Source organism: Oncorhynchus tshawytscha, linkage group LG02 (genome assembly GCF_018296145.1).
Source record: "Oncorhynchus tshawytscha isolate Ot180627B linkage group LG02, Otsh_v2.0, whole genome shotgun sequence".
NCBI classification, from domain to species: Eukaryota; Metazoa; Chordata; class Actinopteri; order Salmoniformes; family Salmonidae; genus Oncorhynchus; species Oncorhynchus tshawytscha.
Window position 1 is genome coordinate 17719148 of NC_056430.1, and position 71305 is coordinate 17790452.

General features: G+C 42.3%; 4 protein-coding genes across 10 annotated transcripts; 1 reads left to right on the top strand and 3 right to left on the bottom strand.

Annotated features, from left to right (window-relative positions):
- Positions 1–9710: 9710 nt before the first annotated feature.
- On the top strand, positions 9711–21017 carry LOC112220573 (proton-associated sugar transporter A-like). 4 transcript variants are annotated; one of them, XM_042331449.1, is made up of 10 exons: positions 9711–10531; positions 14422–14893; positions 15065–15157; positions 15279–15503; positions 16159–16964; positions 17059–17212; positions 17386–17562; positions 17754–17959; positions 18133–18358; positions 19269–21017. In XM_042331449.1, the coding sequence occupies exons 2-10, from the start codon at positions 14458–14460 to the stop codon at positions 19361–19363; spliced, it is 2418 nt and encodes an 805-aa protein (XP_042187383.1). In that variant the 5' UTR covers positions 9711–10531; positions 14422–14457; the 3' UTR covers positions 19364–21017. The 4 variants fall into 4 exon arrangements, with proteins under 4 accessions (XP_042187383.1, XP_042187384.1, XP_042187382.1 ...); XM_042331450.1 differs by having other exon boundaries at positions 14471–14893; XM_042331448.1 differs by lacking the exon at positions 9711–10531 and adding an exon at positions 13391–13563.
- LOC112220598 (prothymosin alpha) lies at positions 19686–23606 on the bottom strand. 3 transcript variants are annotated; one of them, XM_024382452.2, is made up of 6 exons: positions 23409–23604; positions 22623–22709; positions 22147–22228; positions 21843–22030; positions 21635–21711; positions 19686–19918 (listed from the first exon to the last, which is right to left on the bottom strand). In XM_024382452.2, exons 1-5 carry the CDS (start codon positions 23457–23459, stop codon positions 21643–21645), a joined length of 477 nt encoding a protein of 158 aa, XP_024238220.1. In that variant the 5' UTR covers positions 23460–23604; the 3' UTR covers positions 19686–19918; positions 21635–21642. The 3 variants fall into 3 exon arrangements, with proteins under 3 accessions (XP_024238220.1, XP_024238214.1, XP_024238226.1); XM_024382446.2 differs by lacking the exon at positions 19686–19918 and having other exon boundaries at positions 20795–21711; positions 23409–23603; XM_024382458.2 differs by lacking the exons at positions 19686–19918; positions 22623–22709 and having other exon boundaries at positions 20795–21711; positions 23409–23606.
- A 19272-nt stretch (positions 23607–42878) lies between these two features.
- On the bottom strand, positions 42879–49311 carry odad1 (outer dynein arm docking complex subunit 1). Of its 2 annotated transcripts, none has more exons than XM_024438239.2 (15): positions 49174–49311; positions 48736–48817; positions 48530–48629; positions 48235–48424; positions 48015–48140; positions 47725–47838; positions 47573–47640; positions 47198–47385; positions 46830–46961; positions 46626–46708; positions 45421–45589; positions 44174–44337; positions 43896–43999; positions 43723–43813; positions 42879–43486 (listed from the first exon to the last, which is right to left on the bottom strand). In XM_024438239.2, exons 2-15 carry the CDS (start codon positions 48800–48802, stop codon positions 43394–43396), a joined length of 1689 nt encoding a protein of 562 aa, XP_024294007.1. In that variant the 5' UTR covers positions 48803–48817; positions 49174–49311; the 3' UTR covers positions 42879–43393. The 2 variants fall into 2 exon arrangements, with proteins under 2 accessions (XP_024294007.1, XP_024293997.1); XM_024438229.2 differs by having other exon boundaries at positions 46830–46964.
- A 508-nt stretch (positions 49312–49819) lies between these two features.
- LOC112220564 (protein FAM72A) lies at positions 49820–54653 on the bottom strand. The gene is made up of 4 exons (XM_024382417.2): positions 53937–54653; positions 53596–53673; positions 53007–53131; positions 49820–51901 (listed from the first exon to the last, which is right to left on the bottom strand). The coding sequence occupies exons 1-4, from the start codon at positions 54080–54082 to the stop codon at positions 51807–51809; spliced, it is 444 nt and encodes a 147-aa protein (XP_024238185.1). The 5' UTR covers positions 54083–54653; the 3' UTR covers positions 49820–51806.
- Between the last annotated feature and the right edge of the window lie 16652 nt (positions 54654–71305).

Consider the following 71305-nt stretch of genomic DNA (forward strand, 5'->3'; position numbering starts at 1 on the left):
TGTGGTTAGACCATTTCAACTTCTCTGAGATGTGTACGCTGAGGAATTTGACGTCATTGACCATCTCCACGGCTGCGTCGTTGATGAGGATGGGGGCGTGTTCAGCCTAATTCCTCCTGAAGTCCAAAATCAGTTCCTCTTACATGTGGTCTCTTCCCTGCCTGTACATTGGCTGATGTCGAGAGCTTTGGAAATGTCCTCCAATGGTACATAGTCTCCAGGTGAATCCTGAGAAAAGTACAAAAGGACTTTTTCTCCAGCTGTATAGTACACAAACACAGCATGGGTGGACAGGGCCTGAGATGCATGCCAACTACCTCAAATACCAGTCCAAGGGCAATTGACATGGTCCCACACTGCCTTCTGCTGGAGAGTCTTCAGCAGTACTAACCAGTATGCATCACCGATACCAACACACAGAAAGTGACCAAAGCGTTCTTCTTATTAAAAGGTCCCCTGAGGATCTTAAAGTTAGACTCAGTGAGATGACGTAGACGCACAAAGTAAACAGCAGTAGTGGGTCAATTTTCACAATGACTGAAGGGTCCTGCAGCTATCATGTTGTAGCAGCATGAAGCGCACCTGTGTAAATACCCAGATACTCTGTGTGACCGTGTGAGATTCTTGAATGCCAGGTCATCTCGCTGAGTCTATCTTTAACTCAGACTTACTACACATTACTATCTTCAATGTATTTAGTTAATATTAGAAAACCTTATCTTTCCAGCAATCAGAACTCTTATCAAATCTGCTCACAACAGCTGTGAGATGTCCACCCATACAGGCCAACCCCTGACACCCTTTTACAGCTGTACACTGTTTTACTGAGCTATATATGGTTCAGTCTGGTGTATATCTGGAATGTGCTTCAACCTTTTCTCCCCGTCGGTGTCTTTGTCTGGGCCTACCTTAGGCCACGATGAGCATGCCTCCAGTCTATAGGAGGTCCCCAGTGAAGTTCCCCTGAGTCCCTTGAGGTTGACCATTGGCCAATAAACAAATGGTCGCTGGTTTCGAATACCCGAGCCGACAAGGTGAAAAATCTGTCGATGTGCCCTTGAGCAAGGGACTTAACCCTAATTTGCCCCAGGGTCGCAGTACTTCTATTGCTGACCCTGTAAAACAACACATTTCACTGTACCTATCCGGTGTTTGACAGTAAAAAAAAAAAAAAACATATTTGGCCTGGAGGGTAGAGCAGAAGACAAACCATGTAAACGCACTCCACTTCGACTCAGCAGACAAAAGAGGTCATATACAGTGCATTCAGAAAGTATTCACACCCCCTGACTTTTTCCACATTTTGTTATGTTACAGCCATATTCTAAAATGGATTAAATACACATTTTTCTTCATACCCCATAATGGCAACGCAAAAACAAATGTATTACAAATAAAAAACAGAAATACCTTATTTACATAAGTATTCAGACCCTTTGCTATGAGACTCAAAATGTGTTTATTTTATTTAACTAGGCAAGTGAGTTAAGAACAAATTCTTATTTACAATGACAGCCTACCAAAAGGCAAAAGGCCTATTTCAGGGACGGGGATTGGGATTAAAAAAAAATATATATATATATATATATATATATATATAAATATTGGACAAAACACACATCACGACAAGAGAAACAACACAACATAAAGAGAGACCTAAGACAACAAGATAGCAAGGCAGCAGCACATGACAACACAGCATGGTAGCAACACAACATGACAACAATATGGTAGCAACACAACATGGTAGCAGCACAAAACATGGTACAAACATTATTGGGCACAGACAACAGCACAAAGGGCAAGAAGGTAGAGACAACAATACATTACGCAAAACAGCCACAATTATCAGTAAGAGTGTCCATGATTGTGTCTGACCTCAGGTGCATCCTGTGTACAGCCTGCACAAAAAAAACAAAGCAGAGCTCAAACTTTTTTCAAATCATCATTAGTGTCTCATCATGCAGCCTTACATGCATAATTCCATTGATCATCCTTCAGAATAAATTACATTTATTGGACATGATATGGCATACACCTGTCTATATAAGGTCCCACAGTCGACAGTGCATGTCAGAACAAAAACTATGGCATGAGGTCGGAGGAATTGTCTGTAGATTATCCGTAGAGCGCCGAGACAGGAAAGTGGCGAGGCACAGATCTGGGGAAATGTACCAAAACATTTCTGCAGCATTGAAGGTCCCCAAGAACACAGTGGCCTCCATCATTCTTAAATGGAAGAAGTTTGGAACCACCAAGACTCTTCCTAGAGCTGGCCGCCCGGCCAAACTGAGCAATTGGGGGAGAAGGGTCTTGGTCAGGGAGGTGATCAAGAACCCGATGGTCACTCTGACAGAGCTCCAGAGTTCCTCTGTGGAGATGGGGGAACCTTCCTGAAGGACAACCATCTCTGCAGCACTCCACCAATCAAGCCTTAATGGTAGAATGGCCAGACAGAAGCCCCCCCTCAGTAAAAGGCACATGACAGCTCGCTTGGAGTTTGTCAAAAGGCACCTAAAGGTAGGGCTGTTGCGGTGACTATATTAATAAAAAGACGAGGATCCCATCAGCTTTCTATAGACTAGGCTTACTATATTTATTTCTCAACTTTCCTAATATTAAGCACATTGCTTATATTTACAAAAGGAGTATGAATAGCCTATCTGTCTGGCATGAAAATAAACCACGAGGAAAAGCGTCCTCCATTTTCTATTTAAGTGCATAGATTACATGTATTTTTTCCCACTGCCCCTGTTTCAATACAGGTGCAATGATAATGGTCCATTCTAAATCAAAACAAATCTCACACACATATTATTTAGTATATGTAAAAACAAGATTAAATCAAGAATAGTCTGATGGGTGACAATATTAGCCTATCACTTATTATCACTTGTGAATGATGCCCTGCATAAGAAACAATGCCTTTTTTTGCGACTTTTTCTAATCATAGTCGCACACATGTAGCCTAGCCCATAGGACTATATGTTTTAATAAGGTTCGTATCACAACTAAAGTGGCCAAATAACTTCTTAAAATTAGGCACATTAATCAAATCAAATGTATTTATATAGCTCTTCTTACATCAGCTGATATCTCAAAGTGCTGTACAGAAACCCAGCCTAAAACCTCAAACAGTAAGCAATGTAGGTGTAGAAGCACGGTGGCTAGGAAAAACTCCCAAGAGAGGCCAAAACCTAGGATGAAACCTAGAGAGGAACCAGGCTATGAGGGGTGGCCAGTCCTCTTCTGGCTGTGCCAGGTGGAGATTATAACAGAACATGGCCAAGATGTTCAAATGTTCATAAATGACCAGCATGGTCAAATAATAATAATCACAGTAGTTGTCGAGGGTGCAGCAAGTCAGCACCTCAGGAGTAAATGTCAGTTGGCTTTTCATAGCCGATCATTAAGAGTTTCTCTACCGCTCCTGTTGTCTCTAGAGAGTTGAAAACAGCAGGTCTGGGACAGGTAGCCCGTCCGGTGAACAGGTCAGGGTTCCATAGCCACAGGCAGAACAGTTGAAACTGGAGGAGCAGCACGGCCAGGTGGACTGGGGACAGCAAGGAGTCATCATGCCAGGTAGTCCTGAGGCATGGTCCTAGGGCTCAGGTCCTCCGAGAGAGAGAAAGAAAGAGAGAAAGAGAGAATTAGGGAGAGCATACTTAAATTCACACAGGACACCGGTTAAGTCAGGAGAAGTACTCCAGATATAACAAACTGACCCTAGCCCCCCGACACATAAACTACTGCAGCATAAATACTGGAGGCTGAGACAGGAGGGGTCAGGAGACACTGTGGCCCCATCCAATGATACCCCCGGACAGGACCAAACAGGAAGGATTAATCCGCTTTACAAGGGGTTGTAAAAGCCTGACTGGCCTACATAAGCAGCAGGCGAGTTTCAAGTTTGGGGAAGATAATTTTCACCATAAAAATGCATCTTTATAACAAAAGCATTACATGCATAATCACATTTGTGGCCACTTTTGATAATGGTGTTTTCCCGCAAATGAAACATTTGAGCTTTTAGGCTACTACCATGTGCACATTGTTGTGCTTTTAATGTGAAGAAATAGCCTAATATTTTATCAATAATTTAAGCTAAACTTTCTGATCTGTTGTGTCAGCCACATAGCATAAAAATACTTTTTTGATGCTAGTGGTTGTATTAATTTGGGCTCTATCTCATCCCACAACTGTCCCAGACTATGTTTGGAATATTTATTTATTGCACAGAATAGAATAGTTCGACTTTTGTACTTCGGGGGATAGTAGATTGACATAGGCTAGTGCTTTTGCTGTTTGTTAGGCCTACTCATCTTGTTGGCTGACAAAAAAGTAAATGTGGACAGTTCTTCCAATATCTGCACCTCAGAATTGGCTAAGGACGAGCGCAATTGTCTCCCGGATGTGTCTGTCTTCACTTGTAGCCTGTGAGAAAATTGTGAATGAGAGACTATTGGAGTGTGTACAGCCTGCGCAAAAACAATTGCAGAGCTCATGCCTTTCAAGCAACTTTTTTCAAATCATCATTAGAGTCTCATCATGCAGCCTTACAATGTATTAAAAATCAAAACATATAGCCCAATGTTTGTAGAACAATTAAGGTTACATTAATAACTCTAAATTAAGCATGTAGGAGTACCTATGTCTTTGTTATCCTCTCAACACAGAATAACTGCATGTGCGCACCTCAAATCGTTTTGAGGAAATATCCTTTCTATTTTATTCAGCTTTGTCCAATTGTATTCTTCATACTATGAAATAATTGAACTAATGCCACAGAATTAAGCAAATCTTCTCTGCTAAATGAACTAGTGTAGCCCACAGCCATTTGGCATAGTCAGGTCAGGACCTAACATAAGGACAACTCAGTATGCTATTCTTTTCTTCTGAAATACACTACATTTTCTTCCTATCATGCTTCTTTAGACCTGTCTAAAATAATGGATTTATTGTGAAGGTGTAGGCTTTATTACATGGATTTATTAGACTTTTTAAAATGTAGATGTTCCAAAGGTCTGCATCAGTGGCTTGTAGGCTGTGTGTGTGTGGAAGCCAGGAGATGCTAAATGTGTTTATGTTAATTAACGGTCAACTACCTCGAGGTAATTATTTTTACAATTAACTTGAGGTAATATATTTACTTGACAATCACCGGCTGACGGAATGTCATGACTGCCACAGCCCTAGTATTGCTCTGTTCAAGTAGGCTGTCATTTTAATATTATTACATGGATTTAGTAGACTTTTTTAAATGGCTTGTAGGCATGTGTGGAAGCCAGGACACTAAATGTGTGATGATGCTCAGGTGTGTCCTATAACTCATTATGATTTCCCTGTTAAAAGAGGTGTGTTTTCTGGTTTCCTTTGCAGAAACTTTAATTGTTTACCGTTTGCGTTTGTTTCCTGAATGAGTTTGAGACTTAGTGTGTTGTTTTTTCCAGTGTACTGTGATCCTGCAGCTACTGTTTAGCAGTAAAGTATTTATGTTTATCCTTAACCACTGATTCCTCGTCTGGTCTCTTCTCTGCACCTGGGTCCAACCTCACCACATCACAAATTAAAGGTCAATTACCGTGAGACCAACAGTTATTTGATTAACAATCACCGGCCGACTAGAGGACTCTCAGATTCTCTGGTCTGATGAAACCAAGATTGAACTCTTTGGCCTGATTGCCAAGCATCAAGTGTGGAGAAAACCTGGCATGGTGGTGGCAGGGAGTGGGGATGTTTTTCAGCGGCAGTGACTGGGAGACTAGTCAGGATCGAGGGAAATATGAACGGAGCAAAGTACAGAGAGATCCTTGATGAAAACCTTCTCCAGAGCACTCAGGACCTCAGACTGGGGTGAATGTTCACCTTCCAAAAGGATAACGACAGTCAAGACAACGCAGAAGTGGCTTCGGGAAAGTCTCTGAATGTCCTTGAGTGGCTTTGAATGTCCTTGAGTGGCTTTGAATGTCCTTGAGTGGCTTTGAATGTCCTTGAGTGGCTTTGAATGTCCTTGAGTGGCTTTGAATGTCCTTGAGTGGCTTTGAGAGGATTTGTTTTTGTTAGACATTTGCAAAAATGTCTTTTTTTTATTTTGCTTTGTCATTATTGTGTGTAGATTGATGAGGGGGGGAAACAAATCAAGTTTTGAATAAGTCTGTAAAGTAACAAAATGTGGAAAAGGTTAAGAGGTCTAAATACTTTGAGAATGTACTGTACATGCAGTATCAACTGAACATAACCCCCGTCGAGCAATGTTATTGAACAGAGTGCAATAACAGACATTACGTTTGTCGTCTCCTCTCGTTTATCTTCTTCCTCAGTGTTACAGAAACCACATTCAGAGCTGTGTACTTTTTTACAAATGTAAGATTAGATTACAAGTGTTAGATCTAAACAAGATTTTAAAAATTCTTCTTGTCACTCCAAGTACACCTTTTGAAGCCCATGTCCTTGTAGCATTGCTTTTTCTAGTCAATGTAAATATCTGCCCCAGAAGACAGCAGGAGGATTATGATAGGATCCACATACCATGTCAATGCAGGGCATTTAAGGTCGGCTGTGGAACCACCAGGAGGAAAGTTTATTGCTTTCTAAAGAAATGGCCATGACTATGTAACTATGGCTCCTTGTGGGCCTCCCGAGTGGCGCAGCGTTCTAAGGCACTACAGATCCGGGTTCGATCCCGGGCTGTGTCTCAACCGTCCGTGACCGGGACACCCATGAGGCGACGTACAATTGGCCCAGCTTCGTCCGGGTTAGGGGAGGGTTTGGCAGGCTGAGGTTTGTCCCATTGTCTCTAGCGACTCCTGTGGCTGGCCGGGCACATGCTCGCTGACATGGTAGCTATTTGTACGGTGTTGTCACGATCGCTGTCGTCGTGGAAATGACCGGACCAAGGTGCAGCATGGTGAGCGTACATTTCTTTTATTTGATAAATGTCGCCACAAAACAAAGAACAAGGAAACGACCGTGAAGCTTACTTAGGCTATAAGGCCACTAACAAAGACAACTACCCACAAATACACAAGGAAAAAAGGCTGCCGAAGTATGATTCCCAATCAGAGACAACGATAGACAGCTGTCCCTGATTGAGAACCACACCCGGCCAAAACATAGAAACAAAGAAGTTTCCCACCCGAGTCACAACCTGACCAACCAAACATAGAGAATAAAAAGATCTCTACGGTCAGGGCGTCAGGGCGTGACAGGTGTTTCCTCTGACCCATTGGTGCAGCTGGCTTCTGGGTTAAGCGAGTAGTGTATCAAGAAGCAGTGCGGCTTGGCAGGGACGTTTTTTTGGAGGACGCACGGCTCTCGACCTTTGCCTCTCCAGAGTCCGTACGGGAGTTGCAGCGATGGGAAAAGACTGTAACTACCAATTGGGGAGAAAAATGTGTAAAAAGTTATCTTTTAATTAAATAAACTATGGCTCCTTGTGCCACACTCTCTCTCACTGGGTGTAACACTACATACATGTCAACCTTACAAAAGGAAGCTAACACTTCTATTGAATCTAAATCAAATAAAAAACTATTTGCAGAGTAATTATGAATATATATTTTATATGCTATATTTGCTCAAATAAAATATGTACCGTCCCATTGCCTTTCATTTCAAGTCAGTTGTGTGTCAATACATTTGTAGTTGCTTGAGAGGCCAAGAAGCGAGTGCGCTCCTTCAATGTTATTAGGACAGAGAAACCAGACACATGGAGCACTCCAAACAAAAGACAATTAAAAAATTGTCAAAATGTATGGTTATGAAATAAACTAAAACTAGTTTCTTACAAGTGTAGCAGTTTGTGAACTTTGCAAACAACGTTTCCACTCCTAGAATGAGAATGGTAAATTACTGAAAATAATACATGCATTAACAGAAACAGAAACAGGGATTAATGGTACATTTACTAGGCCTACTGGGGCTATATGAGAATTGATACAAATAAAGTTCAAACAATTCACACAATAATTTCGCAAGAGTGGGCGGGAGACAGCTGAGCACATTCTGGAGGGCTGAGTGCATACAGTTAAAGTCGGAGGTTTACATACACTTAGGTTGGAGTCGTTAAAAACTTGTTTTTCAACCACTCCACAAATGTCTTGTTAACAAACTATAGTTTTGGCAAGTCTAAATTTGTGCATGATACAATTCATTTTTCCAACAATTTTTTACAGACAGAATTTCACTGTATCACAATTCCAGTGGGTCAGAAATGTACATACACTAAGTTGACTGTGCCTTTAAACAGCTTGGAAAATTCCAGAAAATGGTGTCATGGCTTTAGAAGCTTCTGACAGGCGAATTGACATAATTTGAGTCAATTGGATGTGTACCTGTGGATGTACTTCAAAGCCAAACTCAGTGCCTCTTTGCTTGACTTCATGGGAAAATCAAAAGAAATCAGCCAAGACCTCAAAGAAACATTGTAGACCTCCACAAGTCTGGTTCATCCTTGGGAGCAATTTCCAAATGCCTGAAGGTACCACGTTCATCTGTACAAACAATAGTACACAAGTATAAACACCATGGGACCACGCAGCCGTCATACCGCTCAGGAAGGAGACGGATTCTGTCTCCTAGAGATTAACGTACTTTGGTGCTTAAAGTGCATATCAATCCCAGAACAGCAAAGGACCTTGTGAAGATGCTGGAGGAAACAGGTACAAAAGTATCGATATCCACAGTAAAACGAGTCTGAGACGCTCAGCAAGGAAGAAGCCACTGCTCCAAAACCACCATAAAAAAGCCAGACTACGGTTTGCAACTGCACATGGGGACAAATATTGTACTTTTTGTAGCAATATCGTCTGGTCTGATGAAACAAAAATAGAACTGTTTGGCCATAATGACCATCGTTATGGTTGGAGGAAAAAGGGGGATGCTTGCAAGCTGAAGAACACCATCATGTTGTGGGGGTGCTGTGTTGCAGGAGGGACTGGTGCCCTTCACAAAATAGATGGCATCATGAGGTAGGAAAATTATGTGGATATATTTAAGCAAGATCAAGACATCAGTCAGGAAGTTAAAGCTTGGTCACAAATGGGTCTTCCAAATGGACAACGACCCAAAGCATACTTCCAAAGTTGTGGAAAAATGGCTTAAGGACAAAGTCAAGGTATTGGAGTGGCCATCACAAAGCCCTGACCTCAATCCCATAGAGAATTTGTGGGCAGATCTGAAAAGGTGTGTGCGAGCAAGGAGGCCTACAAACCTGACTCAGTTACACCAGCTCTATCAGGAGAAATGGGCCAAAATTCACCCAACTTATTGTGGGAAGCTTATGGAAGGCTACCCGAAACGTTTGACCCAAGATAAACTATTTAAAGGCAATGCTACCAAATACTAATTGAGTGTATGTAAACTTCTGACCCACTGGGAATGTGATGAAAGAAATAAAAGCTGAAATAATTCACTCTACTACTTTTCTGACATCTCACATTCTTAAAATATATTGGTGATCCTAACTGACCTAAAGACAGGGAATTTTTACTAGGATTAAATGTCAGGAATTGTGTAAAAACTTAGTTTAAATACATTTGGCTAAGGTGTATGTAAACGTCCTTCTTCAACTGTACATTCTGGAGAGAGTTCTGCCATATCTTCACAACACACCCCTCACCTTCTTCTTCTCTCAACATTTTTAAATTATACTCAAGACACATTATCTTCACACATATTTTAGATGCTTTTCACTGACAGCTGCAACTTTCAAATCAGCTAGGCCTATTTCAACGCATGCTGCCCAAATTGAAGGCTACCCAAATAGGCATAGGTCTACACAATTGTGATTTGAAACAATCCTCAGCGAAAAAAAACATTAAGAAGCTAATGATCCTCTGTGGCTAAGTCATGCTCTCTGGTGAAGTATTTTAAATTACTTTATTTAGACAGGAGTCATATAATTTTAGCAAAACACCCATTTACTTTAGGGGAAGCCAGCAATGAACAGTGCACTCGCCAACTTAATGGCAGCCTTGTCAGAAAACTGAAGGAGAGAGATGCTGCTTATAAACATGGCAATGTGACCGGGGACAATTGTATGGTTAAACAGTACAAATACTACCTATGCAGATCGAGCAAGATGGCGAGGTACAAGTATAGGGACAAAGTGTGGTAGCAATTCAGCAGGTTGGACACAAAGTGAATGTGGTATGGGCTTCTAACGATCACAGATTACAAAACGAAAGCCAGTCGAGTGGTGGACACCAACGCTGCCCTACTGGACGAGCGAAACACCTTTTTCTCACACTTCAAGCATAAACACTCTGAGCTGCCGAGGCTACACCCTGAGATCTATGTGCTTACCTTCTCCATGGAGGAGTTATTTAATTAGCCCTTTCAAGGCTACTGGCCGAAATGGCATCCCTAGCCGCGCCCTAAGAGCATGTGCAGATCAGCTAGCTGTTGTGTTTTCAGATAATTGCAGCTAGCTAGTTCAGCCTAATGAAACACCCTGCTCCAACAGAGGGATGCTACTGTATGTTAGCTAGCTGGCTATGACTATACAACACTGGAACTCTTCCAAGTCAAGGTAAGCTTCTCATTTTCCAATTTATTGCCACAGGGGCCCGCCGGTGTAACTGCTTACTGACTGTACACTGAAACATTACTGCATGATTGTAACAGGATTACTAACGAGTTAATTATATTAGTGATGATGACTATGACGTTACCTTGGAAAATATGGTGACGGCTGTGTGTAGCAGTTTGGCTTGGAAAGGTTCTCTCACCTGGTCACATACAGCTGATGTGTTGTTCATTGAAGTCCACAAACGAAGAGGTGAGAGGAGGAGAGCGTATGGGAGAAGGTATACAATGTGGCTGCTATGAAAGTGAACTTTGTTTACGCGTGATCAAGGGTAGTCATTACGCTGATTCTGTTAAAAATTTCTTAAACGGAAGCAAACAGAACAAAATGGGGATAAACATACCTGAATTTTTCCAATAGAAACTTGTTTGCAACTGTTGGACTAATGATTACACCCTATAGCAGCTAGATGCAGGCAAGAGTGTGCAAGGCGGTATTGAATGTCACCTCAAAGTTGTCTCTCAACCTACTGTTATAAACTTTTCATAGGCTAGGTTGTAGCAACCTCATGATGGGTACAGGGAAAATGTTAGTGTCATGTTGTAGCCTAAACCTTTTGATGTAACATTGAACAGGGTGAATGAAATATGAATGACAGTCATCCAATATGCTGTAATAGAAATAAGGCCATGCTCATGAAAAAATAAATGTCCTTCCTGATCTTAATATAATAGCCTATGCATTTATAAATTCCAGGTCAGCAACATACCTCTCCAGAAACACTCAAGTTCATTCCAACTTGATTTAGTTCAATCTTTGCCATTTACACTGAATTGACTGGAGACTACATTAGTAAAACTATTTTCTCAGACATGGCAGTTGTAATGAATACTCAGAGAGAAAAAGGTGTAGATTCACATGCAGAGCGCGGCAGGTGTTTATTTCACCTTAGCAGAAGGCAAGAATCGTGGTCACAGGCAGGCAATGGTCATACACAGGTAGGCAAACAGGCAGGCAATGGTCATATACAGGTAGGCAAACAGGCAGGCAATGGTCATACACAGGTAGGCAAACAGGCAGGCAATGGTCATACACAGGTAGGCAAACAGGCAGGCAATGGTCATACACAGGTAGGCAAACAGGCAGGCAATGGTCATACACAGGTAGGCAAACAGGCAGGCAATGGTCATACACAGGTAGGCAAACAGGCAGGTGAATCAAAACTAGGACTGAAGGTTATAACTGGTTCTCACAAACGAGCTAGGAAAAGGCTTAGTGGAGTAAAAACGAAGAATACCTCACAAAGTCACAAACAGAAGGAACTGAACTAAATAAGGTGATGATGAGACCAGGTGAGTAACTAACACAGGTGAAATCAATGAACAAAAATGAAAGACAGGGCTACGTTCAAGAACACAAAGAAACAGAACACAAGGTTGACTAAGAAAATAAATACAGAACCTTACTATTAGAACACACCCCTCACTATTAGTAAACTATTAGATTGTACAACGACCACACCTATTGCAGTTGCTACATCCATTTTTTGACTTATAAATGAATTATATGAATCCATTGATTCTTGAAGAATATAACTTATAAATGCATCATGACTTTAGTTCAACTTTTGTACCCCATCAGAACCCCAAATATAAGATTGTTTTACTCCAATATTTGTAAACAAAGTAAATGTAAACAAATAAAATAAAATAAAAATGTATGTCACATGCGCCGCATACAACAGGTGTAGGTAGACCTTACAGTGAAATGCTTACTTTACAAGCCCTTAACCAACAACGCAGTGTTGCAACTAATAACGCAGTGAAGCTATATAGAGGGGGTACCAGTACAGAGTCAATGTGCGGGGGCACCGGTTAGTTGAGGTAATATGTACATGTAGGTAGAGTTAAAGTGACTATGCATAGATAGTAAACAGAGAATAGCAGCAATGTAAAAGAGAGGGTTGGAGCAATGCAATTAGTCTGGGTAGCCATTTGATTAGCTGTTCAGGAGTCTTATGGTTTGGGGGTAGAAGCTGTTGAGAAGCCTCTTGGACCTAGACTTGGCGCTCCGGTACTGCTTCCTGTGTGGTAGCAGAAAGAATAATCTATGACTAGGGTGGCTGGAGACTTTGACAATTTTTAGGGCCTTCCTCTGACAAACTGTATATAGCCTCAAAATATGGTTAAAACTATAGTTTTGATATCATGGATGGCCAGTCCTTGCATATCTAGCTCTGTCTAATAATCTGACAGTGGTTACATTTCTCGTGCCCCATCCCCTAGCTTTTTACCTAAATGGGCAGGGAGTAAACTTTGTTATTGTTTCAAGTGCTGATTGCCGCTTTAAGGTTAGGGCTAGGCATAAGATAGCAGTGTGGTTAAGGTTAGGGTTAGGTTTAACATCGGATTTTAAGAAGATACATTTTAGAAATAGGCAGGGTTTAGACATAATTTTGACTCTGTGGCTGTGGTAACTAGTGATGAATAGGTGTTGGTGAGATCAAAGGAGCTCATGGCATGGCATCTGCTTTCATGCTTCGTGTTGGTTTATGAAAATAAAACTACTATGCTACTGTACTTCTACCAGAAAGCTTTTTATAAAAAGTCATTGCCTATTATGCAAATATTTTGGTAAACATGTTTGGACAGCACAAAAAAACTAAGTAAATACGTTTGGGTCTTAGATAAGCCAAGGTCGACACATCCATATAATATTTTTAACTTTTGGTCAGGGTTGTTGACAATCATTTTAAATATGGTTCAAGATAATGGAAACGAAAAGTCTCTGGCGGTGCGATAGCTGCCATGTTGGTGTTGATGCTGCATGTCTACCTAGCGCAGGGAAACAGGAGTGATAATGTGACGTCACGTGTAAGGGACAGAGGAAGGGAGAGGAATAGTGACGAAGATTAAAGCAGGGAGATAAATGCATCTCAGGAAAAAAATATGAATTATCTAATTCAACGTAAATATTATAAGCATAAATATGATTGACTTGTTCACCAACAGAGAATGCTGAAATACATTGATAAGGTAATGCAGAATGCTGAAATACACTGATAAGGTAATTTTCTTTCGTGTTGTTTCAATATGCACGCCTTGTCCTGCAAGATCATGAGTTAATTCAATTGTATAATCACCACCTTGAGAACAAACATTTTGGAAGTAATTGAATGACAAAAATGAAAGGAAAGAACAGACCTATCAAGCCAGTCAGTCACGTTTGACATATTTTTCATGTTTAAAGACGTGTTTCACAACGATATAATGTGTAGCCTAGCATCTTAAAACGTGTGTTATTTGAGGAGACCGTGTCATAAATGTTTTTTTGTAGGTCCTACCAGAATATGTTTTTTACAATGAAAAATACATCCATGAAAAATTAAAGATGGAAACAGCCTCTGTGAGACGCGATTCCGCATCAGCACAGTATAAATAAGTGCATTATTTTCAGTGCATCATGCCGGTCTTGTGCCGAAAATCTCTGCAGAATTCGCGTGAACGCGCACACACTCAAATCTTCATTACTGCGACTTGCATGCTAGTTGAGATTTCTGCTCTTCACTCCGTTGTCAGTTTAGCCTGCATTTCACTGATTCCCCCCTTCTAATGTCCTTAATGTTGTCACCAGAGTCAAATACTTTCTGTGACACACACTACTGGTCAACATGAGCAACCAAAATTATTCAACATTGAATAATTAATCTTTTGATCTTGAGTGTCCTCTAAAATTAGCTTGCCAAGGCTATTATGATGATTCAATATTTTATAGATATAATGATGACTGCACATGTGTTATTGACATGCCTCCTAACTGTACTGTCTTCCTCCTCGTAAAAAACTATTTGTCTTCTAACTTTGATTGCATTTTATCTTATGACCATCTCCTAGTGTGTGCAGAGTAAACTGGGCTCACCTAACAGAGTGATGTCCTCTCCAGGAATGGGCACCCCCAGTGACCCTCTCTTGGCCAGCCCAGGAGGGAGGTCATCAGAGAGGCCATTGGGTACCACTAATGACGGACTCTGGAGGAGCTCCATGCCCAAGACGGCCAGCTTCCCATCGTCTACCACGCGCCTCTTGAGTCACCGTGCCAACAACTTCCAGAGACCCCCGAAGTGTTGGAAGCTGATCAGACCATCCCCGCCCCCACCGCCCAACACCCCCTGCCCTCTGGATCAGCTGGACCTCAGTGAGCTACCCCCCCGCCGCACCTTCCCAGAGCTGCTCTTCAATGGCTGCGTCCTGTTTGGCATAGAGTTCAGCTATGCCATGGAGACGGCCTATGTCACCCCTGTCCTGCTACAGATGGGTCTGCCAGACCAGTTCTACAGCCTGGTGTGGTTCACCAGTCCTATATTGGGTAATGAAGTGGCAGGGAGAGATGAAGTAGATACAGAAAGTCCTGTTTGATTGGAAGACATATGAGATACCTAACTATACTTTGAATAGTATAGTTAGACTATATAGATGTGCCCATCTGCATTTCCCATTGAGTGCCCCTAAATCCTTCTCCTTTCTTCGTGGTTTTAAGGATTCCTTTTCCAGCCTCTCCTGGGAGCTTGGAGTGACCGCTGTACATCCCGCTTTGGCCGGCGGAGACCGTTTATTTTGGCCTTGGCTATAGGTAAGGAATATTCACTATCCACTTCTTGCATGGCTCTCCCCCCTCTGGTGCGGCTGGGTTCCTGTTTTTAAACTAATATTGATACCCTGAAGTGATGGAGTTCTCTGTTTTACCTTTGTAGGAGCTCTGCTTGGTTTAACACTGGTGCTGAATGGGCGGGACATTGGAGATGCGGTGGCAGACATGGCAACCAATCACAAGTGGGGCATCATACTGACTATTTGTGGAGTGGTTCTGATGGACTTCAGTGCGGACTCGGCAGATAACCCCAGCCATGCCTACATGATGGATGTGTGCCTGCCAGAGGACCAGGATCGTGGCCTCAATATTCATGCACTACTGGCAGGTTTGAGAGCACTGTATACACTAACTGCTAGTCAGTCAGGGTAATACACAGCCCACTGGGCTCAGACGTAACTTCAATTTACAGTTTTGATTTACATTTGGTTGAGTGGTCAACTAATGTTAATTTAACGTGAAATCAATAAAACATGTCACTGTGTCATTAGATTTAGGTTAAAAGTTTTTCAAACCCAATCAGTTTTCCATGTAGATTCAACATCATCACATAGCTTTTCGGGGGTTAAAATAATATGGAAACAACGTTGATTCATCCAGTTTGTGCCCAGTGGGAGTATACATACTACTGGCAGGTTAGAGAGCTATTCACTTACAACTGGTCTGTCAGGTAAATGTTGTACACTACTGGCTGGTTCGAGAACGTCATACATACCAATAGGCTGTAACACTCACTACTGGTATGTGAGACAGTAAAATGTACATATAAACCACTTCTGACGATGTAGACATAGCATATACAGTATATCTACGATGTGATAGTGATAGCACATACAGTATATCTAAGATGTGATAGAATATACAGTATATCTAAGATGTGATAGTGATAGCATATACAGTATATCTAAGATGTGATAGTATAATCAGTGTCATTGATATGATGATCGGCTCTATGATGATTATGTCCCACTCTCTTTATGCAGGTCTGGGTGGTGGATTCGGGTACATCGTGGGTGGAATTAACTGGGACCACACTGATTTCGGGAGATCAATGGGAGGTCAACTTCGAGTCATATACATGTTCACCGGTGTCACTTTGGTCATTTCCACATGCATGACCCTCAACAGCATCCCCGAGCGGCCCCTGCCAAAGACGCAGCTTCAGAAGGGCTCTCTGAAGAGCCCCAGCCTCCCTCTCCTCCCCTCTCCCCCAGACCCTCAGGGGGCAGGGCTGGGATTGGAGGAGGAAGAGGAAGTGACTGGGCTCAATAGCTACCAGTTCTCTGAACCCCGCCCCTCGAACCCTGACGCCAACGCACGCCTCTGTGCCAGCCTCACCAGCCCCATCTCCCCCCTCAGCCCGCTCACTCCTAAATATGGCAGCTTTATCAGTCGGGACAACTCTCTCACTGGCATTAACGAGTTTGCCTCATCCCTGGGAACCTCCTTTATAGACAGTGTGCTCATCGACTGCTACACTGGACAGCCATCACCACAGCCCCTTGACCCAGACACTGCAGCCCGACCCCTGCCTCCAGGGGACACCCTACCTCTCCAGGGATCTCAGCCTGGAACAGGTTCACAGTCTGGAGCAGTGACAGTGACCCTGGCTGGGGCAGGATCCCGGGCCGAGGCAGGGGAGGCTCAGATGGGGGGAGGGCCCCATCGAGGTTCATCCGCTAGTATCTTGAAGCGCCCTCAGAGCCTTGCGCTAGTGGAGGAGTCCATGGTGACCCAGAGTGGAGGGATGAAAAATGGCCGCAGAAGAACAGTGACTTTCAGTCAGCAGGTCGGCCTGGAATTGATTCCCTCTGATTTGTTTGTTTACAGATCATCGTGTTGAGAGAATTTGTTTTTTGAATCCTGTTCTTCCTGTAATGAAGGTGGCAAATATTCTGCTGAATGGGGTGCGCTATGAGAGTGACCTGAGTGAAAATGTGGAGACAGCAGATTCACAGATGTCAATGAGGATGCTGTGTATCGCCATCTACAGGATGCCTCCATCACTGCGCAGCCTCTGCACTAACCATTTTTTGGGTGAGAGTCATGTCACTCTTGTGCTTGTGTTTCATTGTCTGTATGCCTACCAAGGTTAAAGCCACCAGTGATTTTGGCTTTGATATCACAACACCTGTCTGTGATCCAGAGGAAGCTGTGTGAGTTTGTCTACGTAAATATGAGCTATCTGCCATCCTGTCTTGATCCTAAAGGTTGGCTGTCCTTTGAGGGCATGCTGCTGTTCTACACTGACTTCATGGGGGAGGTAGTGTTCAAGGGAGACCCCAGAGCACCCCATGACTCTGAGGCCTACCAACGCTACAATGCTGGGGTCAGCATGGGCTGCTGGGGCATGTGCATCTATGCATTCAGTGCTGCCTTTTACTCAGGTGAGTCCTGCACACACACACACACACACACACACACACACACTAAAAAGAAAACACAAACGCATTCAGACACTCAGAACACAAAAACACAGAAACAGAACACACACCTCACACAACATCCATAATTTTGATTCTTTATCACATTTAGTTGTTTTACAGTTTTTTTTCCTTCCTCTCGTTTCTATTCATAGCCATGTTGGAGAAGCTGGAGGAACGTTTCTCCCTCCGCTCTCTCTATTTCTTTGCCTACCTGGTGTTTGGCCTTGGCACAGGCCTTGCTACGCTCTCCACCAACATTTATGTGGTGCTGTCTCTCTGTATCACCTACGGGGTACTCTTCTCCACTCTATGCACGCTACCTTACTCTCTGCTGTGTGAATACTACCAGAGCCCGCAGGTTAGTGAAGATGAATGGGATTACACTGAATATAATATTGTTCAGACTGTGGTTTCTGTGAGTGTTTTATATCCTGGTGTTGGTCAGTGTTGTCCAACTGTTGAATTTTGATATAGCAAGGTATTATGTGGAATTATACATGTGCTCTCTCTCTGTCTGTGCTGTGTGTGTAGTTCTGTGGATCGTCAAAAGAAGGCACCAGAAGAGGAATGGGGCTGGACATCTCTCTGCTCAGCTGCCAGTACTTCCTGGCTCAGATCATAGTGTCCGTGTCGATGGGACCTCTGACCTCACTGGTAGGCGGGGCCCAGGGAGTGATGTACTTTTCCAGCGTGATGTCATTTGTGGGCTGTCTGTACTCCTCCCTCTGCGTGGTGTACCATCTGCCCCCGACTGAGGGTGAGCCTTCAGGAAGCGAGACCCAGCCACTACTTGTGCACATTTAGCCCCCCTCACTGCTCTACACACTCTCGCACTGCAGTCACAACACACACTGCATATAGTCTACACACTGTCACTCTCTCACACTGCTCAGCATAGCTCCTCTCAAGAGCTTAGACCGACAGGCACATTGGCCAGTTATCAGTATGTTGGATAGTGTGTCCATGCATTTCTTTCTGCTCATTTCCACTAAAACATGTGATGTTGATGGCGTGTCTGTGTGTGCATGCCTGATTATTCTGCTGTCAGTAGTCTTTTTCGTCATCACTACTTCTTGATTTTGATGTTAGGTTTAGGCTGCTGCCCACCAAATATAAAATACTTATAGCCTCTACATCCCGTTATTAATGAAAACGATGTTTGAGGGGGTTCATTGTTTTGGTCTTGTCTAATATCTGCTTGCGCTGTAGCCTCAATGCCTTCTGTTTTCGTCTCATGGCCAAGAGAATGTTTACCTGCCTGTTTCTCTGAGTTAGCACATCCCCCTGTAAGCAGGTTTAGGGACTGTCTGAGTCACCAATGACATTTGCTTGAAGCCCTAAATTCCTGTAAGCACAGTAACACATCTACTGTACATCTACACACAGACACACAATACAACACACACACGCCATATTGTACTGCATTCACTCGGTTTGCACTATGTGAACATTAGAGCCAAGCATGTGCCCTCTGATCAGGCTTATATCTTTCTCACCAGTCAACCAGATTATTATGGTCATTATTTACCATTTTGACTTGACGGTCCCCAATGCGTTCACAAACATACACACAGACAAACCCTTTACTAAGCCATGGACTTCAATCTGACCTGTCACTCAGCTACTGGTGTGACCGTTGTAATGACAGTGATTCTTGTCATTACCAGGAAGAGAAGTTGAAACTGGGGTGTGTTTCGGCACTCCATCGGAAACTGAACAGAAAAGAAGAACAACAAATCTGTTGTTTGGTGGCAAGAAATAATTCAAGAAAATACATGTGAACTATGCTATCGATGATGGAGCTGGACAACTTTGAGAGGGAAGAATTTTGGGTTCATTTTTGCCAACAGCAAGTGCTTATTTTCACCACTAGGGCACATGCTTTAGTTAGTGTTTAGGCTTGTTTCACCACACTATACCCAAACTGGCTCACTGGAGTGGTCCTCTCACATTTGGGATAGTTATCCAGTCTCCTCACACACCACACTTATTCACTGTCATTAATTTAGATTCTATACAGCTGAAATAACATTTCGTCTTCCATGTTCACCAAGCAGCAAATGAAAACATTGGTGAAATCATAATTACTTTTCAATTTTTATTTAAATCTTGGACAGGCTAAAATAGCTTGCTTGGCATTGCTTGCCTTGGACATCACAATGTAATTGTCACAACTCATGCCTGCGTGAGTCACCTATATCTGGTGATGGCTCAGCGGAATGTTGATCAGGGTCTCCCACTAAAGCCTCCCTAACAGACTGGACACACGTCATGATGATGTCATGTGTCTGACTGGTTTCTTGCGAGGACACAGGACCTGTATGGAGGACCAGCATGCTGTTACAACTTGCTTCAATTCAACAAAATAACATTTCTAGCATTTTACAAAAAATGTGTCTTCTGATGGTTCTTCTTCATCCATAATTCCAATATTATGTTAATGTAAAAGCTACTTAACCTCAGGGTAGAGTTCAATTAAAATAACAATTTTCACTTTTTGGGGTGTTTTTTATTTTATTTATTAAACTCACTTTAGCATAGAATTTCAAGTGTCTTATAGGTTTTGTATCTATGCAGATAATTATGTATATTATAAGTTTCCTTTATGATCAGTTTACTTGTAAAATGTTGGTATTAGATTTACAGCTATTATGTATTTTGCATTCAGACATACAGTATTATGTAACCACTCTTTATAACTGGTCACTGACCTGAAAACCTACATTCACATAACCATGTGATAACAGTTCTATCGGAGTAGTGATTGTCACCAATCAGCCCTGGCTGGAGTCAACCCGCAATACCAGTTTGTACCACTAGGTGGAGCTGTAACCTGCATCACGTCAGGAGGACTTCAATGGATTGATGTGGCCAGACAGTTCAATGGAAAAAGCCAGATGCTAAGATTATGAGTCCCTCCCTCTCCCAGTAACAACGATCAGCTTGAGAATTACTCCTGTTCCTCAAACTAAACCATTCATAGTCAGTCTTATACTAAATGAGGTCAACTGACATCAATGCTTACATGGCTAGGACAATTTTAACAATTTAATAAGATATACTTTCAGTTCAAACACTAGTATCACAATTGTAATTTGGTTATAACACTAAAAAGCTATTCAGCATATTATTTAAGAATGGATGTGAAAAGCTACACTGAACTATCAGTCTATGCAAATTTTTTAAAAATTGGTAAAAAGACAAGACTGATTTATTTAATCATCAAGAACCAGAATATACAAAGCAGTGGTCGAAGCAACCAAATAGCAATCATGAAATATAACTGCACAAGAAGAGACTAAGAACACCAGGGTGGGAATGATATTGATAAAGACCGTTGTAGACACAATTTCTGAGTCACCCAGACATAACATAATAACCTAAAATGAAACCAAAAAAAGAAACAGTATCTTGGGTACAAATGGTACAAACTTGTGTGAAATGCATACAGAACATGACCAAAGCCTTAAGATTTAAGAGGGGGTAATTAACATTGCAGAAGCCAGCCCCCCAAACAGGGTCAAGCGTCTTTTATCATGGAGGCATTCTTCCATTTGTGCCATCTGTTGTGTTAACAGATCAGCCTGGCAAAGGATTAACTACTAGCAGCAGTAAACAAAAAGGATTAAAAAAGCCTGAATTAATAATGCTAACAATAGTCCATTAGCCCCTGCTTAAAACTTATCTTTGGTCTTCAGTGAGTCTGAGAAGTCACCCTGAACATGTGGAGAAGGTTACAGCTGTCTGTCTCTGAATCAGCTGGTCAGCAGTTAACTATGTAGAGAATGTGCTTAACTCATACGAATACAAAATAACAAAACTGATAAAATAGCACAGATTGTTTTGTTAAGATTGCTTAAGAAACCAATAAATAACAGTTTATAAAAAGAGAGGAGCGGCCTCTATGTTTTAGGACTCCAGTGCAATGTAATATCTTGGAGACAAACAAAATCTGTAAAGCATACATAAAGCACAAGCTCTACAAGGTGAAGTTGAACGTGCCATGTAGACAGCGTTTCAGAGGAGTACATACTCTGCGCACTATGCCTTCACTTCAGCTTCCTTTGATTCGCCGTTTTCTGTTTTCTGTTTTTTCGTTTCCAATTGGTCCTGAAGGGAAAAAATACAAGTTTTAAGTGGGAACTTAGTGACCAGATATACAACAGTCATAAAGATAGTCTCATGGTAAAAGGTAATCTATTATATTGACTGCGTTTTAAAATCATCTGACAAAAGCATACCTCCTCATCAGCTGGGCGCTTCACAGGGTGGTCAACCTCATCAGCTGGGAGCTTCACCGGGTGGTCAACCTCATCAGCTGGGCGCTTCACAGGGTGGTCAACACTCTCATCAGCTGGGCACTTCACAGGGTGGTCAACCTCCTCACCAGCAACTTCTTCTGCATCCTTGGCTGCATCCAGTCCCTCTCCTGCAATCAATTTCATACATGAAGCAAAAACAAGGGCTTCAGACACTTCACAAGTATCAAACAAACATGTTTTTTTTTTATCCAGCTGCAAGTCCAAAAAGAAACATGAACTTTACCATCCTCTTCTTCCTTCTCACACACAGGGGTTTCTTCAGAATCATCTGCACCATTTGTCTTTGTCTCTGCACCATTTGTGTGCTGGAGGGAAGGAAACAAAGAATTTGAGTAACTTTGTAATATGTCATATAAATGTGGGTACATTGCATGCAGAATGACATCTAAGTAATTTAATTTAGAATAGTCTTCAGAAAAAAGTTACAATAATAGCCCATGAGTCACAGCCAACAAGCTTCAGAGTTAAAACAGGGCACATGCTCCAGTTTATACTTAATTCCCCAGAGAGTAGGGGAAGGGAACGCAATGAGGGCCAATTGCGATCTCTTGAGAAAACATCTGTGCCATCTCACAAACTAAACAAAGAGCTGTGGGATAGCATGCATGGAACAGTAGGGCGGAGTCTGACAACACCTGCATGATGATGGCGCCGAGACAAAAGGCCATGAGGCTCGCGAGGGAATAGGCTTCAACTCACTGTTCCATTGCCGTTGGCTGGTGCGTCCCCGCTGCCATTCTCCTTCTCCTCCACCTCCTCGACAACCTCTTTCTTCTCTTTGAGCTCCTGAAAATATGTTTTCCTTGATTTGCTAGCTCACTGATAGGTACAATTGTTGCATGTCCAAAACGATTTGTCCATATACTCGTTGCCAATGAAACCAGCACTTCTCTAGTTCAGATTATGTTTTTAAAAATTATAGTCGGCGTTCTATTCATATCACCGATCTTTACAAGTGGAGTGTGTCCGACCACTGCCAAAGTGCCTACAATGGAAGGCATCGGGAATTTGCGTCGCGGTTCACCACAGGCATTAGGGCGCACACTCCACTCGCGCTCTGAAAGACTCCAGCCCTTCCCGCCATTGCTCAACCGTGAAGCTCGAGCGTATTCTATTTTCTGAGGGATTGTTTAGCTAACGTTATTTAGCTAGCAAAACTATACATAAACGATACATTTAGCAGTTTAGCTTGCAAATTAAACGGCAAAACCAGCCAGCTAGCTAACATAGCTAGCAAAGTAACAAGCGAATAATGAAGCTATCGAAAAGTTAATCAACTAAATAACTAGCTAAACGTTTGAGAACAACATACAACATTGCTACCTACTATTTTTCAGTCATTGACAATGACTAACATTAACCTAAGTGATTTGGTTATTACAGGGTTATAAAAGCTAAAGTTAGCTAGTTGGTGTTCACACAGGCTAAACTGAAGAGTACGTTAGCTAGTAACGTGGGCTAACGTAGTCAAATTAATTAACTCACCTTTGCTGAAATCTCGGTAGTTGTGGTAGTGTCTACTGCGGTATCAGCCATATTTAGTTGAATCTAAGGGTATGATATGTTTCCGAAATAAATACTGTGTTTGATGCCTCGATGTTTCTGGCAGTGATTTCTGTGAGAGGCTGAGAAGAAGAGAAGAGAATGATGAAAACCAGTTACATCTGTTTGTTAGGCTCGACTGTAATCCATTAGTTAGAATGGAGCTGGTCGATTGAAAACGTGATTGGTCAATCCAAATTTAAGCAACATGTTTTAGCGGTTTTAATTGGACAGATTGTTGTCACTCTTTGGAATGTGTCCCGCCTATCAAGCTCCTCCCAGTTTTCTTTCTCCTAATGGTCAAACATTTAAAGGGTGTACAACGCTGTGAAGTTACCAGCGTGAAGAAAGTTTTTACATGATGTCGATTTATATGTCATTTATCTTAGTGTTAGAAACATTGTTATTCTCTCTCATTAATTACATGTTGACATTTTAATGGCGTTTCGTGTAAGACATAGCCTATGCCAAGTGCTTCAAGTGGCTTTGATGAATACCGTCCCTTTGTGTGACTGCAAGCATTGCTTAAATTCAACAACATATTTTCCTCATGAAAAGCCTACTGTTGCCCCTTGATTTTTTTGTTTTGATTTTGACTAATGTATTTGTATTCGAAGCATGTTGTCCCTCATTTCGCCTATCTAGAAGCATGAAACCCCGTTAAAGCCCCATATCCCCTTTGTCTTCAGTGCGCTCTTTTTCTTCAGAAAGAGAAGTATCAGATTACAGCACAACGACGCTAATGTGAAACCAGTTACTAAGTAAACCACACCTCTTGGCTCGGTTAGACATTTCTATTTTAAACATAAAGGTCCAGAACAAAGTGCCGCATTTTGAATTTGAATAAAATAGCTACATGTGTAAGCCTATAACAAGCACACAGCCAGTAGGCTACCTACACTTATTCACTGTGACTGTGTAATATGTCATATCTGCGCTGTAAATAACTAATGTATATCTCATAGTGATCCATGTAAGCTTGGGAAACAAGCAGGCAACATTTCTATTAGATGGGGAATCAAAATAAAATAACATGTTTATTGATCAAGTGCACACATACAGGGAGATGCTTACCTGCTAACACTCCTCAACAATGCAGTACAATCACAATATTAATCATAACAAAACAAGTAGTCGAAAAAGATAGAAGAAAAAGAGAGTAATAAAAACGAATTTGAGTAATATGGACATACTAGAATATACAGAATGGTTGGTTTATACTATGGTATGGTTTATACTAGTTTAAAAAAAAAAATCATTTTTAATGATTCAGCTGTGGGACGATTTTTTGTTGAGCGGATGTTCAAGGGGACGGAACATAATTACAAATAATGCTTTGACTGCAAATTGACTCAAGAAGCCTAAACAGATTTAATGTTTGACAAAAACATAATAATTTCAAACATTGCTTACATTTGTATATGATCACGTCTCTCTATTATGCGTGGGAATACTTGGGAACAGATTTCTTAAATTTATGTCCAACAATGAACATTTAAAAAATAATTGATTCTTTTTTTTTTTTTTTTTGCTCAGAAAACTTGGGGGGGGCAAATAGGCCCTTGGGCTGCCAGTTGTAATACCCTGGTTTACATGTTAGTCATTTAGCAGACGCTCTTATCCAGAGAAAGTGGCGCCAGGTAAAGCTGTCTGTCAGCCTGACAGACATGTCCAATCACCATCCAGTTGTCCATGTTTCATAAGCTTCTCCACAGACGTTCTAAACTACTGCTACCATACTGTCTTTGGCTTCTCCTTCTTTGGAAGGACACAGACAATAGTGTCTAATCTCTCTATCTTTTAATTATGGATGACGTGACAGAAGTTGGTTGGCTAGAGCTAGCGTGACCAACAGCAATCCTGATAGAAAAAGCGCAATGCTCTACAAACTGAGCCACGTGGGACCCAAATGATCAAAATTAATATCAAAATGTATGTTTTATACAAGTAGTAAAGTGAGTAAAGTAAAGTGACTTGGTATAACAGCTTAAATAGTAAAAGCAGTGGAGTGTGTGGTGTGGTGGGTGTGGTGTGTGTGGTGGGGTGGGTGTGGTGTGTGTGGTGGGGTGTATGTGTGTGGTGTGTGTGTGTGTGTGGTGTGTGTGTGTGTGTGTGTGGTGTGGTGTGTGTGATGTGGTGTGTGTGTGTGTTTGGAGAGTCCGTGCAATTAGGCTCTAAGGTGCAGGTGGGTAGACAGCTAGGGTCTAGCTGTTTAATAGTCCGATGGCCTGTTGGTCCGAGACCCGATGCTCCAATTTCGTTTGCCAGATCGTAACAGAGTGAACAAACCTTGGTTGGAGTGACTAGAGTCCTTAACAATCCTCTGGGACCTCCTCAGACCCCTCAGATCCTGCCTATATATATATATATATATATATATATATATATATATATATATATATAGACTTGGAATCACTGGCTACTTTAATAATGTTTACATATTTTGCATTACTCATTGCATATGTACACTACCGTTCAAAAAAAGTTTGGGGTCACTTAGAAATGTTCTTGAAAGAAAATCTTTTTTTGTTGTCCATTAAAAGAACATCCAATTACTCAGAAATACAGTGTAGACATTGTTAATGTTGTAAAATTACTATTGTAGCTGGAAACGGCTGATTTTTAATGGATTATCTACATAGGTGTTCAGAGGCCCGTTATCAGCAACCATCTGTAACGGGTGTCGTCAGAAGGATGAGACCAAGGTGCAGCGTTCTTTGAGTTCCACATAATTTAATAATGAAGTGAAACTTTTAGAAAAAACAAAACAATAACGAATTCAACGACCGAACAGCTTCGTTGTGCCAACTACCTGCGCACAACCGAAAGAACAAGATCCCACACTGAAGGAGGGAAAAAAAGCCCACAAATACACAAGGAAAAAAGGCTGCCTAAGTATGATTCCCAATCAGAGACAACGATAGACAGCTGTCCCTGATGGAGAACCATACCTGGCCAAACACAAAGAAATAGAAAACATAGAAACATGAACATAGAATGCCCACCCTAGTCACACCCTGGCCTAACCAAAATAGAGAATAAAAACCCCTCTATGGCCAGGGCGTGACACCATCACTCCTGTGTACCAATGGCACGTTGTGTTAGCAAATCCAAGTTGATCAAGGCTAATTGATCATTAGAAAACCCTTTTGCAATTATGTTAGCACAGCTGAAAACTGGTTTTCTGATTAAAGAAGCAATAAAACAAGCCTTCTTTAGACTAGTTGAGTATCTGGAGCATCAGATATTTGTGGGTTCGATTACAGGCTCAAAGTGGCCAGAAACAAATAACTTTATTCTGAAACTCATCTGTCTATTCTTGTTCTGAGAAATGAAGGCTATTCCATGCGAGAAAATGACAAGAAACTGAAGATCCCGTTCAACGTTGTGTACTACTCCCTTCACAGAACAGCACAAACTGGCACTAACAAGAATAGAAAGAGGAGTGGGAGGCCCCGGTGCACAACTGAGCAAGAGGACAGGTACATTAGAGTGTCTAGTTTTAGAAACAGATGCCTTACAAGTCCTCAACTGGCAGCTTAATTAAATAGTATCCGCAAACACCAGTCTCAATGTCAACAGTGAAGAGGCAACTCCGGGATGCTGGCATTCTAGGCAGAGTTGTAAAGAAAAAGCCATATCCCAGACTGGCCAATAAAAATACAAGTTTAAGATGGGCAAAAGAACACAGACACTGGACAGAGGAACCCTGCCTAAAGGCCAGCATCCCGGAGTCGCCTCTTCACTGTTGATGTTAAGACGGGTGTTTTGTGGGTACTATTTAATGAAGCTGCCATAATGTCTTTCGTCCTGTTCAGGTTCATACCGATGGAGGTTGGTGGCACCTTAATTGGGGAGATCTGGCTAGTGGTAATGGCTGGAGCGGAATTAGTAGAATATCAAATACATCAAACACATGCTCTCAGCAGCTTCCTGTGGTTCATACATATGTTTAATGTTGATTCCTTGTAAAACCTGGATGCTTTTATGAATTACAATTAGACATATTTGAGGTTGCTGTTTGCCAACCTACAGACAGTGATAATTTGGTTAAAGGTCGGGATAGGGTCAGGGCAGTGTGTTTTAGTCATCTGCTGTCTGTATGTGTGTGTCTGTGTATGCGATGCCTCACTGCACCCACACACACAAAAATGCATGCGCACACACGTGCACAAACTGCGCCAAGCCACTTTGGACACTTTTGTTTATGGCCACTGTTTCATTTAGCATGTTGTGTGGTGGCTATTGTGTTGCAAATGGTGCTACAATGAGCCTCTGTTCCAGTATAATGCAGACTCACTCATAGTGCAAAGTAAGTTTGTCAACCCCCTCTACCCTGACCCAGACATGCAATCAATGCTTCTAATCTAAAATACAATAACTCCAGTTTGCCTCTGATACAGTCCCTTGCGAAAGTATTCAAACCCCTTGGATTTTTCCCAATTTTATTGTTGCAAAGTGGGATTAAAATGGATCTAATTGTCATTTTTGTCAACAATTGACAAAAAATAAAAAATTCATAACTAAAATATAGTCAGTGCATAAGTATTCAGACCCTTTGTTTATGCGAGCCTAAATTCATTCAGGAGTAAAATGTGGCTTAACAAATCACATAAGTTACATGGACTTACTCTGTGTGAAATAATAGGGGTTGATATTATTTTTGAATTTGTATTTATTTCACCTTTATTTAACCAGGTAGGCAAGTTGAGAACAAGTTATCATTTACAATTGCGACCTGGCAATGAATGACTAACCCTTCCTCTGTCCCCCATACGTACAACAACTGTAAGTTCCCCCAGTCAAGTATTGAATTTCAAGCACAGATTCAACTACAAAGACCAGGGAGCTTTTCAAAAGCCTCATAAAGTAGGGCAGTGATTGGTAGATGGGTAACAATAACAAATCAGACATTGAATATCTCTTTAATTAAGCATGGTCAAATTAATAATATTGCCGTAGATTATGTATTAAACCACCCAGAGACATCAAAGATACAGTCGTCCTTCTGAACTAAGCTGCAGGACAGGAATGAAACTGCTCAGGGATGTTACCATGAGGCCATTAGTTTGACATTTTACAGAGTTCAATGAAAACAGAGGATGGATCAACAACATTGTAGTGACTCCACAATAATGACTTAAATGACAGAGTGAAAAGAAGAATACAAATATTTGAAAACATGCATCTTATAGGCAAAATAACACACCAAAGGAATACACTTTTGGCCTAAATGCAAAACCTTATATTTGGAGCAAATCCAACACAGCACATCACTGAGTAACTGCTTCCTTATTTTTAAGCATGGTGGTGGCTGCATCATGGTATAGGTATGCTTGGCATTGGAAAATACTGGGGAGTACTCCAGCATAAAAAGAAACGGGATGGCACAGGACAAATCCTACAGGAAAACCTGCTTCTTCCTGTTCCTGAGTGGCCAAGTTACAGTTTTGACTTCAAATCTGCTTGAAAATCTATGGCAAGACTTGAAAGAGCTTAAAGAATTTAAAAATAATGATGGGCAAATATTGCACAATCCAGGTGTGCAAAGCTCTTATACACTTACCCAAGAAGACATATAGCTGTAATCGATGCCCAAGGTATGCCCAACATGTATTGAATCAGGGAGCTGAATACTTATGCAACAAATATATTTTAGTTATACTTTTTTTTTATATATAATTTTTCTTCCACTTTAACATTACATGTGTTTATAGATTGTTGACAAAAAATTACAATTAAATCCATTTTAATCCCACTTTGTAACACAATAAAATAGTTGTGCAAGGCATTGCATTTTACATGTTGTTTATTAGTATCATGGTATTAAGAACAGTTTTAATTATTTGTACTATTATGAATTATTTCCATCTATTAAAAAGGTTGGGTGGGCAGCAAAAACGATAGAAAGCAATACTTAATTTCTCAGATCACGCCTGTTTCCTCTCTCCAGGGTCATTTAAGGTGAGCCCAGTTCTTCTGTTCTGTTTCTCACTCATCTCACTGGGAGTGGCTACACATGGCATCACAGGCCCAGAGCCATCCCACTGAACATGCTTAACAGCCCACAAAAAGTGGGGGATTATTAGTGTCAAAGTCTGTGTATTTTCATTTGCTTCTTTTCAGGTACACACAATATATTTGAGAGATGGCCTCCTTTAATTGGAATCTAATACAATAGCGAATTCCTCAAATTTGATAACAGAGTTTTGCTGCACCTGCGACCAATAAACTTTGATTTGGTGGTCCAAAATGGGGAGTATTTTTGTTCCAAAATATGAATGTGCTTGGACATCCCTATTTTGTATTAGACTGAAACAACCTTTAAAAGGATATAAATCAAATCAAATCAAATCTTATTTGTCACATACACATGGTTAGCAGATGTTAATGCGAGTGTAGCGAAATGCTTGTGCTTCTAGTTCCGACAATGCAGTAATAACCAACAAGTAATCTAACTAACAATTCCAAAACTACTGTCTTATACACAGTGTAAGGGGATAAAGAATATGTACATAAGGATATATGAATGAGTGATGGTACAGAGCAGCATAGGCAAGATACAGTAGCTGATATCGAGTACAGTATATACATATGAGATGAGTATGTAAACAAAGTGGCATAGTTAAAGTGGCTAGTGATACATGTATTACATAAGGATGCAGTCGATGATATAGAGTACAGTATATACGTATACATATGAGATGAATAATGTAGGGTATGTAAACATTATATAAGGTAGCATTGTTTAAAGTGGCTAGTGATATATTTATGTAACATATGTAACAGTAACAAGAGCAACAATTTATGAGATTATTTTGGATTTTTTCTGACACTACTACATCTTTCATATCCATAGCTTGGATATTCCTACTCTCAGGTATAAATTATATGGATTCATGCATGTGCACTCTTGATATTAACAATATCAAACAATTGTTAAATGAAGGCCCAGGCTTTATTTTTAGGGCACTCTCAAGAGTAAAATAGCCTGGCTGGCTGGTTTACTAGCGTACAAAAGCTTAATTTGATTTAGCCTCAGAGTGCTCATTCAGTCATAAATCCCACATTTGACTAAAATGTAATTATGACTGGTGTCAAGCAGCTATAATTACATGGAGAGATCAACAGGCTGTGTCAGAGTGATGCTGGGTTATCTCAGTCCATTGGGGTTTGTGTCTGGGAACAAATATAAGAGAACAAATATTGTGTCCAACATAAATAAATTACATAGTAATTAACTGGTAAATACTAACTAATATTTTAATCAAATACTTCCCAATATTTCTTGATCATCAATGCACTGATAAACATGAACGTTTTTTAAAAATCAATTGAAGATGGCAAAGGAAATGCATTCAATGAAGGCTGACATAGTTCCAGTGCTCCTTTCATTTTAGAAATGAAGACCATGTGGAGACCACAGAACACTGAAACAGACATCTGCAATCTAACCATCCCACTCTGTGTGTATGTAGTAGTTTATTAGAATCCCCATTAGCTGTTGCCAAGGCAGCAGTTACTCTTCCTGGGGGTTCAGAGATAAAAACATTACATCAAACAAAACAGTGTGCATTATACACATTTACATTGCTCCCTCATTACATTACAATATTATAATACTATATTACATTAAAGAATAACATGTGTGTGTGTGTGTGTGTGTGTGTGTGTTTTAGAAAGTGTGTGTTAGTGTCTCTTCACAGTAGTAGTCCGGATTCAGAAAAGAAGCAGTCTAACTGCCTAATAAAAGCAGTCAGTCCCTGCAATCAGAGAGGGGGAGTGTTTGTGAGATCATTTCCTGTCATTTCTCTCTCTCTTTTGTATGCCGACCACCTCAACTTGTTTCCATAGATACTGGACCTCTTCCAGAAATGTCCTCCTGCTGGTCCCTGTAGGTTACTAGAGGTAGAGGTTCACTTAAAAAGACTGAGTTCAAGCAGAGACTGAAGAGAGAGTGAGAGCAACATCTGTATGCTGTTTACTGTTGTGAGAGCTGTCATCATTTTAGGTTTGCAGAAGGAGGTCTCATAATCATGGGCAGTATTCCATTTCATACTATGACACAGTGAGGGTATTTTCTTCACAGTTGCTACTCAACTTGGAAAGCTATAATGGAACATTATTTATGAACTGATGCAGTGCCACAGATAATCTTTATAACCATCTGGACCAGAGAGCATATAGTCTTTGTGCTCAAGAAGTTGATCTTTAGTTTTAGAATGAGAGGCAAGAGTGAGTGGTTGGCCAACAAGGATCCCCTCCACCACAACCTTCTTCAGATTTTCACAAAAATCTGAATAAACACAAAGAAGAGTTACTCGCAATCACACCTGAAAAACAGGAAGACAAAAGACTGTAACCTGATCCATGGAATGTCGGTGCTTGAGGGGAGAGCAGGGGTGGGGGCATCAAAGAGCAGAGATCAGGATTAGGAGGGGGAATGGTCCCCATAATTGGAAGAATTGGCGGGGGCTAACTGGGCTCTATTCTTCTGAACAGCGGTGTCCCATACACTCTGAACGGCTTTCTAGGGATCCCAGGCAAATCCAATAGAGAATCAGGACAACATATAAGTTAACTTCTATATTGTGACAGAGTGTACAGAACCTCAATATTTCAGAGACAGTGGATGTGCCAGCGGGGACCCCTCAGTCTCTGCTATCAGTGGCAACAGTGGTGTCGGTCATACACAGTTCCATGAATACATGCAATAATCATCACTGATCAAGGAAAGGGAAGTGGCAGCGGAGCACTGAGCAGCAGCTACGTAGGCAGTGGAATGGGCACTGGCCAGCAGCTAAAAATCATTCACATGCGCAGAAATCTCTATCTTTAGCAACGGCAAACCAGGTTTCCAGAAAATCTGGAACCACTGCCAGTCCAATAATGAAAAGACCTATGATTGCTCCCTTCACCAACGTTATTTGTCTTGCATGATGTATTCTCGGATTCCTTTAAAGAAAAATGTCAAAATTGTTCAACTTAATTTCCAGCATCTCCAGCACCAGCCCAACATCAACATATGTGAAAATGGGGCTTTTCTGTGTTTTGTAGTAAAAAAGATAGAAAAAGATATGTTTCCAGTGACCTCATCAACCAATTAGTATACAATTAATAGGCAATTAGTAGGCAATGCCTACTCATAATTGGATAAAATCATGATGCACACCGATGATGTCATTGGAAACGCTTATCTTCCTCTATCTATTTTTTCCACAAAACATAGAATCATGCCACTTTCACATATACTGATCTTGGGGTGGTGCTGCAGATGGTGAATATGAAGTTGATTTTTTATATATATTTTTTTTACATTTCCCTTTAAGCCTGTAAACATATAAAACCTCATGGCTGGCTACCTCCTGGAATGTGTCCCTTTGGCCCTCACATGGAGGTGTCCTGGTTATTTAAAAGGTGTCAGGTAAATTGAAGCATGTAATCAATTTAAATCTCTCGTTTTGTCAAATTACCATTATAGGAGAGAGGAACGAAATGACAAGTACAGGTACAGCGTGGACCAGTTTGCAGAATGGATGCCGCCTTTTATTTAGGCTATTACTAAAATAGTTGTAATGAGACAGAAAAGGTAAATGAGAGGCAAAAGTACTGGATGGAAGAGCAAGGAGAGAAACAAAACATACTTCAACCCAATAGGCCTACCTGCTGAGCGTTATTTTGTATTTTTTATAGTACTCTATTCTTGGTGTTTTGTCACGCTCCCCAAGTGCAAAAGTCTGTGGCAGGTAAAATGAGTAGCCTATACATAGATAAAGTGAGATATATTACAGAGATTGTGGTAGAGAAAAAGGTTAATTGCTAAAGTAAGGAGAACTGGGAATGACTCCATGTGCCCTGTGTATGTATAACACCACCTTATTCCATCTCAAGCTCCACCCACACCCCTGCCTTGCAGGAAAGTGGAAATTTCCACTAATTCAGAGTTGCTCCTAAGCACTCCTCCCTTTAGCTTTCCCGCCTTCACTCTACCTGCACTTTACTGAGGCCTATTGGTCTGTGTAATCGCTGCCCAGAGACATCTCATTGGTGGACCACCTCACCTCCCTTTTCCTCAGAACCTACAACTACATTCATAAATCTTACCTTGAGGGTTCTTTTGTAAAGCTTAAAAAAATAAATAAATGAAACCATGGATGATGTTTGCTCTCAAATGAATTTTTTACTTTTTTATTAGAACAGATTTTACTATGTGCAAAATGCAAATAACTCTCCCATTTGTTCTCTCAATCAGGATAATGTTGAACTATGAATGAGTGGCTACTGGCTCAATAATGGTGGCTCTTATGACCAATGGTGAGGCAGATGGTTCATTCGCATCTCCTTCTCCAGAAGATCAGATCCCCTATTACCATGTCTCGATTGAAATGTGTCGACTCGTCTAAATTAGACTAGCTTTTGATGTAATAGGTCAATTGTGACTGTTGGTAACTCAGTCATGATCTTCCTTTTAGTCACAGCCATTACAGTTTAAATGTGGGGTGACTACTGGCTAGAGCTTTATCTAGGGTTTATAAGGCTACTTCCTCATCACCAAGGTAGGGAGAGACTGACATTCTGTTTATTCTAAAACGTTGGTGGCGCTGTAGTTTCGGAGACATTGTAGATAAGCAAACATAGAAGGGGAAATGATGGTGTACTACAGAGTAGTATGCATGTGTTAATGTTAGGCCACACTGACCTCAGCCCTATTATGAAGCACCAACAAAGAACCATCTGCACAGCAAGCAGAGAGCAGAGAAGAGGAGGGACAGAGGATAGGGTGGGGGAGGGACTGATGGGAGCCGAGAGGAGAGGGCACGAAGAAATGATAGAGGAAGGAGCAGGGCTGGCCGAGAGATAGGGAGGCTCAAGTGGAATAAAAGGACCCATGCAAGGAGGAATAAGATAATACACGTTTGGATCTGTACTAACTGGGGATACGGATCCTTCATACAAAGCAGTGGTCTCCAGTGCACATGGTGAAATAAACAAGTTGGGGCTCAGGGGAATTACATGGCTCCTCAGACACACAAAATGGAGACCCCCTTAGCAGCCTGTGAAATGGAGGGCAGCTGTAATCATTCATGAGGAAACTTCCTGTACACGGCAGAATGAAGTGAACTGAAACTCAGAAGGCTGATCAAGACTAATGTTTAACCTAACCCAGGGCTTTATCTGTTTCCAGCCGACTGTCATTTCAACCGCTCACATTTACCACAAACTGAGGGTGTTTAAGTCTACCAGAGCACACAAGTATTTAATGAATGTACGCCCTCTCATAGGCAGATGGAACACCACTATACAAGAGACCATATGAACATTGCTTGCTTTTTCATTTAGAACATGTACTACTGAAAAGTGATGACTATCATGACTTTAGTGTACTCAGAACAGTGGCATTGATAATGATAACGTATAATCACATTACCAGACATCTGTGTCAATCACAAAGTCGGTCACAAATGAGCCACAGGTAAACGAGCTAGATTGCTTAGCAACTGCTACCCGGCAGCCTTTCTTTCTTGTGACCTGTGACCTGTGCAGCTGTAAGCTAGTGCTGCCGCTCAGTGGTAGACTGCCTGTATGTGCTTCTTAGTCTATGAAGGGTGGAACAAGGATAGATAGCGGTAATCGCAAAATCCCCACAAAAATACAGAAAGCCTGGAAAACTGACCCTTCAGTGTGAGGATAAAACTTTGAACAGAACATTAATAAAATGGTATCTGAAGACACAGTGCTTGTGGACAACGTTCAATCAACTATTTGAAAATAAACACTGCAACCTGATTGGTCAGAGAGAGTGACTGCTCCAGACCTCTTGGTCGGCTGGTTGCCTGGCAACACATACTAGTAGGTGAATTGGAGGGGGAGTGGGGAGGGCTCTGGGCTCTTAAGGGGGAGGTAGCATTCTGGAGCAGCAGGCAGACTAGGGAAATACCTGGCACAGTGCCCAAATAAACAAACTGAGAAGGAAAGAGAGAGCGATGGAAAAGGGAAAAGGCTGAGAGTCTTTTAAGGTACTGGTGGAGAGTGCAGATCACAGAGTGGTTGTAAATAAATGGTCTCTCAATCTTTGTTTTTTTTGTGAAGGGAGGTGGTTTATCTGAGCAATAAAAAGCTATTGCACTCTCTTGTTGTTAACATGCGATACAAACACTGAATCCTACCAGGTGAGATGAAAAGATGTTGTAGCATACACTTAGCTAAATGTATTTGGAAAGTAAAGACAAATTGCATGCAAGTATTATGTAAAGAAATGAAGTGCCATTTTGACTAGACCTACTGTTACAAGAGAACCAAACAAGTAGAAAACAGGATATTTGACTGTAACAGACGATAAGGAACATCAACAGTAACAGACGATAAGGGACATTGACTGTAACAGACGATAAGGGATATTGACTAACAGACGATAAGGAACATTGACTGTAACAGACGATAAGGGACATTGACTGTAACAGACGATAAGGAACATCAACAGTAACAGACGATAAGGAACATCAACAGTAACAGACGATAAGGGACATTGACTGTAACAGACGATAAGGGACATTGACTGTAACAGACGATAAGGGACATTGACTGTAACAGACGATAAGGGACATTGACTGTAACAGACAATAAGGGACATTGACTGTAACAGACGATAAGGGACATTGACTGTAACAGACGATAAGGGACATTGACTGTAACAGACGATAAGGGACATTGACTGTAACGGACGATAAGGGACATTGACTGTAACGGACGATAAGGGACATTGACTGTAACAGACGATAAGGGAATAGAGGCGGTGAGATAGAAAAGTAACAAATGAACAGGATACAAGCCAGTTAGGAAAGCTTAGATAAGGGACATTGACTGTAACAGACGAGAGAGGGATAACTAAAACAGACGATGGGTCGGGACATGTATAAATGTTTAACAGAAAGTAAGGGACATTGCTGCTGTAACAGACTGATAAGGGACATTGACTGTAACAGAAATAACCCAAAAAACTGTAACAGACGATAAGGACATTGACTGTAACAGACGATAAGGGACATTGACAAAACAGACGATAAGGGACATTGACTGTAACAGACGATAAGGGAATAGAGGAGGTGAGATAGAAAAGTAACAAATGAACAGGATACAAGCCAGTTAGGAAAGCTTAGATAAGAGAGAGAGAAAGAGAGAGAGGGATAAATAAATAGTGTGTGTGTGTAGCTGTGGGTCGGGCGAGTGTATAAATGTTTCTCAGAAAGTCCCAACTTGCTGCTTTATGTCTTAACTGAGTCTAATCGCAATCATTGATGTGAACTAAAATAACCCAAAAAAGTATGAAGGGTAAGAAGAATAGCTTAAACCAGAGGATACCACAAAAAAAAGTTAGTGGGGCAGAAGGTAGAGAAGTAAATGGAAAGAGCATGAGAGGAATAACATAAAGAAAATAGGGAAGGGGAAAATGGTGAAAAGATAAGAGGAAGAGTAGGGAGTGCGGTGGTGGCCTGCTGGTAGGTAGGGTGTAGAGAGTGCGGTGGGGGCCTGCTGGTAGGTAGGGTGTAGAGAGTGCGGTGGGGCCTGCTGGTAGGTAGGGTGTAGAGAGTGCGGTGGGGCCTGCTGGTAGGTAGGGTGTAGAGAGTGCGGTGGGGGCCTGCTGGTAGGTAGGGTGTAGAGAGTGCGGTGGGGGCCTGCTGGTAGGTAGGGTGTAGAGAGTGCGGTGGTGGCCTGCTGGTAGGTAGGGTGTAGAGAGTGCGGTGGTGGCCTGCTGGTAGGTAGGGTGTAGAGAGTGCGGTGGTGGCCTGCTGGTAGGTAGGGTGTAGAGAGTGCGGTGGGGGCCTGCTGGTAGGTAGGCCTGCTGGTAGGTAGGGTGTAGAGAGTGCGTGGGAGCCTGCTGGTAGGTAGGGTGTAGAGAGTGCGGTGGTGGCCTGCTGGTAGGTAGGGTGTAGAGAGTGCGGTGGGGGCCTGCTGGTAGGTAGGGTGTAGAGAGTGCGGTGGGGGCCTGCTGGTAGGTAGGGTGTAGAGAGTGCGGTGGGGGCCTGCTGGTAGGTAGGGTGTAGAGAGTGCGGTGGTGGCCTGCTGGTAGGTAGGGTGTAGAGAGTGCGGTGGGGGCCTGCTGGTAGGTAGGGTGTAGAGAGTGCGGTGGTGGCCTGCTGGTAGGTAGGGTGTAGAGAGTGCGGTGGGGGCCTGCTGGTAGGTAGGGTGTAGAGAGTGCGGTGGGGGCCTGCTGGTAGGTAGGGTGTAGAGAGTGCGGTGGGGGCCTGCTGGTAGGTAGGGTGTAGAGAGTGCGGTGGGGCCTGCTGGTAGGTAGGGTGTAGAGAGTGCGTGGGAGCCTGCTGGTAGGTAGGGTGTAGAGAGTGCGGTGGGGGCCTGCTGGTAGGTAGGGCGTAGAGAGTGCGGTGGGGGCCTGCTGGTAGGTAGGGTGTAGAGAGTAGGAAGTGGGCCTTGGGACTGGCTGGTGCAGGTGGTGTCCTAGGGCGATCAGAGGGGAATACTACAAAGCAGGATCAATGAGTTAAATTGCTGAAATATTTAGAAAAAACATTCTATTTAAAAAAAAAAAGATAACCTTGAAATGGGAATGGTCTAATTGACCCAACAACCAAAAACACGTATCCAAGTTTAACTTTCTTGTTGAACTAGAAAATCAATAGTTATTTGTAGATGTTTATCAGAGTTAGCTGCCTAATTCATTAATCCTGCTTTGTGGGATACCCCTCTGGAGCATTTGTCAGGAGGAGGAAATTAGGTTCCGTTGTTATTAAAGGGAAGGTTTCTATGGCAATGAAGTGAGCCATGCGCACAGAGAATTTAGTTGGGAGTGGAGGGGGCTCAGTAAGAGATGGATTTCAAAGCAAACAACCGCCTCCATCTCATCTCTCTTGCCCTCCCTTTTTTTCATAGCTCCTCTTTTAACTTTGATAATCTGTTTTCATAGTCACACAGTAGAGCTTCAGAGTGGATTATTTTGTGCAAACCAAGTCATAAATGCTAATTGTGTAACAGTCTCACTTCCTTACAAAGTGCTGTCCAATCTCTCCATATGGAATCATGCACATAAAACCACTCACTCCAGTCAAAAGTTTGGACACAGCTACTCATTCAATGTTTTTTCTTAATGTGTACTATTTTCTACATTGTAGAATAATAGTGAATACATCAAAATGATGAAATAACGCATATGGAATCATGTCGTAACCAAAAAAGTGTTTAACCAAAATATATTTTATATTTGAGATTCTTCAAAGCAGCCACCCTTTGCCATGGCGACAGCTTTGCACACTCTTGGCATTCTCTCAACCAGCTTCATGAGGTAGTCATCTGGAATGCATTTCAATTAACAGGTGTGCCTTGTTAAAAGTTAACGTGGAATTTATTTTCTTCTTAATGTGTTTGAGCCAATCATTTGTGTTGTAAGGTGGTATACATAAGATATCCCTGTGGTAAAAGACTAAGTGCATATTATGGCAAGAGCAGCTCAAATAAGCAAAGAGAAATGACAGTCCATCATTACTTTAAGACATGAAGGTCAGTCAATACAGAAAATTTCAAGAACTTTGAAAGTTTCATCAAGTGCAGTCGCAAAAACCATCAAGCTCTATGATGAAACTGGCTCACATGAGGATCGCCACAGGAAAGGTAGACACAGCTGCTGCAGAGGATAAGTTCATTAGAGTTACCAGCCTCAATTTTCAACACAAATAAATGTTTCACAGAGATTAGTAACAGACACATCTCAACATCAACTGTTTAGAGGAATCAGGCCTTCATGGTCGAATTGCTGCACAGAAACCACTACTAAAGGACAACAATAATAAGAAGAGACTTGCTTGGGTCAAGAAACACGAGCAATGGACAATAGACCGGTGGAAATCTGTCCTTTGGTCATACATTTGAGATTTATGGTTCCATCCGCCAAGTCTTTGTGAGACGCAGAGTAGGTGAACGGATGATATCGGCATGTGTGGTTCTGACCGTGAAGCATGGAGGAGGAGGTGTGATGGTGCTTTGCTGGAGACAGTGTCTGTGATTTATTTAGAATTCAAGGCATACTTAACCAGCATGGCTACAACAGCATTCTGTAGCGATACGCCATTCCATCTGGTTTGCTCTTATTGGGACTATCATTTGTTTTTCAACAGGACAATGACCCAAAACACACCCACAGACTGTGTGAGGCTATTTGACCAAGGAGAGTGAAGGAAAAACAGCCAACAAGTGCTCAGCATATGTGGGAACTCCTTCAAGACTGCTAGAAAAGCATTCCTCATGAAGCTGGTTGAGAGAATGCCAAGAGTGTGCAAAGCTGTCAATCAAGGCAAAGGGTGGCTACTTTCTATATTGATTTGTTTAACACGTTTTTGTTATTTCATAGTTTTGATGTCTTCACTATTATTCTACAATGTAGAAAATAGTACAAATAAAGAAAAACCCTGAATGAGTAGGTGTGTCTACAGTTTGACTGGTAATGTATGTCAGATCTGTCTCTCTGTACATTGACTTAACATGTCTCCTCCCCGTTCACTTATACAAGGAAGTCCCTAATAGTAGAAAGATGCATATACAGTGGGGCAAAAAAGTATTTAGTCAGCCACCAATTGTGCAAGTTCTCCCACTTAAAAAGATGAGAGGCCTGTAGTTTTCATCATAGGTACACTTCAACTATGACAGACAAAATGAGAAAAAAAATCCAGAAAATCACATTGTAGGATTTTTAATGAATTTATTTGCAAATTATGGTGGAAAATAAGTATTTGGTCAATAACAAAAGTTTCTCAATACTTTGTTATATACCCTTTGTTGACAATGACAGAGGTCAAGCGTTTTCTGTAAGTCTTCACAAGGTTTTCACACACTGTTGCTGCTTTTGGCCCAATCCTCCATGCAGATCTCCTCTAGAGCAGTGATGTTTTGGGGCTGTTGCTGGGCAACACAGACTTTCAACTCCCTCCAAAGATTTTCTATGGGGTTGAGATCTGGAGACTGGCCAGGCCACTCCAGGACCTTGAAATGCTTCTTACGAAGCCACTGCTTCATTGCCCGGGCGGTGTGTTTGGGATCATTGTCATGCTGAAAGACCCAGCCACGTTTAATCTTCAATGCCCTTGCTGATGGAAGGAGGTTTTCACCTAAAATCTCACGATACATGGCCCCATTCATTCTTTCCTTTACACGGATCAGTCGTCCTGGTCCCTTTGCAGAAAAACAGCCACAAAGCATGATGTTTCCACCCCCATGCTTCACAGTAGGTATGGTGTTTTTTTGGATGCAACTCAGCATTCTTTGTCCTCCAAACACGACGAGTTGAGTTTTTACAAAAAATTATATTTTGGTTTCATCTGACCATATGACATTCTCCCAATCTTCTTCTGGATCATCCAAATGCTCTCTAGCAAACTTCAGACGGGCCTGGACATGTACTGGCTTAAGCAGGGGGACACGTCTGGCACGGCAGGATTTGAGTCCCTGGCGGCGTAGTGTTACTGATGGTAAGCTTTGTTTCTTTGGTCCCAGCTCTCTGCAGGTCATTCACTAGGTCCCCCCGTGTGGTTCTGGGATTTTTGCTCACCGTTCTTGTGATAATTTTAACCCGACGGGGTGAGATCTTGCGTGGAGCCCCAGATCGAGGGAGATTATCAGTGGTCTTGAATGTCTTCCATTTCCAAATAATTTCTCCCACAGTTGATTTCTTCAAACCAAGCTGCTTACCTATTGCAGATTCAGTCTTCCCAGCCTGGTGCAGGTCTACAATTTTGTTTCTGGTGTCCTTTGACAGCTCTTTGGTCTTGGCCATAGTGGAGTTTGGAGTGTGACTGTTTGAGGTTGTGGACAGGTGTCTTTTATACTGATAACAAGTTCAAACAGGTGCCATTAATACAGATAACGATTGCAGGATGGAGGAGCCTCTTAAAGAAGAAGTTACAGGTCTGTGAGAGCCAGAAATCTTGCTTTTTTGTAGGTTACCAAATACTTATTTTCCACCATAATTTGCAAATAAATTCATTAAAAATCCTACAATGTGATTTTCTGGATTTTTTCCCTCATTTTGTCTGTCATAGTTAAAGTGTACCTATGATGAAAATTACAGACCTCATCTTTTTAAGTGGGAGAACTTGCACAATTGGTGGCTGACTAAATACTTTTTTGCCCCACTGTAACATGCTGAACACACCGTTCGTGTTGCAAAATAAATGTACAGTTACATGTTATTCAATTATTGCACCCACACTGGTCTGCGTAGCCAGGCACTAAAATAGAACTCGGTTCTATTTGGGAGGCTTGACGCGCTGCATGTCCCGCCTGTCTCATTTCCTCATTGGTTTTTAGGAGTATGTACCCACATGGGTAATTGAAAGACGAACTGAGGACCACACTCCAGTCCAGTTGGTGGTGGTAATGCACCTTAAAGTTGGTTGCCAACCGCCATATAAAGTCCAAAGAAAAAGAGGAGCCTGAAAGAGGAGATTACTAAAAACTAACTCGGTTTACCCTTTTACCTGTGGATTAATTGTCTAGTAGAGGACCTTGTGTAATTCAGTAAAAATAATACCCAATGTTTATATCCCAGTACAAATTAGCTAGCAACAGCAAGCTAGCTAGCCAAATTGCCATAAATGTCTAATGCTTTTCAACCTGTCCCCAAATTAATATAGTTGGTTCAGAGTTCATTTTGATATTTCAACCTGCTTGTCCTGATCCCGTCTGGTGTGGGTGAACAAAATCAGCATGCGTGCGACGGCGGACGCATGTGAGCGGTCCGGTCAGCATGGTGCGGCAAGGTAGCCTAGTGGTTAGAGCGTTGAACTCATAACCGAAAGGTTGCAAATTCAAATCCCCGAGCTGACAAGGTACAAATCTGTCATTCTGCCCCGGAACATGGCAGTTAACCCACTGTTCCTAGGCCGTCACTGAAAATAAGAATTTGTTCTTAACTGACTTGCCTAGTTAAATAAAGATAAAATAATTCAAACAAATGTAATTGTGTGTAATCCATGTGAGACCATTCCATGGAGCCCTTTCAAAGCTAGCCAAACTAAAGTAACACTCTTTGTTGACTCTTGATTATGTTGGATAACCTCAGACAAAAAGATTCTTAAAATAAATCTACTCCTTTCCTAATTGTCCTATTGTATGGATTAAGTGGCTGCAGCGGAGAGTACATGGTGTTTAAATATAAAGATTAAAACAAAGTGTTATATATAGTTCCTAATCTATTTGAAAACATATCCGACAAATATTGATGACCAAACTTGTAGATATGAAAATGGTAAAACAAGTTTCAATGAACCTACAATGATTGGAAAAGCAGTGCCCCCTTGTGTTCAGTTGGAGCACTTCAGCATCTGAGAGCAGGGCAGCAGGGGATGTATTGAGACCAGACTTGAATAATCAAAGCCAGATGGCATATGACACATCAAAAGACCAGCTGGCTGCCAGACTGAGAGAAGTCTTTATATCTCCTAACCTAATTAGTTCAAGCTAAACAAATCACACTTATATTGTAACAAACCATGATGATGCAGCATCATATTATTAAAAATGAGATATAGAAGCACAAGTAATCCTATCTACCATATATTAAATCATAACTAAAATGGTGACATTTGGTCATTTGATCATGGTTGAAATTCAGGTGATAACACTAGATAACAAAATCTGCTATTCTTCCTAGGATGAGGTCCTTCATCGGGTGGGGGTGGCTAGAAAGGTCAAATCTAGATGGGATATAGCTTTTGTCAAATTAACATCAAAAGTGTATTTATTTTTTGGCTAATCCTAATACTAACCCTTACCCTAACCTTAACCTAATTCTTCTAACCTGTTACATTAATTCTCCTAACCTGCTACATTAATTATCCTAAACTGCTGCGTACATTTTGACCAAGCGTTTATCTCTTCTAGACAAAACCGTCTGGATATATCTGTCTCCTTGTGTGCCGCTCCTCTCAGGCCTCTAGGGAGCGCCGATGGCTGTTGGACGGACCACTCATCTTTCTCCTTGGTCCTGCGTGACGAACTGATCCCTCCTTTAGCAGGACCTGTGTAAAATGTACATATAACAGGCACATAGGAGAAAGCATTGATGTTGAAAGTACAGTGCATTACGTCATAATGGTTTCAACTTCACTGACAGCCTTATTAGTTACGCAGGTGATCAAGATGAAAGAAAACATTAAGAAAATATTTTGCACAAAAACATCCTGTAGTACAAGGATATGTAAAGGAAGTCTGTGTTTTAAGGTGTAAGTGAATGTGAATGTTTGTCATAGCTCACCCCTTTCATGATTCTCTGGCGTAGTTCTCCCTGGGAGAGAGGCCGCTCTTCTTCATCAGTGAGAGGAGACTCCTCTGTGTCATAGTCATCCCTGAGGAGCACAATCACACACACCAGGTAAGACACAGCCACACAGGGTAAATAAGCTCAAATCATAACACAAAAGTACCAACCCAGTGACAGGAGGCTGTATGATGATATTTTGTCTGGGAATCTCAGGGTTCTGACCGAGTAGAAATCGGGCAAGGTCTTTTGGGTCATACTCCTTATCGAGATCCTGTGAGAAACAGAGAGAGGGATACATACATGGTACAGTCTGTGATATGCGTGCACATACAGATCGATAGTAGACTGATCCCAGATCTGTTTGTGCCGTCCTGCCAACAGATCTGGGGCCAGGCTAGACTGATATGGGCCAATAGGAGTGATTCTGGGTGTGCATGTTAGTTACCCTGGAGTTGAGGAAGGCCTGCATGGTGAGCAGCTGGTTGGTCCTCTGTTCCACCAGACCCAGGTAGGTCATGATGTTGTTCTCCCGGATGCCAGAGGACGAGCCCAGCAAGTCCTCCACCACTGAGCGATCACAGTCCATCTTATGGAACACACTGTTCACTCCTACCCCATCACAAACAGTCAGGCAAACATAGAACATTATGACTTCAGTATAAAGGCCAATTTTTCCTTTCATCATATACAGTGAGTATATCAAACACTAGGAACATCTTCCTAATATTGAACAGACTCAATTAGTCAGGGGCATGGACTCTACAAGGTGTTAAAAGCATTCCACCGGGATGCTGGCCCATGTTGACTCCAATGCTTCCCACAGTTGTGTGAAGTTGGCTTGATGTCCTTTGGGTGGTGGACCATTCTTGATCCACACATGAAACTGTTGAGCGTGAAAAACCCAGCAGCGTTGTAGTTCTTGACACAAACCGCCGTACCTGGCACTTACTACCATACCCCGTTCAAAGGCACCTAAATATTTTGCCCATTCACCCTCTGAATGGCACACATACACAAGCCATGTCTCAATTGTCTCATGACTTAAAAATACATTTTTAACCTGTCTGCTCCCCTTCATCTACACTGATTGAAGTGGATTTAACAGGTGACATCAATAAGGAATCATAGCTTTCACCTATTCAGTCTATTTCATGGAAAGATAAGGTGTTCTTAATGTTTTGTACACTCTGTGTAAATCTAACATGTAATGTATCAAAGTAAGTATGTTTAGCTCTGTGCGTGTGTGTACGTGTCTGCGTGTGTGTGTGTGAGCGAGCGAGTAAGAGAGAGAGACAAAGAGAGTGATAGGAGAAAGAGACAGAGACACAGAGAGAGATAGAGAGAGACACACAGGGAGAGAAACAGAGAGACACAGAGAGAGAGAGACACACAGAGAGAGACACACAGAGAGAACGAGAAAGAGAGAGAGAGAGAGACACACAGAGAACGAGAAAGAAAGAGAGAGACACAGAGAGAACGAGAAAGAAAGAGAGAGACACACAGAGAGAACGAGAAAGAAAGAGAGAGAGAGACACACACAGAGAACGAGAAAGAAAGAGAGACAGAGAGACACACAGAGAGAGAGACACACAGAGAGAACGAGAGAGACCAAGAGAGACCAAGAGAGAAAGAAAGAGAGAGACCGAGAGAGAAAGAAAGAGAGATAGAGAGAGAGAAAGAGGTTTAGAGTACCTGTCTTTATCTGGTCCAGGATCTTGCTCACAGCGCTGGCCAGGACTTCATTCTCGTGTGCCTGAGACTCTGTGTCTCTCTGTTGCTGATCAATGTCTCTCAACAAAGCATGGTGCTGCTGCTTCTGCTGCTGCCCCCTCACATTAAACTGCTCCATCTCCCTCTGGGTCTAACACACACACACACACACACGTTAGTAATGTGCGGATCAGCTGGTTGTTCACCCACTCCCGCCCGTAATTGCTAATAACCCATCCGCAACCGCCCGACTATATGTGATAAAGTGAAAAGCCTTTTTCGATAGGCCTATGTTTCTGCTTATAATTTTAGACATTTTGGTAGGCTATTTGATATTCAACTTGTCTATAACAAGATACTGTACATCCCACTGGGCACAGATGTCAATTCAACGTCTTTCAACGTTGGTCCAACGTAATTTCATTGAGATGACGTGGAAACAACGTTGATTCATCCAGTGTGTGCCCAGTGGGATGCAGCTTCTCTTCTGTCATTATTTGTTTCCCTGGAAGACTAAATAAACCCTTGTTAGCAGCAATAATGTCACAAATCAATAGAATGAATGCTTCCATCTAGTTGACATGGATGTCTGTTTCTCTTTCCACTCTGCTACTCTCGCACAGCAAAGACGTTTAGGGACCGGCACTGCTAACATCCTCTCCATCTTTTCACCAAATATTTCCCAAACATTACAGAACTTTTCTGTTCCTCCCTGTTATTGATTTTAAACTCTCCATTTCGCAGCTTCTCTCTTATTGAATTAAACTCTGACATTGTCCTTTTTGCCTCAGTGGATTGATATGAACTTTTCTGCCCAAGTTCTGGAAAGCATTTGGTGATTGCCTTGTATTTGGCGCGCTACAGTTGGGCCCTGAAGCTTAGGCTACGCACTAACACCTGATCAAAATGATGAACGAAAAACCTCAATGTAGCCTATAGATATGAATAGCACAAGAATTATAAATTAATACATTTTTTATGCATTGTTTTCTCTTTATTCAACCCGCCCGCCACCCATCCACACAATATTTCTTTACCCTAAACCCACCTGCAGATATAACTGAGGTGACTGCAGGTTATGAGTCAACCCGCGCATCACTAACGCAAGTGCACACACAGCATGTGCACACAATCAGAATACATGGAGGACTGAACTGTGCACTCAAGGTAAGCAACCTCATACTGACCTGGTTAATTTGGTCCCTCAAAGCTTCAGCCTCGTTGTTTTGCTCATTCACATAGTTGAAGAGGGCAAAGTTCTGATCCTCGACTAAACAGCAATAGAACCACAAGAGGAGCATTAACACATATCAACTGCACACAGAGGTAATAACAGACAGCGTTTGGAGTTTGCATTGTATTAATATGTGTGTGTGAAGGTCAGGACTGACCTTGGATGAACCTGGTGACCAGCATGTCCAGGTCTTCCTCTCCTGTGATATTCTGGATCCTATGGAAGACTTCCTCCAGTGTGTCCACTGACTCCTCCCCAGAGTCCAACCTCCTCTGTTCCTTCAACTCAGCTGCTGAAACACACAGCCATCATCATACTCATCACCCTCCTCCTCCTCATCACCATTATCTTCATCATCTGTAGTAACATCTTTTTCATCATTATCCTCACTTTCATTCTAGTATTTTCCTATCACTCTTAAGTCACATATCACATGTATGTTATAGCAAACTCCAAAATGAAACATCACAAGCATGCGTGCGTCTAACGCTCAGTATGACTGAGTGTTCTAACGCTCAGTCATACCATGCCTGCGGCCCAGTTCTTGCCCCTCATCCTGGCCACTCCTCTCACTGCACTTGGTGGTCATGAACTCTTTGAGGCGGCGTTCGTGTGCGATCACCCTCTCCAACTCCTTCATTTCAGCGCTGTACTGAGACAGGTCCTTTACTGCCTTCTCCCTCATCATGATCATCTTAGACTGGGCCTCCACCCTGGCACAGAGAGACAGATCGAGCCATAGATATTTACCATATGAAACCTAAGTGCATGTGCAAACCCATAGATAAACGCACACTCACAAACTGGTTGCAACAAATACAGTAGCCTCCATTTGAAATATGTAAGTAAGGATTCTTACACATATTAAGCAGGCAGACACATTCAACTCTCATATCTCACCTGACATCATATGCAGCAGTGGAGAGGCTGACCATATCTCCGATGTCTTTCCGGATCTCCTGCAGCTCCTAGAACAGGAAGCAGGGTTTAACTGGAGTCATGTGACCTCTCTCTGTCCCTGGATTTTGATTGGTCTCAGTGTGACCCCTGACCTTGTCCAGTCTGCGGTGGAGCTGCTGGAACCGGACCCGCTCCACACGCAGAGTCTCCAGGTCCTCTCTCAGGTGGCTGTTTTTAGTCAGCTGCTCGTTGAAGCGAATGAGGGCCTGCAACAGTAATAGTAGACAGGTCTAAGTGATGTGAAAATAAAAACAGAGAACGGATCATTGACAGTGTTTGACAATATTAGGCAGCAGGCTGTACTACAGTACTGTGTGGTACTAGGTTTAACAGTGCTATCCAATTCTGTGTTGGCCTGAATGTGACAAGACATGCTACTCACTCTATCCAGTTTGTTCTCCAGGGTGCGTGAGGCCTTCTGAGTTTGTCGGGACTGGGACTTTTGGCTGAGAGTAGCAGTGACCTCGCTTCTCCTCAGCTCTGTCAGCTTTCTCTCCATGCTAGAGATCTGGCCCCAGCACATAGACATGGAAACTTCAGCTCACTAAGGGGGTGAAGGTTCTGTGTGTGTGTGGCTGTGCGTGTGTGTGAACCTCCTGTACCTCCTGCTCCAGCTCTGCCTGACTCTGCCTCTCCCTCTCCACCTCGTCCCCCACCTCGTCCCTCTGTTCCAGCATGGAGCGCAGGGTCTGGGCATCCTCACTGTCCCGCTGCCGCCTGGATAGGCTCTCAGACACACAGAGACTACGCTGTAGCTCCTCCTGTTCCTTCTCAAGCGTCTCTATCTCCTGTCTACATATTACACAAACAAAAACAGACACGCCGAGCATACACATTCATACATTGTATTTCACACACAGACACTGAAGGTGATGTGTGGTGTACCGGTGGACTCACCGCTGTCTGCGTATGTGATCTTGAGACTGGATGCTGTAGGCCAGCCGGTCTCCCCCCATGATCCGGAACTGTCTTTGCAGTTTTCCCATCTCTGTTTCCGCTGGAGCACAGTACACCAAATGCTAATGTTGACATTTCTGAGAAGAAGTTAGTTGGTGAATTAATTAGCTAACCCTTATGCTGGTCATACAAAACACATACTATACCTATTCCATCAATATCCATGTCACTGCTGTCAGAGTGGACACTGGTGGCTGATCTTCCTCGAGGCATGGTTTAAATTGTACTCTGGGAACAGTAGATAATTAGCTTGACAAATCAGTGGTTGCACTTTGTTTGCGGCAGATCTATGTTATCCTAGCTACTTCAAACAATGATAGGAAGGGCATTCTTCTATCCCTCCTGATTTACCATTTCACATGTGAAAAGAAAGCACAAAGGAATATGCAAAACATTTGCAGCTAGCTAGCGAACGTTAGATGCCAAAACAGTGGCACCACCACTTAAGCTTGCTAGCTAGCTGGACACTCAGCCCTGTTTAGAAATAGGTCATCTCTGACTTAATTACAGCTTCCAAAAAAGTACAAAATTATGTCAAGTGTTGTAAGCTAATTGACTAATACACTACAGAGTGAGTCACTTACCTGCAGGAACTGAAAAATTGTAGTTCGCGCAATTAGCCACTGATACCACATTCGATGCCGACACGCTTGTCTGCACTCCTCTTTCTCCAGAGTTGTTAGCAACCGTTTCTAGGAGGACATGATGACATGAGAACGGCCACAGAGGGCGGTGAAGGGACAGGGACCTGCTGACAGTGTTCATACCACTGGAGATCGCTCTACACTAGTGGGAGGGTGATGATGCTTACTATTAGAGAACCACAAATTGTATAGAAAAGCTATTGCTTTAGTTTTATTTATAAAAAACCTTTGGTATGACTTTAAATTATTCTTCTCTTTTTCAAAAGTCAGTCCTAGAGTACAGGGTTAAAATTGTGATGGGATTGGGGTACCCTAGACAGACAGCAAACACCACTGTTTGTGTGAGTGCAGATGGACTCTTACCATGGCTGTGCTGCATTTTGCAGGACAGGCAGCCCTGTGCTACTTACTACTCAATAAGAGATGCCACGGCTGACCAGTCAGGACATAGACAGTCAAAGCAAACATCCAACATCACTTCCACGGCCATTACACATACACAGTTAGGAATATACTTTGCTTAAGTACACTAGCTGTGTTAGCTGCAGATTTTTGGTTACCAAAAAGTTCACAAAAACACAATGGATATTTTGGAAAAGGTGTATTATCAATACAATAAGCATAAAAAAAAGTAATGTTTCAAACGACCAATTCAGGATCAGTGGCATTTCAAAATATATTTTTTCAGCAGGGCAAATAACATCAGTATAAAGACAGCAATATGTTTGTTAATAAATAAATACAAATTGATAAATAAAACCACACTACTTAAATTAATCATATTAAAGTCAGATAAAAAAATAAAAAAAAAAAAAAAAAAAAATAATCACTGTTTTGATAGTGGTTGAATATCTCACAACTATGGTCTATGCCATAGGAAGCTCTCAGCTGATCACTAGCTACCTTCACTAAGGTAAAACAAAAAAACAAAAAAAACGATCAGCCTCCAAACATAAAACACTCAAATGCAAGAGAAATGTAAAATAGAAACAGACAGAGAAACAGAAAAAAATACAGCACACTACAAAACATTGCTTTTGTAAATAAAATAAAACTATTGTAAACAAAAGGAAAATAAGTGGTTAAAGATATTTGGTCTGTATGATTTTGATCATAATTGGCTATTCATTTTGTATATCATATCACAAGATGCAATACACTTAGCCAGAGCTTAGAACGTAACTTAAATAAATAATTGCTACAAAGACAGGAATCTTAATTGGTGACTGCCATCTCAGGTATTTGGTGTGTACGTCCATCTGTCAGTTATGACAACAAAACAAATACTTTTCAATTGGAGCTTCAACATATCCTTGTTAATACAGGCATCGCTTGTCTGTTTGAACTGGGAGGTATATTAAATGCTACTTTAAGATATGTCCCTCATTGTGACAGTACTTGCTGGGCACCGAAGCCTCACAAAAAAGCTGAAACATTTACTTCCAGTGAGAGGGTAAGCATGAACTACAATGACAGTGAGCCCACAGTTCTTCACAAAATCAGACCCAAGGCCATTAGAATACAAGTCTAGAACATTGTCTGAAGCAAAAGCTTCTGCAGCAATGGAAAGGTCAGCTCTATACACAAGTGACTCCTATACTCAGATTCACAGTATACTCAGATCTATATACTCATTCATTGTGCTCTTTCAAGCACACAACAGTTCAGCGTTGAATCATACAGGGTTAGGATATCTGCTCAGAATATAAGGTACATTTTCTTTCACTGTTTTTGCTGCAATTTTTTTACTATATCAACAATGTAAGAATGAGTGGACATTGACTTTCCTTTCATGATCATGTATTTTCTTTCCAGCTCCTTTGCCATGTGTGTAATTGGGCCTCCTCTATTTTCATTGAGTACCCTCTATCCCATCACTGAGGAGCCCTAGAACCAAACACGTACCTATACTTTATGTACTAGTACCATCTGTTGGTGACACTGGCCCTCCTCATGAAAGACCAACGCAAGATAACTGGCAAATACTTAAGGTCAACAATGTCAGTTTCTAAAACCTAAACACAACATCATTGTAATCGATTGTTCAAGCACTAACAAAGGACTGAAGAAAACCTAAAATACAACGTACAAAGTTCAATCCAGCATCCAATGGCAATAGGCTACCCAAAGGGTATAAAACAGCCATGCGAAATGTTAAGACATCCAGCCGCCAGTGAAACCGAAAGCTAATGAGTTTGTTTGAATGGGGATTCAGTGGTGAGTTTACAGAGAGAAGGCAGTTCCGACAGTCCAGTTCTACCATTGATTCCCCCCCACAGAGAGAGAGAGATTTTAGAATTGTATATTTTTTAACCTTTATTTAACTAGGCAAGTCAGTTAAGAACAAATTCTTATTTTCAATGACGGCCTAGGAACAGGAGGTTAACTGCCTTGTTCAGGGGCAGAACGACAGATTTTTACTTTGTCAGCTTGAGGATTCGATCTTGCAACCTTTCGGTTACTTGTCCAACGCGTAACCGAAATGCGTGAATGCGTGGGGATTGTGTGCTTTTGTGAAGGGGGGGATATGGTCACAGGGTAAGGCCTCTCTTCTGTTTCTCTTCCATCTCCCTCTACCTGATGCACTCCTCCTCCGATGGGGTGTCTGATCCCTCGTTCTCGCTGTCCTCCAGCTCGGGAAGGTCTCCCCACAGCAATAGGTTCAAACCTGCAACAGAAGACGCAGCGTTTGTGTGTGCAGGGACAGTTTAAGGAACAGTCTTTCCTTGCCGACAAGCTAAGTCAATAACAAATTGGCTAAAGTAGAAACAGCCTGGCATTCAGGCTTTGCACGACCTCTCCAAATAATTCAACTTCTGCGTTTCTGAGTGCTAAGTCATGTGGTAGTGGAGATCAGAAGAGTCAACACATAATGCCAGACATGTTGCAATGTGTTGTGTCAGTCAGTCAGTCAGTGTTGCTTAGCCTTAGGGGGTATCGGTATCTTGTCACAAACTGTGCATTTAGGGTAATTCTTCTTTACATGTATATTACTTTGACTAACTATGGTTTTAGGACAGTCTTCTCGGAATACAGTCTATTGTTCATCAATTGGTAAGAGGGGTAAATCCATTTGAATTCTGTCACTTTTGACAGCATCCCTTTTGATATATAAAAAACAACAACTTTCCACATATGTTTGGCCATGGAAGAAGTGGTCATAAAGTGCCTTTTTGGACCTCAATAACGAAACCTTTCAGGACATAAAGGTGCTCAAAGCTGACCCATTTTGCATACCACACCATACCATGAGACATCCATGTCTTCATCACTGACAAATATAAATGGCTGAGTTTGCTATCATTTAAAAGCTTACAGTGTTGTCAAACTATTATATTATTTTTTGAAAAACAAAATTATATTATTATATATCTATTTTCTAAAGGTTTAACGTCAATTATTTAAAAATGCATTTGAATTTTTGCATATGTTGTAGCTTAGAGCCTATTTCACATAATCTTTGGCTTATGTGTTGTGCCTGCCATCAGATGAAACACAACATGCTCTATTTTCCAGAAATGATAAAAATAGTTGGACAACCATGTTTGTCAGCTTTTAAATTATATCCATCTCAACCGTCTATCTTTTGGGTCAACTTTGAGCACCTTTATCTCTTGAATGTTTGGCGCTCTGGTCCAAAAAGTCACTTTATGAGCAATTCTACAATGGGCAACTATGTATGGAAGGTTTTGTTCAAATCAAAAGGGGTTCTGTCAAAAAGTGATTACATTCAAATGGATTTACCCAGAGGTCTGAGAGCTTGGAGTTCTAACCTGTAGGATCCAATCTGTTAAGGGTGGACACAGCATCACTGTTAAACATCCAGAAATGGCCATTGTTACAGGACAGCAGGCAGGGCTTACATGGGGCTACCACGTGATACCCCACAAAATTACCACTGGAGAGGGGGATTGGGAGAGAAAGGGGAAGTAAAGAGTGAGAGGGAAATAGATAGAGAAAAAGGGAGAGGGAGAAAGAGAGATATGGAGGGAGGGAGAGATAAAAAATGTCAGCGTTTTATAGCGAGCACCTGTGAAAGTGCTAACTATCAGTAGGTGTCTGTTATCTGACCGATGTGTTTCTGTGTACAACAACGAAGCCCTGGGGATACAAAAGGGTCCTGACAAAAGCCTCACTGTACCCGACAAACTGCTGGCTGAACAACTTTCCAACTGAAGCACAACACTAGACATGGACATTTGCGGACATTAACATTTTCTAAGGTAAATATTAATAAACAACCACAACAATTGTGTCTAGTAATGCGATTGTGTAACCACAAAGCACATATATAATGAATGCAAATTGGTTAGTGTAATGTGAGTAGACAAATCTGTGTTTACAATAATGCTACATACATACCATTTCAGACAGGCTATGTCTCTCAGTTTGCATTTGCAGCTCTCTGTAGAGTAGCAGCTGGCCACAAAGTCAACACTTCTAGAAGAGGGGGTGGGGGGTGTTATGGGGATTGTTAAAGAACAAAGGGGCACCATCACATTCTAGCCATAGAGGGAGATAATGGATTATCCATTATACTTCCTATATCTCACAGTATCACAAACACTCAACATATGAAGTTATGAACCCCTCCAAAAAACAGACAGTGATGAGAGATCCTCATATAAACCATAACCGTTATTAGCTCATTTGTCACAACTCATTCAGTGATAATTTAATAACATAGTGGTTTTATTGCTTACCTGTTGGGCGGTATGTCAGTAGAGAACAGCTCAATTTCTGTGTCTGCGAGAAGTACTGCCTTCATTCCTCTTGTGCAGAGTAGACTCTCACAGTATATACAATTCACTTGAGTGACACATTTGTTTTTGAAGTTGGAGGTAGACATGCTCTTTAAATACTGTTCTTCTAGCTTTCGAATCCCAATGTCCAGTGGAAATGTGCGTCAGAACAGATCGATCAATGTAGCAATGGTAGCTGATCTGACGCTAACGTTATTTAAAACGCTATTTAGCTAACTAACTATTCACTATTATTGTTACTAAATAGCTAGCTAGTTCGTTGACTAGCTATCAACAGTTAGCTGGAAGTTAGCAGCAGGTGAATTATAAGAGAAGCCACAAATTAGACGTTTCCACGTCCAATGTTATATTGGAGGTTTAGCTAGATAGTTATCGATCCTTGTTGATAGCGAGTAATGTGGTTGATAGCAATCTACAGTAGCTATCTACTTGTCAAAACAGAGCCACAAGCTAACATCACGAGAGTGACCATAATAACACAGCACCATCAGATGTTCAAATTAGCTCTTGCCATTTTCTATTTATCTTCAACCTGCTCTTCAACGACTAACGTTAATTCGTTGCGGTCGCAGATTCAGTACAATGTAATAGCCAGCTAGCTTCGTTGTTGTATTTATTGTTTGCAACTTCCTGGTAGCTACCGATACTTCCTGAAACATTTTAAAAAGAGCCCTATGTCGAATTTCGATTGGCTCTCGAGGACAAAAATATATTCCATTGGGTAACATAATCGCACAACTACAAAGCTGATTGGGTACAATTATATCAAGCCCGTCGCCTAAGTAATAATGAGGGGATTCAATTCATCTGGACCGTGTGTTGCACCGTGTGAAAGTTTGCAATGGTTTCGGAAGCGGGCTGCCTCCCGGGCGTGAGCCAGGTGCACGGTTCAAAGCCCACCGCGAAATCGTCGCAAAACAAAAACGACGTAATTAAGCACGTGGAGTAATTAGTAGGAATCTGTGTTTTCACATGCAGAAGTGATTGCTTTTGATTAAAAAAAACGCTTTATCTGCCAATGAAAACTGAATATTCAAACATATAGTGTATGGCAAATGTCACGCTTTGCCCCAAGCTCAGCATAATCGAATTCACAACTATCAGCCATTCAATGGCGAAGGGTTTGGCTTTGTCCCTTTACATTTGTATTTCTAACAAAATAAGAGAGTTGCACCTAAAGAATTTGCACAATTATGTACCCCTCCAACACAATGGTCTCAAGGTTTACAGACATTGTGTACAGACACGTGTACGTTCTGCAATGATGGACCTGAAACGCTGACACATTTTTTATAGTTGTTTGTACACTATTAGATTTTGGAGCGATATGGAGGAGTACATACTGAGTAAAACTGGTCACTCTGTTGATATTAAATGTAACATTTTTAGACAGTACTCTGAACTCTTTGAAATGTGCAACTAATGTCATGATTTTGGTTGGTAAATTGTATATATCAACAAAACCAAATATTTTAAATTAAGTGTTTGTTTAAATACCCTTCATGTTGTTAATTGAGTCTCTGAAATGACTAAATAATAAGAAAAGATTTTCTACAGTCCAATATTATAATGATTATATTCTGAGTAAGTGTCAGTCACATTCTCTTATGCTGTCATAGCAAATTTTTCTGTTTTTGTTTTGTTTGTCTTTCATGTTCTTGTCAATTCTTGAACTCAATGACGTCTGATTGTCTGTTTATTTTATTCCCCCCCAAAAGGCTCAGCATAACTGACTCCGCTCCTTGATTTTATGCCAATCCTAATCAATTCAACCAATCGAAAGATGGAAAACTCTCCTCTTGTTCCATGAAAAGAGGCGGGGTTATTTTGGAGAATTTGTGAGAAAAACACCCCAAAACTCTTCATATGTGACGGAAATGAAATAGGAAAGCTCGTATTTGTCATCGAAATCGACAAAAGAGGTAAAATGTGGTGCATGCTTTAAGCAACTCGCATTGTAAAACATGTGCAATGCTGTATGTTTATAGCACACACACACACACAGAAAAGTGTAACATTTTGCAACTCATACGTTTGGACAAGAAATTCTCGTAGTTAGCTAGCTAGGTAACGGTATCCCAAAGACTTGGCTAGCTCGTTAGCCTTACTCTAGTACCGAGATTTCCTATGGCTAAAAATGGCGAAATGCCGCATTCTAGACTAGTGAAACCAGTCTGATTTTTAAATTCACCATTCTTTAAACTTCACTTATCTACAGGGTGTCTGTAAAAAAGACAAATTCTTTCTAGAATTTTACCAAGTTTTTATCCTGCAATTCAATGTTGCAGCCCTCTAAAGGTGTTGTCTCTCATTTGTAAAGTTAGTTTAGTAAAACTGTTATAACTAATATGCCATTAAGCAGACGCTTTTATCCATAACTCATTGGTTGACATTGTAATATGCCTATGTTTTGCAAAGCGACGAAATGACTATCATTCAGTTTAAACCAATGAGATAGGCCTATTTTATAACAGTACTGGAGTTTATGTTAAACTAATGAACACTTAGTAACTGCTTTAGTCTGCTTATATGCAAACCCTTAAAGAGATTCTCCCGTACTTTTTAAAATACTTTTTAGCCAGTAGATCTGAAAATAGCACTCGAGACAAAAGTGGTCCCTGAAAATGGCATACTATGTCACCTGTGTAGATATGTGCACCATGCCATTGGCCTCTCTCTTGGTCTGCTTGCGTGTGGATCTTACTAGCTGTCACTCAAATGGCTAGTGGCTGAAGCTCATTGGCTGGAACTCGAATTGCTAGGGGGCTGACCAACGTGGGGGAAAGTGTAAGGAAAATTGCGCTGCACATATTCCAGAAAACAGACACTTTTCAAATTATTTCAAACCTAACTAGTTGCTAATATGTACATTAGTAATTTAGCAGATGCTCTCATCCAGAGCAACTTACTGTAGTACTAATGAGTGCATACATTTGTTGTACCTTTTCATACTGGTCACCCATGGGAATCGAACCCACATCCCTGGCATTGTAAACACCATGCTCTACCAACTGAGCCCACAGGACATGTCTTTAATAAAGGTACCATGTGCTATCATCTGAGTTCCGGAGCATGTCTTTAATAAAAGTAGTCCAGAGTTATGATGTTTTCTGAGTGTTTGCTGTTCTCAAGGCACCGAAGTTGAAAACTGTGTTCTCAGGAAAATTATATTGTCAATGTCATGGACCACATTGGACTGACATATTTTTACCTTTATGTTCTCTGGGCTTTTTCCAATATTACTATTAATGGGCCCAGCATGAAACAATCTATTCCATTTCTATTAGGTAATTTGTCAGTAGCCATACAACAATTAAGTATAGTCAGATTACCCCTATTTGTTATTACAGTGTAGTATGTCGGCAATGGTCCATTCACCAACTCTGAGCATCACTGTCTATTATGAGACCCACAGTCGGACACATTGCAAAACCCAGTTTCTGACCCTATCACTGCAGTACCAATAAAGGTGTCTGTTAATGTAATTTGAATGATGTATTATGAGAACCACTGCACCCTCTACAACCACTATGATTATTATTATTTGACCCTGCTGTTCATCTATGGACGTTTGAACATCTTGGCCATGTACTATTATAATCTCCACCTGGCACAGCCAGAAGAGGACTGGCCACCCCTCAGAGCCTGGTTCCTCTCTAGGTTTCTTCCTAGGTTCCTGCCTTTCTAGGGAGTTTTTCCTATACACGGTGCTTCTACATCTGCATTGCTTGCTTTTAAAAATTTTTTGAGGCTGGGTGTCTGTATAACACTTTATGACATTGGCTGATGTAAAACTGGCTTTATAAATACATTTGTTGAATGTATAAAGGCCAGAGTATTTTATCCATACATAGACCTACACAGTATTACATGTAATAATGAATATGTATGGTCAAGCAATGCCATTTATGTATCAACCAAATGAATGTGGCACATGCACAGTGTATGTCTGTCTCCTTGCCTGCATATTGGCTTCCTAGCTCATCCATGTACCCCACTCTCACTCTAGGGGGAAGAGCATAGAGCCAAGGAGCCAGCCCAGCCTCTGACCGTCGTGGTGACAGCCACATACTGAAGGACTAAACTTTTTGGGAGTCTCCTCAATCCGACCTTGCTGACTCGTTGGTTATTGTTGGTTTGGAGGGAATTGCACATATCCTCCGTTTGCTCTGTAACTGGTTTTGAGGACACATTAAGGAAAGGATCCAAACGAATGGGAATGCGGCAGCGCCAAACTCTCACAATGCGGGCAGAGTGAAGGGGCAGAACACAATACCATTCCACGGGCTGTGGGGGTTACTCGCTACAATCTTTCAGTGGGGTATTCTTCCAGACGAAATATCATAGTTACTCTTTTTTTCCTGATTACTTATTTAACCCAGTATTGCGAAGTCTAGTGTTTTTTAGTAGAAGAACCAGCCATGACGTCTCCGGCCAAATTCCGAAAGGACAAGGAGATCGTAGCCGAATATGAAACTCAAGTTAAAGGTAATACTTTTATAACAAGTTTATATTGTTACATGCTGCTCCTTGCGCTCATGTAGGCTATCCATTCCACAAAGGCTTGTCGCATTTATTTTCCTGTTCGTGGATACGTCAACGTGGATAGGATCATTTATCCTTGTTTAGCATACCCAAATATTCAAACTATAGTAGCTTATTACTTTTACCAAAGGTTAAAAAAGTGTGGGTCCTTTGATGGGTTTAGTAGGGAGATTATTGTTGTTTAATTGTCATCATAGTCTACTGCGGTGTCAAATCAAAGCGTTCTATTGATAAGAACATCTCGATAGCAACATTTTATAGAGACTAGCCTACCAAACCGTCCGCAGATAATACAAATACATTTGAGAGCCTTATGTTTGAATTATGCGGTATTGGTGCGTTCATATACCGCATTAATACGACATTATGGGATTTTGCTCTCCAGGTTGAGTATTATGTGTGTAGCCTACTCGCAGGGTTTAGATTCGACATGCCTGTGGAACAACGCAGGGCGTTTTCTCTCCCTGCATGCTGGTGTGGTTCTGTTTTAGAGAAATTCATTTCCCGGTGTCTTCCGTGTTTCGTGTGCGAGAGACAGACATCGGGCATTCAGACCAACGTTAGGAATAGGACCACATTTTGAATTAATGGCCTGTCGCCTCACGTGAGAGAGTCTGTCCGAGGTTCACGGATGTCGCCACGAACCGGTCGAAGGGAGCACCAGTGGTTTTGTCGAGTTTTCTTCACGGGGGAGTGGGGAGAGAGGTGGGCTGGGGTGGTGTTTAGCGGGTTAACTCTTCACTCGCTGATGGTTTATCGATGTTTGTTGTCAGGGTGATCACGGTATTGTCATAGTGAGGGAGTCAGTCATGTTGTATTTACATCTGAGCTGGGGAAATGTAGCGGTAATAGAGCTTGGAGAGGAAACTGTAGAGTGAGAACAGGAGAGAGAGGACCGGATATTACCCTCCTAATGAACAGCACCGCAGCCACCGAAGATGAAGTGATAAGATCCCTTTACCCTCATCTTCTCCCTCTCCTCTCTGTAATGGGTTTGGGAAGGATGGAGGAAAAGGGACAGACAACACTTCATCATAAACTAGTCAGGGTAGCTGCATCCCAACAGTCTGAAATATCTGACTCTCCCCCCTCTTTACCTAATTTACATGACAACCCCTGCTATAACTATGCCACCATCCATTCATATAGGAGACAGGACAGGTTTTAAACAGTGAACAGAACAGACAGGAAGAACAGGAGAGGAGGAGAGGAAACATTGTATTAACTTTATTCTGTGTGTTTGTGACATGACAAACCAGTAAGTACTGACCCCTGCTTCACAGAAGGGAAGAGGGGTAGAAAGAGAGGCTGGTTGGTCCAATGAGGAGGAGACTGGGAAGCAGAACCCATGTCCTCTCTGTCTTCCTTTATTTTTTGTCTCTCTCCCCCCACACAGGGAATAGAACAGGGAAGCAGGGCAGATGTTTTCACAAATAGTATGGCTCTTTATTGCTAAGCAGCATCTTAATGAAGCCATGTAGGATCTGAGATGTTGACAATGACTTGTTCCCATGTGTCCTGACGGTGACAGTGACACGGGTTTCATGCCTGGCCAAGTGGCTTAGACTGCTGCACGGGGTCTGTGTTGAGTACGAATGAAAAAGGAAAGAGTTTTGAAGCAGAACATTTGTTCTTACTAAAATGTCATAAGTAAATCTACATAATCTATTTCCAAGTGTTTTCTGCCATTTTGTGTCGTGCCCATTGGACATGACAGTGTTGCGCTTGTGGATGAGCTTGTGGACAGATTACCATCCTGGTGTCTGGTGTGGTAGGCTGTGGCTGGGAGGTTCTGAGGCTATAGCAGGCTGCTGTGTCCTCCTGTTCTCTGAGGACAGATTACCATCCTGGTGTCTGGTGTGGTAGGCTGTGGCTGGGAGGTTCTGAGGCTATAGCAGGCTGACGTGTCCTCCTGTTCTCTGAGGACAGATTACCATCCTGGTGTCTGGTGTGGTAGGCTGTGGCTGGGAGGTTCTGAGGCTATAGCAGGCTGACGTGTCCTCCTGTTCTCTGAGGACAGATTACCATCCTGGTGTCTGGTGTGGTAGGCTGTGGCTGGGAGGTTCTGAGGCTATAGCAGGCTGACGTGTCCTCCTGTTCTCTGAGGACAGATTACCATCCTGGTGTCTGGTGTGGTAGGCTGTGGCTGGGAGGTTCTGAGGCTATTGCAGGCTGACGTGTCCTCCTGTTCTCTGAGGACAGATTACCATCCTGGTGTCTGGTGTGGTAGGCTGTGGCTGGGAGGTTCTGAGGCTATAGCAGGCTGATGTGTCCTCCTGTTCTCTGAGGACAGATTACCATCCTGGTGTCTGGTGTGGTAGGCTGTGGCTGGGAGGTTCTGAGGCTATAGCAGGCTGCCGTGTCCTCCTGTTCTCTGAGGACAGATTACCATCCTGGTGTCTGGTGTGGTAGGCTGTGGCTGGGAGGTTCTGAGGCTATAGCAGGCTGCCGTGTCCTCCTGTTCTCTGAGGACAGATTACCATCCTGGTGTCTGGTGTGATAGGCTGTGGCTGGGAGGTTCTGAGGCTATAGCAGGCTGCCGTGTCCTCCTGTTCTCTGAGGACAGATTACCATCCTGGTGTCTGGTGTGGTAGGCTGTGGCTGGGAGGTTCTGAGGCTATAGCAGGCTGACGTGTCCTCCTGTTCTCTGAGGACAGATTACCATCCTGGTGTCTGGTGTGGTAGGCTGTGGCTGGGAGGTTCTGAGGCTATAGCAGGCTGACGTGTCCTCCTGTTCTCTGAGGACAGATTACCATCCTGGTGTCTGGTGTGGTAGGCTGTGGCTGGGAGGTTCTGAGGCTATTGCAGGCTGCCGTGTCCTCCTGTTCTCTGAGGACAGATTACCATCCTGGTGTCTGGTGTGGTAGGCTGTGGCTGGGAGGTTCTGAGGCTATAGCAGGCTGCCGTGTCCTCCTGTTCTCTGAGGACAGATTACCATCCTGGTGTCTGGTGTGGTAGGCTGTGGCTGGGAGGTTCTGGGGCTATAGCAGGCTGCCGTGTCCTCCTGTTCTCTGAGGACAGATTACCATCCTGGTGTCTGGTGTGGTAGGCTGTGGCTGGGAGGTTCTGGGGCTATAGCAGGCTGACGTGTCCTCCTGTTCTCTGAGGACAGATTACCATCCTGGTGTCTGGTGTGGTAGGCTGTGGCTGGGAGGTTCTGAGGCTATAGCAGGCTGACGTGTCCTCCTGTTCTCTGAGGACAGATTACCATCCTGGTGTCTGGTGTGGTAGGCTGTGGCTGGGAGGTTCTGAGGCTATAGCAGGCTGACGTGTCCTCCTGTTCTCTGAGGACAGATTACCATCCTGGTGTCTGGTGTGGTAGGCTGTGGCTGGGAGGTTCTGAGGCTATAGCAGGCTGCCGTGTCCTCCTGTTCTCTGAGGACAGATTACCATCCTGGTGTCTGGTGTGGTAGGCTGTGGCTGGGAGGTTCTGAGGCTATAGCAGGCTGCCGTGTCCTCCTGTTCTCTGAGGACAGATTACCATCCTGGTGTCTGGTGTGGTAGGCTGTGGCTGGGAGGTTCTGAGGCTATTGCAGGCTGCCGTGTCCTCCTGTTCTCTGAGGACAGATTACCATCCTGGTGTCTGGTGTGGTAGGCTGTGGCTGGGAGGTTCTGAGGCTATTGCAGGCTGCTGTGTCCTCCTGTTCTCTGAGGACAGATTACCATCCTGGTGTCTGGTGTGGTAGGCTGTGGCTGGGAGGTTCTGAGGCTATTGCAGGCTGCCGTGTCCTCCTGTTCTCTGAGGACAGATTACCATCCTGGTGTCTGGTGTGGTAGGCTGTGGCTGGGAGGTTCTGAGGCTATTGCAGGCTGCTGTGTCCTCCTGTTCTCTGAGGACAGATTACCATCCTGGTGTCTGGTGTGGTAGGCTGTGGCTGGGAGGTTCTGAGGCTATTGCAGGCTGCCGTGTCCTCCTGTTCTCTGAGGACAGATTACCATCCTGGTGTCTGGTGTGGTAGGCTGTGGCTGGGAGGTTCTGAGGCTATTGCAGGCTGCCGTGTCCTCCTGTTCTCTGAGGACAGGAGGACACATCACTGTCTTTAACAGCATGCAGAGGTACATGTCTGTTTACCAGTTTGTAAAGAGTGTCTATTGTGCTTACCAATGTAAAGGGTCTTGTGAGTTTGTGCTGCGGTGTTTTGCATTGTATAGAGTTTGTGTTTGTCTGATATTTTCCTTGCAAAAAACCCCAATACCAATATTTTACATTTTAACGGCCTTTAAATCTTTCTAGTACAGTTAAATAGTTAACACACACACATGGACGCAGCGGTCTAAGGCACTGCATCTTAGTGCAAGAGGCGTCACTACAGTCCCTGGTGCGTCACTACAGTCCCTGAGTCCCATAGGTCGGCGCACAATTGGCCCAGCGTCGTCTGGGCGGTCATTGTAAATAAGAATTTGTTCTTAATTAACTGACTTGCCTAGTTAAATAAAGGTACACACACACACACACACACACACACACACACACACACACACACACACACACACACACACACACACACACACACACACACTGACTAAAAAGCTATTTTGTTGTCATTTACATATGTCCCCATTACCAGTAAAACATCATCAAAACCTATTTCTTTCACTTGCTGTGCTGTTTCGTTTCATTCTCAACCAGGATTTCAACCAGGATTTCTATGGAACGTCGTTTGGGTCTTTGTGTGTCAATAAAGATACACGTCAAATAACACTATTTGACGTGTCAGATAAGCTTGCTGACCAATCAGGACCTGAATATGACTGCCCGTCAAATAATAATTGAACTTATTCATACATTTTTACATAGTTATTATACATTGATTACACTAACACTCGTACTTCATATGTCACGATGTCACGATTCAACGATACATATGCTATGATGCTGGTAAAGTTGTCTCGGGCATCTACAGTGCTGGTTATAAAAAAATCTAGCTAGCTCATGGATGCAAACCATGTTCTTCCCCCAAAACATAGCAAAAAGACATCTGTTTCAGTAACCATAGTTAGCTAGCTAACTGTGTAGCTAGGTGTCATCATCTAAAGTAACCCTAATTTATAAGACAGTTCCTATTTGATTAATGGTGGTTGGACCCATCTATGTGAAGCTAGCAACAATAAGGATTAGCTGCTGGATCCACACAGCAGACATTGTGGGCTAGGTTAGGAATGCTGTGTTGCACGTGTAGTGCGTTAAACTAGACATCGGGCTGATACCGACGTTGGCATTTTTAGCTAATATCGGCTGATTCCCTAGTCTTAATCTTTCTGATGGGGGGGCTAAAGCTGTTGCCATTGATCCTGTTAGCGTTTTACTGTGTGTACTGTCTGATGTGTGTATTATGGTGTGTGTGTTGTATATGGAATGTGTATTATAGAGTGTGTATTATAGTGTGTGTGTGTTATGGTGTGTGTGTGTATTATGGTGTGTGTTATGGTGTGTGTGTATTATGGTGTGTGTGTATTATGGTGTATGTGTGTGTTATGGTGTGTGTATTATAGTGTGTGTGTGTTATGGTGTGTATGTGTTATGGCGTGTGTTATGATCACCCAATGCTGTGAGTCCTCAGATCCTGTCTGTCTACTCTGACATTACAGGCAGTCTGTTAGGCCAACATGCACATTTTGCAAACACACACACACACACACACACACACACACACACACACACACACACACACACACACACACACACACACACACACACACACACACACGCACACACACACAGACACACTCTCTCTCACACACACACACACACACACACACACACACACACACACACACACACACACACACACACACACACACACACACACACACACACACACACACACACACACACACACACACACACACACACACACACACACGCACACACAGGGATAGGAGATCAGTGTGAAGCTGCTGAATAAACCAGCTATGTCTTGTCCTCCTCTCTGTCTTAATTCTGCTCCTATCTCTCTCTGTCTTAATTCTGCTCCTGTCTCTCTCTGTCTTAATTCTGCTCCTGTCTCTCTCTGTCTTAATTCTGCTCTTGTCTCTCTCTGTCTTAACTCTGCTCATATCGCTCTCTGTCTTAATTCTGCTCATATCTCTCTCTATCTTAATTCTTCTCCTGTCTCTCTCTTTCTGAATAGCTGTGGTGTCTCTCCCTCCCAGCAGAGCCCCACTAGGACATTCATCTGCACCCTGCAAGGAAAGCACATGTTCCCTCCAAGGAAAATGAATATATTCACCCCCAATAGCATTATTGTGTCAGGCCAACTACACACATTCACACGTGCAAACGCATACACTGACCCACACACACTCAGCTCTGCATAGACAGTTTATTGTGTTAGGCTCTTGAAAGGGGGAGGTGGTAGGATGTGGAGGGGTTGTCAGCCTCTCTTCCTCTTCCTCTTTCTCCCCATCCTCAGGGCTGGTCTGGCAATAGGAAAATAAACCTATGTAACTCCTCAGCCCTGTATTCCAGACCCAGCAGCTCAGCATAGCAACAATGAATAGCACGCCCCATTTCACAACTTTGGAATTCCACAGGCAGACTTTTCCCTGTTATTCCCAATCCAATCCCAGGTGGTGTGAGAGGAATGTCACTCCTGCACAGATGGAAATGTGAAGAGGAAATGAAATCCTGATCATCTGGTGGTCTCGAGTACAACACAATTACTCAAAACGCAGTTAGACAGTAATAAACAGACAAACACATAGAGACGACAGGAAGGCATACAGACACACACACACACCAGGATTTCCTTCAGCTGGTAATTGAAGGCTTCTGGCCATAAAAAAACTCGGAAAGCTGATTAATTCAGTTGTTGCGGTCAAATTAACCAGGGATGAAAAAACAACAGCAGGAAGACTATCAGCATGTCACACACCACTTTACAATGTGAGCTGGAGGCAGTATGCATTTTGAAAACATACTTCATTGTTTTACTTGATATTATGAGGCATGTCTTACCTTGCTTGAAAATCCGACCATAGAAAGGTGGATGCAATTCTTTTATAAAGACTAAATAGGCAGTGTGTGAGTTTCAAGTTTAGGGAAGCTTACAATTTATTCTACTGTTTCTACCGATGCGCCTGTCAGTTATGATTTTCATGCAGTTTAAGTCAGAAGTTTACATACACCTTAGCCAAATACATTTAAACTCAGTTTTTCACAATTCCTGACATTTAATCCTAGTAATAATTCCCTGTTTTAGGCCAGTTAGGTTCACCACTTTATTTTAAGAATGTGAAATGTCAGAATAATAGTAGAGAGAATGATTTATTTCAGCTTTTATTTCTTTCATCACATTCCCAGTGGGTCAGAAGTTTACATACACTCAATTAGTATTTGGTAGCATTGCCTTTAAATAGTTTAACTTGGGTCAAACGTTTCAGGTTCACTTCCACAAGGCTTCCCACAATAAGTTGGGTGAATTTTGGCCCATTCCTCCTGACAGAGCTGGTGTAACTGAGTCAGGTTTGTAGGCCTCCTTGCTCGCACACACCTTTTCAGATCTGCCCACAAATTTTCTATGGGATTGAGGTCATGGCTTTGTGATGGCCACTCCAATACCTTGACTTTGTTGTCCTTAAGCCATTTTGCCACAACTTTGGAAGTATGCTTGTGGTCATTGTCCATTTTGAAGACCCATTTGCGACCAAGCTTTAACTTCCTGACTGATGTCTTGAGATGTTGCTTCAATATATCCACATAATTTTCCTCCCTTATGAAGCCATCTATTTTGTGAAGTGCACTAGTCCCCCCTGCAGCAAAGCATCTCCACAACATGATGCTGCCACCCCCGTGCTTCACGGTTGGAATGATGTTCTTTGGCTTGCAAGCCTCCCCCTTTTTTCTCCAAACATAACGATGGTCATTATGGCCAAACAGTTGTATTTTTGTTTCATCAGACCAGAGGACATTTCTCAAAAAAGTACGATCTTTGTCTCCATGTGCAGTTGTAAACCATAGTCTGGCTTTTTTATGGCAGTTTTGAAGCAGTGGCTTCTTCCTTGCTGAGCGGCCTATCAGGTTATGTCGATATAGGACTCGTTTTACTGTGGATATAGATACTTTTGTACCTGTTTCCTCCAGCATCTTCACAAGGTCCTTTGCTATTGTTCTAGGATTGATTTGCACTTTTCGAACCAAAGTGCGTCCATCTCTTGGAGACAACACGTCTCCTTCCTGAGCGGTATGATGGCTGCGTGGTCCCATGGTGTTTATACTTGAAAACTATTGTTTGTACAGATGAACGTGGTACCTTCAGGCATTTGGAAATTGCTCCCAAGGATGAACCAGACTTGTGGAGGTCTACAATGTTTTTTCTGAGGTCTTGGTTGATTTCATTTGATTTTCCCATGATGTCAAGCAAAGAAGCACTGAGTTTGAAGGTAGGCCTTGAAATACATCCACAGGTACACCTCCAATTGACTCAAATTATTTCAATTAGCCTATCAGAACTTCTAAAGCCATGACATCATTGCCAAAACTATAGTTTGTTAAAAATACATTTGTGGAGTGGTAGAAAAACTATTTTTAATGACTCCAACCTAAGTTTATGTAAACCTCCAACGTCAACTGTATGTGCATTATTGTGGAACAGTTTCATTTCAATAAAAATGTTTTAGTTTCTCAAAATCATTGTCACGTGGTTAATCATAAAAATCTAAATTTCATTTATATAAATATCAAAGTTCAAATTCAACTAATGCGAGATCACCAGCCTCTGCCATATGGACACATTGATACACCGTGATCACCAGCCTCTGCCATATGGACACATTGATACACCGAGATCACCAGCCTCTGCCATATGGACACATTGATACACCGTGATCACCAGCCTCTGCCATATGGACACATTGATACACCGAGATCACCAGCCTCTGCCATATGGACACATTGATGCACCGTGGTCACCAGCCTCTGTAATATGGACACATTGATGCACCGTGGTCACCAGCCTCTGTAATATGGACACATTGATACACCGAGATCACCAGCCTCTGCCATATGGACACATTGATACACCGTGGTCACCAGCCTCTGCCATATGGACACATTGATGCACCGTGGTCACCAGCCTCTGTAATATGGACACATTGATACACCGAGATCACCAGCCTCTGCCATATGGACACATTGATACACCGTGGTCACCAGCCTCTGCCATATGGACACATTGATGCACCGTGGTCACCAGCCTCTGTAATATGGACACATTGATACATAGCCTATATGAGAGCATGGAACTCAGAGATGGCCAATGCAGCTATTGGCCTATAACTTCCATTGCCAACTAATTAAAATACATAAAGCTGACTAGGGCTGATGCCTTGACCATATTACCGCCACACCGGCAGTCACAAGTCAGTCATGAAGGCAGTCAAATTCAATATGAACGTTTAGTCACGGTAATTAGGCCTCTTCCAGCTCTGATGCTGCAGATCGTCATTAGTAGCCTACCAAGCTTGCTAACTGCCTGGTACTCAGCACTCTATTGTCTCTCTAATCACTGACATCAATGCAAATTAATCACGTTTCAAGTCAGACCCAGATGCAGACAATGTTGAAGTAACAAAAGTTTATTACTAGTACAAGGGCAGGAAAACAACAGGTCAAGGGCAGACAGGGGTCAGTAATCCAGATAGGGTGCAAAATGTCCAGAATGGCAGTTAGTCTCAGGGTCAGAGCAGACAGGGGTCAATAATCCAGTGTGTTGTGGTAAGGTACGGAACGGCAGGCAGGCTCAGGGTCAGGACAGACAGAATGGTCGAAACCGGGAAAAACTAGAAAACAGGAACTAGAACAGACAGGAGCAAGGGGAAACAACGCTGGTAGGTTTCACGAAACAAAACGAACTGGCAACAGACAAACAGAGAACACAGGTATGAATATACAGGGGATAATGGGGAAGATGGGTGACACCTGGAGGGGGGTGGAGACAAGCACAAAGAAAAGTTAAAACAAATCAGGGTGTGACACAAAAATCTAATCAAACACTTCATGAGAGCCTATGAGCCCATGTTGTGCAACATTTCTATAGGCTTTGCAATTGCGGGAGAAAACGGAGTGATGGCCTCTGATAAAAAGACGAGGATCCCATCAACTAGGCCTACTATATTTCTCAACTTTCCTAATATTAAGTACATTGCTGGGGTGGCAGGGTAGCCTAGTGGTTAGAGCGTGTGACTAGTAACCAGAAGGTTGTGAGTTCAAACCCCGAGCTGACAAGGTACAAATCTGTCCTTCTGCCCCTGAACAGGCAGTTAACCCACTGTTCCTAGGCTGTCATTGAAAATAAGAATTTGTTCTTAACTGACTAGCCTAGTAAAATTAAATAAACATTGCTTATATTTACAACAGGAGTATAGCCTACCTGGTTGGCATGAAAATAAACCACAGGGAAAAACATCCTCTGCTATTTAATTGCATAGATTACATGTATTTTTTCCCACTGCCCCTGTTTCGATACAAGATAATGGTCCATTCTAAATCAAAACAAATGTCACACACACATATTTAGTATGTAAAAACAATATTAAATCAAGAATAGTCTGATAGGTGATAATATTAGCTTATCACTTGTGAATGATATATTATCACTTGTGAATGATGCATAAGAAACAATGCCTTTTTTGCGACTTTTTAAAATCATAGTCACATACCTCATGTAGCCTAGCCCATAGGTCTATATGTTTTAATAAGGTTTGTATCCCAACTCAGGTGCCAAATAACTTCTTTAAGTTAAGCACATTAATCTGCTTTACAATGGGTGTAGAGCCTAACTGGCATATAAACTTAGCAAAAAAAGAAACAGCCCTTTTTCAGGACCCTGTCTTTCAAAGATAATTCGTAAAAATCCAAATAACTTCACAGATCTTCATTGTAAAGGGTTTAAACAATGTTTCCCATGCTTGTTCAATGAACCATAAACAATGAATGAACATGCACTTGTGGAACGGTAGGCAATTAAGGTCACAGTTATGAAAACTTAGGCCTTTCTACTGACCCTGAAAAACACCTAAAGAAAGATGCCCAGGGTCCCTGCTCATCTGCGTGAACGTGCCTTAGGCATGATGCAAAGAGGCATGAGGACTGCAGATGTGGCCAGGGCAATAAATTGCAATGTCCGTACTGTGAGACGCCTACGACAGCGCTACAGGGAGACAGGGTGGACAGCTGATCATCCTTGCAGTGGCAGACCACGTGTAACAACACCTGCACAGGATCTGTACATCCGAACATCACACCTGCGGGACAGGCACAGGATGGCAACAACAACTGCCCGAGTTAGGAACGCACAATCCCTCCATCAGTGCTCGGACTGAGCTTGTTGTCATTGCAGGCAATCTCAATGCTGAGATCTTTGGAAAATCTTTGGAGGGAGTTGAAAGTCCATGTTGCCCAGCAACAGCCCCAAAACATCACTGCTCTAGAGGAGATCTGCATGGAGGAATGGGCCAAAATACCAGCAACAGTGTGTGAAAACCTTGTGAAGACTTACAGAAAACGTTTGACCTCTGTCATTGCCAACAAAGGGTATATAACAAAGTATTGAGATAAACTTTTGTTATTGACCAAATACTTATTTTCCACCATAATTTGCAAATAAATTCATTAAAAATCATACAATGTGATTTTCTGGATTTTTTCTCATTTTGTCTGTCATAGTTGAAGCGTACCTATGATGAAAATTACAGGCCTCTCTCATATTTTTAAGTGGGAGAACTTGCACAATTGGTGGCTGACTAAATACTTTTTTTGCCCCACTGTATGTCCCCTCTGTTCACCATTGTGTGGTCGGTTATTGTTCCCATGTCTATTGGTCTTGTGAGTACCTGTGCTTTGTTGTTTCGGTTCCCATGCTGCTGGTATTGTGTACTCGTTATTACGGCTCTCGTCCCGTGTATTGTTGTGCACTTGTTATTACGGGTTTTGTCCTGTGTATTGTATTGCGGGTCTCGTCCCGTGTATTTATTAGAGGTTTAACCTCGCTCTTTTGTTTGGGTTACATCCCTGTGTTTTTGTATACATGTTTGCTTTGGGCTTCGTCGCTGTGTCTTTCACGGCATGTTGTATATTTTGGGTGGAGTATTAAAACCCCCTATTACGTATTCCAGCAACTGTCTCCAATCATTTATACAACGTGACACCTACTACCATGTGTGCATTTCTGCGCTTCTAATGTGAAGAAATAGCCTAATAGTTTATCAACATTTTAAGCTAAACATTCTGCATCAGTCACATTGCATAAAAACATTTTTTATGCTATTGGTTGTATTCATTTGGGATCTATCACATCCCACAACTGTCCCAGACTGTGTTTGGAATGTGGACAGCTCTTCCAATATCTTCAATATGCACCCTCGGAATTGGATAAGGACGCTCACAGTTGTGTCCCCAATGTGTCTGGCTTCACTTGTAGCCTGTGAGAAAGACCAGCATGTGACGGAGAGCCATGTGAGTGAGAGGAACTTCGGATTGCGCAGCACACTAAGGGAGAAGGGCGCAACGCAGCACTCCGGGCTGCAAAAGGCATGGATTTTTTTAGGGTGCATTATGGCCGCAAGGGTGATGCCGCTGTGAAATTCAAGGCATTATCACATGCTTGTCAAATTGTGAATGAGAGACTATTGGAGTGTGTACAGCCTGCGCCAAAAACAAAGCAGAGCTCATGCCTTTCAAGTGACTTTAAAAATCATCATTAGTCTCATCATGCAGCCTCACAAATATTTTAGATGCTTTTCACTGACAGCCACAACTCAATAAT

Coding starts and splice junctions, on each gene's coding strand:
- LOC112220573 (XM_042331448.1), top strand. CDS start 13,543: ATGCTGAAATACATTGATAAG. Junction 14,894..15,064: donor GTTCACCAGTCCTATATTGG/GTAATGAAGTGG, acceptor CGTGGTTTTAAG/GATTCCTTTTCCAGCCTCTC. Junction 15,158..15,278: donor TATTTTGGCCTTGGCTATAG/GTAAGGAATATT, acceptor TTACCTTTGTAG/GAGCTCTGCTTGGTTTAACA.
- LOC112220598 (XM_024382452.2), bottom strand. CDS start 23,459: ATGGCTGATACCGCAGTAGACACTACCACAACTACCGAGATTTCAGCA. Junction 22,710..23,408: donor CTACCGAGATTTCAGCAAAG/GTGAGTTAATTA, acceptor ACATATTTTCAG/GAGCTCAAAGAGAAGAAAGA. Junction 21,712..21,842: donor AGCGCCCAGCTGATGAGGAG/GTATGCTTTTGT, acceptor TTTTCCCTTCAG/GACCAATTGGAAACGAAAAA.
- odad1 (XM_024438229.2), bottom strand. CDS start 48,802: ATGCCTCGAGGAAGATCAGCCACCAGTGTCCACTCTGACAGCAGTGAC. Junction 48,141..48,234: donor AGGCAGAGCTGGAGCAGGAG/GTACAGGAGGTT, acceptor TGCTGGGGCCAG/ATCTCTAGCATGGAGAGAAA. Junction 43,487..43,722: donor GCCAGAGAATCATGAAAGGG/GTGAGCTATGAC, acceptor CATTTTACACAG/GTCCTGCTAAAGGAGGGATC.
- LOC112220564 (XM_024382417.2), bottom strand. CDS start 54,082: ATGTCTACCTCCAACTTCAAAAACAAATGTGTCACTCAAGTGAATTGT. Junction 53,132..53,595: donor GACATAGCCTGTCTGAAATG/GTATGTATGTAG, acceptor CCCCCTCTCCAG/TGGTAATTTTGTGGGGTATC. Junction 51,902..53,006: donor TAACAGATTGGATCCTACAG/GTTAGAACTCCA, acceptor CTTCTGTTGCAG/GTTTGAACCTATTGCTGTGG.